We start from the raw sequence: 72,089 nt of genomic DNA, 5'->3' as shown, positions 1-72,089 counted from the left end.
CATGGAGGCTATCACCAAGACATTATGTTTTATACCAAAACAAAAGCAACATGCCAAGTTCAAACAACTCAGCCATCATCACATTGACAGTATATATGACTAAACCAAATATAGCAGATTAGTCTTTCAATAATATAGCAATATATATGATGATAAAATATATATTTGCAAAGAAACCCATTTGGCTGAGAGTACTCCATGTAATTTCTCAAAAAGAATATCTCATATTTTTATGTCAATACTGAATTTTTTTTTAAATAAAATAAATACCTTATTTATTGGTTTATATTTTTACATTCCATTTGTTATCACATTTGCATATATAGTATACTAATTAGAAAAACTAAATTTATGTTCATCTCATGGTTATTACGATAAGATAATTAACAACTGAATCAATAATAATAAGGTTAATTATAATTAAGATTAAGGTTAATTGTTCTCCAAATTCCAATGTAGCATTAAAAGAAAGTCGATATATAATGGAATGAAATAGTTAATCTGTACATTCTTTGTTTTAAAACAAAAATTTTGTATTCATGTGAATATATATAATTTAGATAAGGGGAGTACTAGGTAAACAATAATTATCTTGAACAATATAAATAACTATTAATCAATTATAAGCAGGGACGGATATAAGGGGGCGAGTAGCGGCCTCGGCCCCCCAACTTTTTTTAATAGTAATAAGTTATTATGCATATAATTTAATTTTTTAAAAAAAATTATTTAGTATTTAGTCTATTATAAATAAAAGTCTAATCTAATTTAAATATTAATAATTTTTAATATCTAATAAGTAACAATATTAAAGAAATCTGAAAAAGATATTATTATTAATATTTTTTAATTAAATAAAAAATTTTAAATCTTATAAAGTGAATTCTTTTTTTTTGTGGCCGTCTTTTTTTATTCATTTGATATTAATTTTCTCTGTTCAACTACTACAATTAACAGATCTTTTTCAAGTTTCAACTATGAATATTGTGAAAAATAACTTAGAAACAAAATAAAAGATGAATTTTTTGCTAATTGTCTTTTAATTATATTGAAAAGAAAATTACTGACAAATTTGACACAAATTCCATTATCGGTGAATTTTATGATACGAAGAATCGACCACTTCATTAGTAAAAAGTATACACATATTTTTTTACTTTAAAATATATTTCTGTCGATATATTTTTGTAATACATCTTATATTATATAATTTTTTTACATAATTTTTAATATTATATGTGTTATTGGCCCCCCATAATATCATTTCTGAATCCGTCCCTGAATATAAGTACACTACACCCTAATTTAATGCTACTTATTAAATTTACTCTTTTAACCTTATTAATTCATATTATTCATACATTGTTTAAAATTGTTATTAGTTACCTATATTTTTTGTTTAGAGAATCATTAGATGCCGCTTATAATTCTTTTATACTAACAATGTATAGAAATTAGACTCTAAAAATAATAATAACAACACAAAAGTGAAGGATTGACGAGTTAAACAAACTAAGCCTATAAACTTTTTCTCTCTCTCTCTCTCTCTATATATATATATATATATATATATATATATATATATATATATATATATATATATATATATATATATATGAGTTTCATACTAATAATTAGTCTATTAAAATAGAGCATGATTCAAAATATGGGTTTTTTTTAAAACAAATGTTGTTTTATTTTTAATTTTATTAAAAATTAATATATTTTGATAAAACTTGTTTAAATATATTAGTTTTCATTTTTAATAGTACTAGAAAATAAAAATATATTTATTTTAAGAGAGAGAGGGGTAAAAATTTGGCTGAAAAATTTATATATGGTTTTAAATTGTGAATTTCATCGAAATAGACCATACCAATTATTTTTAGAAATGCTCAAGCTTTTGAATGTTAGGAAAAGTAATTTTTTTTAATTTTTCAATTTAATTTTTCTTCAGCAACATATGATTACTATTTGACTTATTGTACATTATTTCAACCACCCATCTTAGTAAATTATTACACCTACTAAAGAATTATTTAAAAATAAAATTAATTTCCAGCAACAAACAGAAGCAGCCGCAACTAATCTTTCTAATCCTTATTATTATATTATTGACTAGTCAGATTATTTGTCTCCAAATATTCCATGCCTTTTAATCGGATTTTGCTGGCTTCTCTGTCTTTTTTCCTTTCGTTAATGTTATGTCTTTTCAAGCATAATAAATGTGATTGAATGATTTTATAAAATATTTTATATTATAATATATTAAAATTAATTCTCATAAAATATTGACTAAATTTAGGTCATAGAAAGACAAAAAACAAAAAAACAAAAGAGGACAGTCACAAAAAAAAAGGACGTGTTCGAATAGAAGACTATCAAGAGGGTTATTATATTTCACTATTAAATACATTAATAGATAGTCACTAGCAATAATGGAGAAAGAGAGTACAAGTTTGAAGTTTTAGATCATAAAAGAGAAGTAACAAAAGAGAATTTCGATTCTATTATTAACTTGTACAACTATTAATAATAAGTACTATAACTTTCTCATCAATATCCACATTTACTAATGTGTCTATTGATTGGCTCTATTATTTTTTCTTTTTAAATATTTATATAATTTATTAAATTAAAATATTAAAATTACTATAAATTAAATGACATAATTGTAATGTTTGTTTAGCAGTAGTATTATATATATGTATGACATAATAAATAAATATGAAAATAATTACAATTTAATAGTAAAAGTTTGTGTAATTAAAATTTATAACTTAATAATAAAAAATTTGATTTTGGCTTCACACCAAAATTATTTAGAGACACTGAAATAGATATTGGCACCAAATAAAATAACCTGGGAACGAAACATACGGATCTAAGTATGCATGTTTGCATTAAAATTAGTATATAAACTAATTAAGTCTCCCCTTATATATATATACAAAGAAGAAAGAATATCATTCCACACGAGTTAGATCTAAGAGCCTCACATATATAAATTGCATCAAATATTCATATGTATGTACCGATTCTCTATCTCTTTCTTTATTTCCCTTAAAATTTCTCCACCGCAATAAAGGGAGGTACCTGGTACCCAATTAAAATCTATCGATAAGATTAGAATAATACAAAATCAAAGTCATGGCTATTATGAATAACAAAAATATTACGTATAAAAAAAATAACTATTAAATTAAAATATCAATATATACAAATTATTATATTTATTTATCATATAAAAATGATTGATTTAATGATCATTTACTACATTGGTTAATTAGTTCAGGAGACTAGTCTATATAGTATAACCTTAAATACACAAAATATTAATTAAACTCATAAAAAAGAAAAAGAAGAAAGAGCTGAGCAATGCAAACTCATCAATGGCTAAACATAGGTACGGAGCTGAAAAAGGCACATTAAATATATGTAGGAAGTGGAAGTTGTTATAATTCAATAAATCATCCCTCAAAACCTTTGTTCCTTCATTCTCACTGCTGCATAAGAACCACAAAGCCAATCAAATAAAGCTCCATATACAACAAAAATGGCTTACTATGGGAACACGATAGGTATAATTCACTAACCTTTAAATATTGTTATTGTTTTTTATTTTTAGTATATGTTAGTGTATGTTAGTTGCGTCAGTTTTGTGATTTTTTATTATTAATCATCATCATGATCATCATCATGCAATCTGTTTCTTCTATGATTTTTGTTTAACTAGTTCATGTTTTTCTGCACCATTGAATTTCATAAAGTTTATTTTTTTTTATTACAAACTTTTTTTTTCCAACTTTTCAAAGCTAATGTTACATATAATTTGATTCTTTTTGTCTATAACTTATGCAGGTGATGATTTCACATCATGGAGTAGTTGTCTAAAGAACTTTGATTTCACTTCATTATGTACTCAAAGAAGCATAGTGGGAATCACAAATCTACTTTTTGTGTTTATGTTCTACACCGTTTTGCTTATTAGTTTCATCAAAAGAAGTTCTTCAAGAAATGGCAATACTAGCCACAGAAGAAAGAACAAGTTCTTCATATTTGTATTAGTTTGTTGTGCTCTTATCAGCATTGGTTTTGTCACAATTGGTCTATGGAATCACATGAGCTTGTTATCTTGCATTGTAAGAGGGATTGTTTGGATCTCTTTATCATTTTCCTTGATTCTTCAGAGACAAAAATGGGTGAAGACTCTCAGCACTTTCTGGTGGATATGTTCTTCTATTTTGGTGTCAATTTTGGATATTGAAATTCTTTTCAAGGATCATGCAATTGAGGTTCTTGATGTGGTGCTTTGGCTTGTGAATTTGTTACTTCTATTATGTGCTTTTCAAAATCTTGGTTTCTTTGTCACACAAAGTGGTGGTAACCAAGGTGATGCAGATTTATCTGAGCCTCTTTTGGATCGAAAAGACGGCGAAAATGCACGAACAGGACTATGCAATGCTTCCATTTTGAGTAAATTGATCTTCTCTTGGATTAACCCTTTGCTCAAATTGGGTTACTCAAAGGCACTATCACTTGAAGACATTCCTTCAGTTGTTCCTGAAGATGAAGCAGATTCTGCACACCAAGTGTTTGTTCTTGCATGGGAGAATCTTTTAAGGGAAAAGAGAAAGAACAATAATAATAGTACCAAGAACTTGGTTCTTTGGTCTCTAGCTAGAGTTTACTTAAAAGAGAATCTTTTGATTGCAGTCTATGCATTGATTAGAACTATTTGTGTTGTGGTTTCTCCACTTATACTCTATGCTTTTGTGAACTATTCAAATAGAAGTAGCACTGAGAAAAATCTCAAAGATGGTCTTTCTATATTGGGGTGTTTGATTGTCACAAAGGTGTTTGAAACATTGTCTCAAAGACATTGGTTCTTTGATTCAAGGAGGTCAGGTATGAAGATGAGGTCTGCTCTGATGGTGGCAGTGTATCAGAAACAGCTAAGGCTTTCTAGCCCTGCTCGAATGAGGCACTCCGCCGGTGAAATTGTTAATTACATTGCGGTGGATGCATACAGAATGGGAGAGTTTCCTTGGTGGCTTCATGTAACATGGGCCTGTGTATTGCAGCTTATTATGTCTCTTATAGTCTTGTTCGGCGTTGTAGGTCTCGGTGCTCTGCCTGGCCTAATCCCTTTCATAATCTGTGGGCTACTCAATGTGCCATTTGCAAAGGTGATACAAAAGTCTCAGTCTCAGTTCATGTTAGCACAAGATGAGCGCTTAAGATCAACTTCAGAGATACTTAACAGCATGAAGATCATCAAGTTACAATCATGGGAGGAAAAATTCAAGAGCTTGGTTGAGTCGCTTCGCGCGAAAGAATTTATATGGTTGTCTAAGACACAGATCATGAAGGGTTATGGCTCAATTCTTTATTGGATGGCTCCTACAATTGTTTCTGCTGTTGTCTTCCTAGGATGTGTTCTGTTCCATAGTGCTCCATTGGATGCAGGGACAATTTTCACAGTTCTTGCAACATTGAGGATCATGTCGGAACCAGTTAGGATGATCCCTGAGGCTCTCTCTGTTCTTATCCAAGTTGTGGTATCTTTTGATCGGCTCAATACCTTTTTGCTTGCTGAAGAGTTAGACAGTAATGAAATTGTAAGGAGTGTTAAGCAAAGTTCAGTTGGTGACAACAATGCTGTAGAAATTGAAGGTGGAAACTTTACTTGGGATCAGGGATCAGTGTCCCCAACTTTAGCTGATGTGAATTTGGAGGTGAAATGGGGGCATAAAGTAGCAGTTGTTGGGCCAGTTGGAGGTGGAAAATCATCTCTCTTGCATGCAATACTTGGAGAGATTCCAAAGATTTCAGGAAATGTGAGTTATTGAACACCACAAGTTCTTCGTTTATTATCATGCCAAATTCATATTTATAACTTCGAGTATACCACAAATTTTTGGACTATTTTGATTGTTTACCTTATCATTTTAGTATCTTACACATTTTTTTCTTATCCTTAAATGTCATTTCATGATAATGCAAAACAGGTTAATGTATATGGCACCATAGCATATGTTTCTCAAATTTCTTGGATCCAAAGTGGGACAGTTAGAGATAACATACTCTTTGGCAAGCCAATGGACAAGAAAAGATATCAGAATACCATTAAGGCCTGTGCCTTGGATAAGGACATCAATGATTTCAGCCATGGTGATCTGACAGAAATCGGTCAGAGAGGGATCAACATGAGTGGAGGACAAAAGCAAAGGATTCAACTAGCTAGAGCAGTGTACAATGATGCTGACATTTATCTCTTTGATGATCCTTTCAGTGCAGTTGATGCCCACACTGCTGCTCATTTATTCAATGTAAGAAATATTTCACTTTGGATTCTCAATCACAACAAAACTATTTATATTTGAAATAAACTAATGTTTTTTACATTTATGAAATTACAGGAATGTGTCATGACAGCTCTTAGGGAAAAAACAGTCATTTTAGTGACTCATCAAGTGGAGTTTCTCTCAGAAGTTGATAAAATCCTGGTAAAGTATCTCAATTTTGTTGAGATTTCAAGTGTGAGTCATTTAATCTCACATTGGTTAAGTTTGACTTAAGTGAATAATATAAATTTGGAACAAAGCATAGGCTATTCATTTTAATGTTTTGGGTCAAGATGTAGCATTTTTGTTAAACTCTTTAGCTTCTCTTGACCACTTGACACAATTTTGGTGTTATATTCCATTACATATTAGAGACTAATTCATGTCAAATGTCACAAAACATGTTCCAGGTGATGGAGGGAGGGAAAATTACTCAGTCAGGTAGTTATGATGATATCCTAACAGCCGGGACAGCATTCGAACAACTTGTGACTGCTCACAAAGATGCAATAACAGAGTTTGATCGGAACAACCAAAACCAAGGAGGACCTGAAAATAATAAGGCTATGACTCCTCCAGAAGAGTCTCAAGGTTCTAATATCTCTAAAACTCAAAGTGAGGGTGAGATTTCTTTCAAGGGTCAAACTGGCTCACAACTCACACAAGAGGAAGAGACAGAGATTGGTGATCTTGGGTGGAAACCATTTTGGGATTACATTTCCTTCTCCAAGGGGCAACTTATGCTGTGCTTGATGATATTAGGACAATTTGCTTTTGTTGCTTTGCAATCTGCATCAACCTTTTGGCTTGCACTAGCAATTGAGATGCCAAAAGTGACTAGTGCTGTTTTGATTGGAGTTTATGCATTGGTCTCATTTAGCAGTGCTATTTTTGTGTATCTGAGGTCTTTGGTATCTGCACTTCTTGGATTAAAAGCTTCATCAGCCTTCTTCTCTAGTTTCAATAAGGCTATCTTCAGTGCTCCTATGTTGTTCTTTGATTCAACCCCTGTAGGAAGGATTTTAACCCGAGTAAGGCTTTTTTATATTGGAAATAAACTACTCCATCCGTTCAAAAATAACTATCGGATTGGCAAAATTGGTCCATCTAGAAATCAACATATCTGAATAGTTATTATTAGACGGAGGGAGTATATAATATGAATGTTATTCTTTACTCTTTAGGAGTTAATTAATCAATATTCTAACTCATAAAATATAACCTCCTTACTTGCAGGCTTCATCAGATTTGAGTATTCTGGACTTTGACATACCTTATTCCATCACTTTTGTAGCATCTGTAGCTATTGAAATTGTGGTGATCATTGGTATAATGGCTTCAGTCACATGGCAAGTTCTCATAGTTGCAATTCCTGCTACACTAGCATCAAAATATGTTCAGGTTTGTCTACTTTTACTGTGCAACTTGCATTGGACTCCATCTTATTTCATTTTATTATTACTATCTTCAATTAATTTTTTTTAATATAAAAGGGATATTATCAAGCCTCTGCAAGAGAAATAATAAGGATCAATGGAACAACCAAAGCACCAGTGATGAATTTTGCAGCTGAGACATCACTTGGAGTGGTTACTGTTAGAGCATTCAACATGGTGGATAGATTTGTCAAGAACTACCTAAAGCTTGTGGACACAGATGCATCACTATTCTTTCATTCTAATGTGACCATGGAATGGTTAATTATAAGGATTGAAACACTTCAAAACTTGACAGTCTTCACTGCAGCCTTGTTACTTATTCTAGTTCCTATGGATTATGTGTCCCCAGGTAATACTAATATTACATAATAAATAAAACAGTTATCATGGTTTATCATTTCAATAGTTTTCGTTGATCAAAGAGAGTAACTAACAAGCTAATACTGGATTGATAATGTTGGATGGTATGTGCAGGGCTTGTGGGACTTTCACTTTCTTATGCATTCACATTGACACAAGCACAAATATTTTGGACAAGATGGTTTTGCAACTTATCAAACTATGTTATCTCTATTGAAAGAATCAAACAATTCATTCACATACCAGCTGAGCCTCCTGCTATTGTGGAGGATAACAGGCCTCCAACTTCATGGCCATGGAAGGGTAGAATCGATCTTCAATCCTTAGAGGTTAAAAAAAACTAATTCAAAACATATTCATATGTTTATCAAATGTACTTATTCACTAATTTATTTACACTGATACTAATATAAAAAATTCAATTCTGATAGCTTGTTTTTCGACATTGATTTCAGATTAGATATCGTCCGAATGCACCAATAGTCCTGAAAGGAATTACTTGCACATTCAAAGAAGGGAGTAGAGTGGGAGTTGTAGGAAGAACAGGAAGTGGAAAAACAACACTTATAAGTGCTCTGTTTCGATTGGTCGAGCCTTCAAGAGGTAACATTATTATTGATGGGATTGACATATGCTCATTGGGGTTGAAGGATTTGAGAATGAAGCTAAGCATTATCCCTCAAGAAGCAACTCTTTTCAAGGGTAGCATTAGAACAAACTTGGACCCTTTAGGCCTTTACTCAGATGATGAAATATGGAAGGTGAACAACTAACTCCAAAAGTTCAAAAAATTAGAAAAGCATTTTCTCTAAAATTTCTTTCAAAACTACCCTTCTATTAAGGGCTAATTGTTTTAATAAATTACAATTTGATTACTTCAAGTAATCAAATTGCACATTACAAAAGTTTAGGAGATAAATTGCATGCACTTGAGTGAAATTTCAAGAAAGTAAATTGCAATTCACCTCCCAAAATTTTGGATTCTAGGAACATTGCTTTTCATTAAGTAAACATTTTGATCAGAAATTTAATATTTATATAGGCTTTAGAGAAGTGTCAACTTAAGGAGGCAATCAGCAAGCTACCAAGTCTCTTGGACTCATCAGGTGAGTTATCTTCAGGAACTTTAACTCAACAATTTTACATTGAAGCAACTTTAAGGAAATTCTGTCCTACCATTAGTTTTTCCCTAAGTGTCGAATCACTAAGAAGGGTCAATATAATTCTTTGTAGCTAATGCTATATGTTGTTCCTTGTAAAGATCTATTGAAATCTAATTGTGAGTAGTTTTGCAGTGAGTGATGAAGGTGGAAATTGGAGCTTGGGACAGCGGCAACTGTTTTGTCTTGGAAGAGTACTTCTTAAGAGGAACAGAATTCTTGTTCTTGATGAAGCAACTGCATCCGTTGATTCTGCTACAGATGCCATTCTACAAAGAATTATTAGAGAAGAATTTGCAGAATGCACTGTAATAACTGTGGCTCACAGAGTTCCAACTGTTATAGACAGTGACATGGTCATGGTCCTATCTTATGGTATGTTAACTGTTATAGATTCTTTTCTATTTGTTCTTATTTAATTATATATTGATGAAAAAATGTACTAAAAAGTGACTCCACCAAATATATTTTTAACAAAATGAATAAGTATTTTAATTTTTTTGAGATAATAAATTTAAATGACTAAAATATCATTTTATTCACTCATCTAAGGGAAACTACTGGAATATGATGATCCCTCAAAGCTTATGGAGACGAACTCATCATTCTCTAAGCTTGTAGCTGAATATTGGGCAAGTTGCAAGAGGAGTTCTTCTCAAATCTAAGAAGGCAACAACCATGAATAAGTCCTCTTTCAAAAGAAAAAAGTTAGAGTTGTTATCAAAGAAACTTTATTTAGCAGAAAAAGAGGAATAAAAAATATAATATATCACACACTTGATCAAATATGATTGAATAGTCGACATGAGACACTTGTTAGAAGAATAAATTTATGTATGTTCAAAAGGGAGAGACGAAGGTAATAAACCAGAACTAAAATATTATTATGATCGTAATTATATATATATATATATATATATATATATATATATATATATATATATATATATATATAGGTTTTCTGAAGAAAGAGAATCATCGCTCTGGATCGAGTTCATTTCAAGTTATTCAAAAGTGTTTTTTTTTTTTTAAGGTAAGTAATTCAAAAGTTTATTGTATTTCATATATTCAAAACTCAACATTCTTATGTTTTAGGTAAAGTTTTCTTTTCTATTTCGAATTTGTAAACATTTTTTTTGTCTAGCTGGATAAATCCTAAGAGATCAGATATAACGTTTGAAAAGTAAATCTATCTTAAATTTAATCAAAGATCAATTTTAATATTATCTCTCTCATGAAGTGACTTATAATCATGCAAAAAATAAAGAAACAATATGTGATTTAGACAAAGGAAAGTCAAACAAAGATATTTGAAATAGTATTGACATAACCAAATACAGTTTGTATTAATTTATGTGATATATAAATTTATTGAGAAATATCTACACGAGCTAAAAGCTTCATCACACAATAAGAATAATAAATACTGCATTGCATTAAAATATGTTTTTATTTATTCTTCTGGTTTGCAAGGCAAAGTCTAAATTCTAATTTTAAATTGGAACTGCGCAACTTGCATGTGCTTACATTCATCATTAAGATCTTACTTACACGATTGTGCACAGATTCACAGAATCTTGGGCATTAATATTCAATGCACGTACTATATATTAATTTTTTAATGAACTTAAAATGTAAAAACGAGGGTTATTTTAAAATGGATGGTATTTTTTAATTATATATAAATTCATGTTAAATATTTTTTAGAATAAATTACTATTTTTAATTATAAAAATGTAAAATATTAACAAATTTAATCATAAATGATCGAAAATTAGTTTTGTACTCATGAAAAATAATTTTTATGCAATAAAAGTATTTAAACATTAATTTTATTTATGTATAAATTTGTCATTATTTCAAATTTTCATAGATAGAGAATTGAGATTTTTTTTTTTTGTCTTTCAAAAGGTTAAATACAAAGTTAGTTTCATTCATTTATTAATAAATTTGTTAATATTCTAATTTTTTTTTATAAAAACAATATTTTATTCTTTTTTTAATATTTTTATATCACTTGCTTATTTTTTATTCTTTAAAATTATCAAACCTTCTAATATTTTACAATAAGCCAGACTTAGTATTTAAGTATTTTAAATAGTCTATAACAAGTATAAGCTAAATTTAGACCATTAAATTTTATTACAGATTGGGTAAAGCCTAATCTTATCTAATCTATTTTCATTCCCACACTGAAAAACTTAAAATAAGACATTTGGATTAGTGAGAGGTCAATTGTATAATTATAAATATTAAATTAAATAAAATAATTTTAGTTATTGTTTGTATAACATTATCCAAATTGTAATGGTTTATGTGTATCTCCTTTCTATCAATTTATATGTGTCTTACTTTTATCACTAATACATTATTGCAACATGTTTTTGCTTTAAACAACTGCATATAAATTGCACTAGCCCGAAAAAATTTAATATTTTCCATAACAAATAAATCGCAATGGAAACAAAAAATTTTAAAAGAAAATACAAGGAATTGAAGTGTTTTTATTTTTTTGTTTTTATTTTAACGTCTTCTATTTTAAAATTTTGTAACAATAAAAGAGAAAACGGAATGTGAAAAATAATTTTTTTTCATAAAATAAAAAAAAAACAAAAATAAAAACAGAATATAAAAATGTAAAGTGAACCTTACTCTAAATTCTTGAGATCCGCTGCAATTTAAAGATTTTGGCGGGTGGTATTGATGTATTAGTGCATTGGAAAATTATTGTTTACTTTTTAAGCATCCATGAAAATTATTGTTTATTAAAAAAATGACCAAAAAAAAGTTAAACTTTAATATAATAATTATATATTTACTAAAATTAAAAAATTAAAAATTTCTATTGATAATAATAAAAATTTAACTAATATATATTCTAAAAACACACGATAAAATTATCAATAATAAAAAATTTAATTTTTTAATAAATATAAAATAAATACATATAAAATAAATATATTAAAAATTTAAATTTTTTATATTTTAATAAAAAAGTTTTCAATTTATAATCTCCACGTGTGTTTTTAGGACGACACAAGAAAACAAAATCCTAATAATAAAGCCAGTGTCACGCACACAGTGGACAGTATCATGTTCATAGTCTTCAACAATTAATTCTGAGTTGAAAAGTTGTTTGAAGCATTAAATAATGCAATAGTTTATTTGTCTTCGTTATGCTACATCTTATTAATAAATTGAAGAATTAATTAATGCAGTCATGTGCGGGCTGCTGTGGGGGCTGGTGAGACTCTGATTTTGGACGTTAGTCTTCTTTCTTCGGCTTCTTTTACCATGTTTTCCATGGGTTTTTTAAAGAGAATTTTTTTATGTTTGGATACTTACTGTTAATTTTAAAAATATTTATTTATTACAACAAATTTTTATTTTGTATGCTAATAAAGTAATAATTGTTTATAATTTAAGATTATTACTATTAATAAATTTTTCAGATTATTATTTTAATAAATGGATTATTCTTTACATACAAGCGTTTTTTCATATAAATCATACAAATAATTTATATTCACGCGTTTTTTACGTTTTTTTTGCTTCTTTTTCTTTTTTTTTTCCATGTCTCCTCTTGATTATTGTTTTGAATCCAAGACTAAGGTGTAATTCAATTTAAAAGAAAAAATATAGCATTAGAGAAAACATTTTTCTGCAATAAATTTGGATGTAGTACGAAGATATTTGGGTGTAACACGAAAATATTTGGGTGTATTTTAAGAATTTTTTAATGTATTTTTATTCTGATAAGTTCTGTGTAATTTAAAACTCTTCCTCTTTTTCCTTCTAATGTTTCTTCTTTTTTTTTTATCATCATCACCATCTTCTTCTTCTTTTTTTCTTATTCATCTTTTTTCTTTTTAATTTTACCTTCTCAAGTTTCTTCTTGTTTTACTTTCTTAACAAGAATAAAAACAAAAAATCAAACAAAAAAGAAGAAGAAACACATAATGCTACAAAATTACTTGAAAGAGGATGAACTTACATTCATTTAACTAAAAGAAAGAAAGAAATAAGGAAAAAAGAAGAAGAAAGAATGCAGCATTAGAGAAAATATTTTTCTGTATTTGCAGCAAAAATTTGGGTGTAACATGAAGATATTTAAGTATAATACAAAAATATTTTGGTGTATTTTTATTATGATAAGTTCTGCATAATTTAAAACTATTCCTTTTCCTCCTTCTCATATTTTACTGTTTCTTCTTTTTTTTTATCATCATCACAATTTTTTCTTCTTTTTTTTCTTATTTATCTTTTCTTTTTTATTTTACCTTCTCAAGTTTCTTCTTGTTTTACTCTCTTAACAATAATAAAAACAAAAAAATCAAACAAAGAAGAAGAAGAAACACATAATACTGCAAAATTATTTGAAAGAGGATAAACTTACATTCATTTAACTAAAAGAAAGAAAGAAATAAGAGAAAAAAAGAAGAAAAAAAATGCAGAATTGGAAAAAATATTTTTTGTATTTGCAGCAAATTTGGTTGTAACACGAAGATATTTGGGTGTAATACGAAGATATTTGGGTGTATTTTAAGAATTTTTAGTGTATTTTTATTCTGATAAGTTCTGCATAATTTAAAACTCTTCATCTTCCTCCTCTTCATCTCTTCTACTGCCTCTTCATCTTCTACTGTTTTTTTTTCCTCATTTTCTTATTTTGTTTTCTTATAATTCTTCTTATAAGAAAAAATCAAACAAAGAAGAAAAAAATTACATAATATTACAAAATCAATAGAAAGAGGAGGAGGAAAAAAATGCAGCAACAACAACGGTAATAGAAAACAACGATGAAGATGAAATACGCGATAAAAAAGGAGGAGAAACACAAAGAAAAATAAGAAGAAGAAGAAGGAAGAGGAGGATGAGAAGGAAGAACATAAAGAAGGAGAAGTGTCTTTCATAATGGTGAGTGAGAGCGTGCTTTGAAAATGACTGAATCACGTGTGTTTTATGACGCTTTAGTGGGTAAATATAGTTTTTGTTAGATTTGGTCCAACTTGTAAGACTTGTATATGTAGCATTACTCGAAAATAAATATATAACAAATATATTAAAAACTCAATTTTTAAAATAGTTTTGTGAACAATTTTTCGTGTCTAGCAAGATAAACCTCGAGAGATCAGACATAACGTTTGAAAAGTAATTCTATCATAAATTTAATCAAAGATCAATTTTAATATTTATATCTCTAAAATGACTTAATCATGCAAAAAATAAAGATATATGTGATTTAGACATAGGAAAGTCAAACAAAGATATATGAAATAGTCTTAACATAACTAAATATAGTTTTTATTAATTTATATGATATATAAATTTATTGGGAAATATCTACACGAGCTAAAAGCTTCATCACATTACTCTAATCGTATCTTCATGGACAATAATAATAAACACTGCATTGCATTAAAATATGGTTTTATTTATTCTTCTGGCGGCAAACGGGCAAAGTCCAAACCCTAATTCTAAATTGGAACTACGTAGCTTGCACGTGCTAACATTCATTGTTAAGATCTTTTTTTATTTTCTTTTATAGAATTCGTTGTTAAGATCTTACTTAAAAGATTATGCACAGATTCATAGAATCTTGGGCATTCCATGCATATGTAATAATTTTTTTTCTCTATATATTTAATCTTTTAATAAACTTAAAATGTAAAAGCGACCGTTATTTTAAAACAGACGACATATTTTCTTTAATTATATATAAAATTTATTTTAAATAATTTTTAGAATAAATTATTTTTTTACTATAAAAATGTAAAATATTAACAAATTTAATCATAATTGACAAAAAACTAGTTTTGTATTCATAAAAATTATTTTTTATATAATAAAAATAGGGTAAAAAACCCATATGAGCCAAGGTTGTCTCATATTTACCCAAATCCGCCAAATGAAAATCGGAGATATCAATCCACCAGAACACAATATTATATAATTCGAATCAAATTAGTTCGAATTAGGGTTACATATAATTCGAATTGATTCAACTCGAATTACTCCCAAGCACAAAACGCATGTAATTCGAATCAACTTTTCTCGAATTAACTAAGGCAAGTTCGAATTATATCAATTCGAATTACATGGAGAAGGGCACACGAATGGAGTTCGAATCGTATTGATTCGAATTTCGTGATTTTGGTAACAATAAGTAATTCGAATCAATTTGATTCGAATTATAAGGGTTTCGGCTATATAAGGAGTTCGAACCAAGTTTATTCAAATCACTTTGTCATTCTCAAACCCCACCAAATCCCAGAGAGAACGACCAATATTCGGGCCGAGTAATACCGGAGCGGCATATTCAGGCGATGGGGGACGATCCGGGGAGGCTTTACCGGTTGGATGGAGTTGCTCATATCGCCGGGGTGATCAACGACGAGGTTAGTGGTTTCTGATGTAGCGCCCTTTATAGTATTTGTTGTTAATGGTAGTGGTTGATGAAAGCGATTTATGATAGTGATATTTGTTAGTGGTTTATGATAGTGGTTTTATTATAGTGGTATTTATTAATGGTTTTTGATAGTGGTTTATGTTATTGTTAGTGGTTTAGGGTAGTGGTGTATGCCGGTGGTTTTTTGTTAATGGTTTTTGATAGTGGTATGTGTTAGTGTTAGCGGTTTAGGATAGTGGTATAGGCTAGTGATTTTTGTTAGTGGTTTTTGATAGTGGTATGTGTTAGTGTTAGCGGTTTAGGATAGTGGTATAGGCTAGTGGTTTTTGTTAGTGGTTTTTGATAGTGGTTTTTGTTAATGCTTTTTGATAGTGGTTTTAGTGACTGTTACTGGTTTGTAGAACCGGTCTATGTCTGCCGTTTATGTATGCAATGTTGGTCCCTGGTTTAATATATGTTGTATCGCACGATTACTTTTTTGGTTCTTTATGAAATGAATTGTATATGTTAGTGGTTTGTGAATCTGTTTTAATTATGCGGTTCATATATTGTCCAGCTTCGGCGTTGCATATCCAGCGTTAGGCGGCAGCAGGGGATGCGTCTTGATGAGAGGTACGTTCCGTACTTGCAGATGGCCGGATTGTACCATCTTGCGAGACTGAACGATAGATGATTCCGACTAGACGAGTCCCTTGTCAGTGCATTCATCGAGAGGTGGCGGCCTGAGACGTACACCTTCCACATGCCGTTCGGAGAGTGCACCATCACGCTTCAGGACGTCGCATACCAGCTGGGGTTGCCGGTGGACGGAGATTACGTTAGTGGTTGCCTGACAGACTTCCACCTATACATTGAGGGTGGGAGGCCAGCTTGGCAGTGGTTCCATGAGTTGCTCGGTGTTTTACCTCCTGAGAACCAAGTTCAGAAATTTGCAGTGAACTGCACCTGGTTCCAGGAGACATTTGGAGAGTGTCCCGACGGGGCTGATGAGGAGACAGTTAGGCGCTTTGCCCGTGCCTATATCATGATGTTGTTGGGCATGCAGCTGTTTGCCGACAAGTCCGGCAATCGTATACACATCAGATGGCTACCCTTTGTTGCTAGGCTTGAGGAGATGGGTGGCTACAGTTGGGGATCGGCGGCACTAGCATGGCTGTACCGGTGCATGTGCCGAGTCGCCAACAGACATGTCGTGAAGTTAGCAGGGCCGTTACAATTACTGCAGTCTTGGAGATGATGAGACAGTTAGGCGCTTTGCCCGTGCCTATATCATGATGTTGTTGGGTACGCAGCTGTTTGCCGACAAGTCCGGCAATTGTATACACATCAGATGGCTACCCTTTGTTGCTAGGCTTGAGGAAATGGGTGGCTACAGTTGGGGATCGGCGGCACTAGCATGGCTGTACCGGTGCATGTGCCGAGTCGCCAACAGACATGTCGTGAAGTTAGCAGAGCCGTTACAGTTACTGCAGTCTTGGATATATTGGAAGTTTCCTTCTTTTAGGCCTCCCGGGTATGATGCGTTTAACTGGCCCCTTGCCTCGAGGTACCGTTATTGTTTTGTATTATGTAGCCTTATTGTATTTATTTTCAATTATGCAAGCAATTTCATGGCTTCTAGAGTGACTCATGAATGCATTAACATGTTTCACTCCTAACGCAGGTGGTCTGGTTACAATCCTGGGATTAGCAACAAGGGACCTCGGGTGCAGATGGCTCGCCTGAAGATCGACTTGTTACAGCCTCGGGATGTAAGTATGCTGAGCCCATATCTATATGTAGTCATTCTTTCTGTTTATATGGTCTAACAGAAACGTCAAATTGATTTTATTTGGTTGTTTCAGTTCATATGGATGCCCTATAGCGCACTCGACGTCATTCAGGTTGTCCATCCGGAGGTCCTGGAGTCTCGGCATACGATTTTATGGCGGTGTGTGACGTCCCTGATATATTTTGCGGTGGTTGAGTGACATCAGGTTGATAGAGTGTTACCGCAGTTTGGAGGCGTACAGCCCCCGCCGCATCCTGCCCTGAACATCGACTTCTTGATGTCGAAGGACGAGAGAGGAGGCGGCCGTTGGTTCCCGTCGCATTTAGCTGACTGCCATCTTCACTGGCAGAATCGTGCGGAGCACATTTTACAGTTCGACATCGTGGCTGACCCGGGTCCCTCGCTTGATTTCTTGGCATGGTTGGCTCCAGCACGGGAAGAGGTTCTTGTTGCCCGAGATGTACTTGGGGGATCCGAGAGGTATTCCTATTCCGGATGAGGCGACGCAGAGGAGTGTCGGCCGAGTTCTTGATATGGACCGAGTCGACGATGTTCCTGACAGACGTCGTGTTGAGAGGAGAGCTCGAGTTGGGACACGTCGTAGCCAGCGTGAGTGGCGGTGGCTGGATCAAGCTTTGGAGGAGGGTGATGAGGCTGCTAGGGGGGCGGGAGACGACGTGGGCGTGGAGGCAGGAGGAGGGGGGCTGCTGCTAGAGAGGATGTCCCTGATCATGGTCGGGGTGCAGCTGGAGGAGGTGTTGCTATGGGGGATGCTAGGCCCATTCACAGGGGGCATGATGGTGAGTGGTATGGATCTGGTGTGGGAGATCCCTCGAGTCAGACTGCCACGGGGCTTGGCATAGGTCCGCTCAGAGATTACTTTGTCGGTGTTTCCGGTGACGACCGACCACTTCAGGAGAGTACACCATGGGTGAGTCCCGGGTCCATGTTTCCAGACTTTCTTGCTGGTGATGGGATTGTTGCCGAGTTTGGTGGACCACATTTCTTTTATGATATCTAGACCATCATGCAGCAGGATGATGCTGCCCGAGGACGGGGTCAGACGACAGGGACACAGGCTCAGCTAGATGTAGATTTGAACGAGCCTCCCACGGCAGCTCCTATGTAGGCTTTTGCACTCGGTGGGACACCAGCATCTGCACATACTCTTGGGTCACATTCAGTTGCTGGGCCGTCATCATCCAGACCCGTACATGTCCCGCCCGGGACGCCCACACAGCCTACTCCGGATGACGACGGCGATAATATTGAGGATGAGGAGCCGTTTATACGGAGAGGTCAGAGGACACGGGTTCCACGCCGTTGTGGCACGGGGTCGCACCTGTTTAAATGATTGGGGATTGATGGTTTATGATGTCTCTTTATGTTTGTATTATGTATTTTGTTTTGGTTTTCCGTGTTATGGCTATGTGCCCTAGGTCATTAGTTCATGCAGTAGTTACTTTCATGTTATTGTATTTTGTCTTAGTCACTTGAACAGAATGTGTACTTTGCTTATGTAACTTAATTTCATAATTAGAAAGACATTCAACATACATATGTGGGTTGAAATACAAAGTTCACGACTAAGAAATTATAACTTAGCATACCTAGAACATCGTTTTCTAACGAAGATAAAATACAACTGACAACCCAAAGACAAATAAAAACAGACAACAGAACGCTTCTACTCATTCCCCCCAGGGTGGGTGGCTCCTCTGGCCTGCGGACAACTCCGACGAGTATGTCCTGGTTGCCTGCAGAGGCCACATCTTTTTGGCCGGTTCCGATCTGCCTCATTCATATTGGTACGTATGCGGGTGGACCGCGGACGATCCTCCCTCGCACGCCTCATATTTGGATCCGGTATCACGGTAGGCCCGTCATACGGTGGCCAGAAACCCTCCGGAATTGGAGGTGTAAATCCCAACCGATAGACACCGAAAACGGAACTAAGCGATAGACCTCGTGGACATATGGCTGCCAAGTAAGACGTGAGTAGGCACAGCATGCCAGTGCGTGCGGACACAGGAAATGGAGTGCTTGAAAGTACCCACAATCACAAGTCTGCGAGGCTAATGAGACCCTGTAGCTACCCAGTGAGAACGAACCAGTAGGAGTCGTCTCTGCCACGGTGTACTCCGAGTTATCCCTATCATAAACAATCACCGTGAAGCACCTAGCCGTCTTGAGGTTGGCCTCGATACACTTTACCAGGTATTGACTGAATTGTTGTCTGGTGCCCAGCTGCGCCTCTGCCTCCCTCCCCTTACGGACAAATAGCTCTGCCAACCTTCCGTATGTGGCCTTCACCAGCGACCATACAGGGAGGTTCCTTACCCCCTTCAGGATGGAATTCACACACTCAGATATATTGGTCGTCATGTGCCCGAATCTCCGACCCTCATCACAATACTGGGTCCACAACGAATACTCAATCCGGTTCGCTCATTCACACATTGCCGGATTCTCAGAGCGCAGAATGTCAAACCAGTACTCGAATTCCACTTCGGTCTTTGCATATGCGGCGTTCACAAGAAGCCTCCGGGCGTCCTTTCCCTTGAAGGTGAGGGCGAAATTTGCTGCTACGTGCCAAATGCAGAATGCCCGGTATGCAGCCGGAGGTAGCCATCCCCCATCAGGCGCCTCGAGTGCTGCCTTGATGCCGTTATGCCTATCTGAAATAACTAACAGACCTGGCTGAGGTGTCACGTGCTGGCGGAGGTGGGAGAGAAAGAAGGACCAAGACTCAGCATTCTCACCCTCGACTAGTGCAAATGCCACCGGGAGTATGTTGGAGTTTCCGTCTTGTGCAATCGCCACAAGCAACGTTCCCCCATACTTGCCATATAGATGGGTGCCGTCAATACTCACCAACGGCTTGCAATGACGAAAAGCCTCGATACAAGGGAGAACGTCCAGAATAGCCTCTGAAAATAAGCATGGGACTCGTCCAGCTGTCCCCCAACTCGAACAGGGCAAGTCCTCAGGACTGCAACAGTACCAGGCATCGTCAACTGAACTCCTAACACCCACCTAGGGAGCTCGTTGTACGACTCATCCCAGTCCCTATAGATAATGGCAACAGCCTTCTGCTTCGCCATCCATACCCTCCTATACGTAGGCCTGAACCCAAAATGTGCGGCCGTGGCATTTAGAAGCACCTTGATGTTGACGGATGCATCAGCCCTAACCATTGGCATAATGAACTTCGCTATCACATGGTAGTCCAGACTCCTATGGTCGCTGGAGATGGAGGTGGCGAGACAGATATGCGGTCCATTGTACCGCTTGACTTCCCACAAGCCCTTGCGCTGCCGGAGACTCAACCGAATCAACCATATACACCCATTCCCAAACTCAGAACACTTTCCCACATACCTTCGATAGTCTGACTCAACTACCTTGTACTGTACCCCTCGGCAGATGCTGTAAGTCTTCACACTCAACAACGCCTCATCTTTATCCCAAAATTGTTGCCCAACCTGGAACTCTGTCATATCGGCAGACCCTTCCGTGTCTCTAGGGCCAAATCCAGCCGGCTGCCCAGGATGTTCGTCATGCCTCATGGCATCCAGGTCGAACGATGAAAAATGGGGTGGGTACTGCTGTGTGCCAGAAATAGATCCACCTGTAGCCCTTCTCGGATCACTCGTTCCAAGATCATCGCCGCTGTTATCAGCGATCATATCCGACTCGACATCATCGTCATCTGGATCATCAAACAATCCCTCTCCAACACCAGCCGGTGTAGGACACCGTAATTCGGTCGCAAGATGTTCCCCATACCTTACCTCGTCTCCAACATTACCGCTGAGATCAACAGCGAACGATGGGGAGGCCACCGCCTGTATCGCTGGCTCATACACAGGTACAGATGATGAAGCAACCGCAGGTCTGGAGCTCGAGCCACCGTGACTATAGTGTTGGCGTTCCTGTTCGAACCACCCGAGCTGGATACCACATCAACCAGCTTTGCCAACAGCTCTGGTGTCCTCACCTCGAGAAACTGCCTACGACAAAGATACATAACCTGCAAGTCCTCATCACTCCCGATCGTGAAACAATCATACTTCACCGTATCATGGAGCACCGCCGTTGGGATGCGATAGAAAAATTTCTTAACCCTTTTCACTCCTTCCAGACCAAACTTTGCCAGCACAGAGCTAACGAGAGCATCGTAGCTGGTCGTTGGACTCACGATAATACATAGAGGATCCTTATCAGTGAACTTTACGCCAGACCGAGTTTTTCTCTTAATCGATCCTCTGTGGTGTACAAGCACTAGAAAACTATTCTCACTAGCCATCTCACCTTTTTGTTGAGAGCAACATGAGTTCACACCATATATATAGAGCTCCGCTTCACACTAATTCGAATCAACTCCATTCGCACCATATACATATAATTCGAATTAACTAAATTTGAATTACCCTGTGTAAGTAATTCGAGTCGATATGTCTCGAACTATACCTAGCGTCACACTTTCTAAGTAATTCGAATTGATATTGTTCGAATTATTCTTTTCTAATTCGAAACTACTTGTTTCGAATTACTTGGATTGCATTAGTTCATGTAATTCGAGTTTACTCAATTCGAACTACATACAACTATAATTCGAATCATATAGATTCGAATTATATAAAAATTTCTTTTTGGTTGAATGCTGTATCGAAATTCAGTTTGGCTGATTTGGGTAAAACTTCTCCTCACATAGCTTAATAACGTTTTTTACCCATAAAAATATTCAAATATTAATTTTACTTATATATAAATTTGTTAATATTTTAAATTTTCATAAATAAAAAATGTTAATTTTTGTCTTTTACAGGATAAGTACGAAAGTAATTTTATGAGTTAAAACTTAAAGTAATCCTTAAATTTGTACTCGAGTCTTAAACTAATTTTTGAAGTTAATAATTATTCAAATTCGTCTCTAAAATTGTCCTTCAAACTCATAGTAGTCCCTAAAATAATTTTCATCTCTTTGCCATAATTGGAAAGGATTGAAACGACGTCGTTTTATATTTATTAAAAAAAAGAAAAACCTCCCCTTCCGCAGTTTCCCTTTTCCTTTCCCTTTCCCTTTCCCTTTCTACGCTCTCCTTCCCCTTCTCCAACCCAACCCCAATTTCCTTGTCATTTCCCTTCTTTTTCAATTTGAGGCCCTTCCCCTTCTCTTTCTCCTCCTCCTTTCCCAACTTCTACCACTCTGTTAATTTTTTGTTATTATTATAGCGCTGCACTTGGTGCCTTCTATTTTTCAGCTGCACTGAGAGTCATTATCGTCGTCGATCTTAGCTATTGGAATCGACCGGCGTCTTCTATTGCAATTCGCAACTCTCGGCTCCAACAAGTCAGCGCGTTACTGCCGCCGCCTCTCTACTTTTCCTTCTACACGAGCTATACCACTATGTCGTCGTTCTGCTGTCACAGTTGTTCTCAAACTAGATCGATGCAACAGTGACAAGAGTAGCAGCAGAGTTCGCCATTCTCAACCTTCCAATGTCAAACTATAGGTCCGATTTCTGTGATCACTTCTTCAGATATGGAGAAGTGAAATATAAATATTTATTAGTTATTACACAATGCATTCCTCTGGAAACATGTGAATTCAGGAGCACATTAACTTTTCTTTCTTTTTTCATTTTTTATTTTTAGCTTTTATTAACTGAAAATTGATAAGTAATAAGAATGTTTAGTTAATTCATCTGTGAAAATTGATGGTTGGTTGTGTATGAAAAAAATAAAATAAAATGAGATAATGGAGGACTTAATTTTGGGATAAAAGAAACAGAAAAAACTGAGACGAGGCAAAAGAAGAGGGAGAGGTAGAGAAAGAGATAGAGAGGAGACAAAAGTGTATGAGACTAGGTTGGGGAAGGGAGAATGTATGGCGTAGCGCGACACCGTGACAGAAATCGACGAGAAGTAGCAGCAAAGAGAAAGGGGGAGGGAAGGGGCTCAGGTTAGGGAAGGGGAGGGTCGGGTTTTCTTTTTTTTTTAATAAATACAAAACGACATCATTTCAGTTCTTTCTAATGGCAAAGATGAACGGAAATTATTTTAAGGACTATTATGAATCTCGAAAGATAATTTCAAGAACGAATTTGAGTAATTATTAACTTTAGGGATCACTTTGAAATTCGAGTGTAAATTTAGAAACTACTTTAAAATGTAACTCTAATTTTATTCATTTATTAATAGATTTGTTAATATTTCAAAATTTGTTTGTAGAAATAATAGTTATTCTATTTTTAATTTTTTTTATATCATTTGTTTGTGTTTATTTAATAACTTTTTATTTTTTAAAATTATCAAACCTTCTAATATTTTACAACAAAAAATAGTCTATAACAAGTAAAAGCTAAATTTAGACCAGTAAATTTATTGCAGATTGGGTAGAGCCTAATCTAATCTGATCTATTAGAGGTCAATATCCTCGATGTTGTAAAATGCATGATTGATGCGAATCTTTGATGAGCTTATTCTTCAATCTTCAATACACTCTTAAATGCTAAAAAGTCAATTTGGTTTCTATTCACTAATCATTTAAAGAGAGAGATGACACGGATCTCTAACAAAAAATTTCACAATGTTAAAAAGATAATATTTAAAATTATTTTATATAACATAATATTTATAATTTTATATATAATATTTTTAATTATTATTTATTAATTTAAAATTATAAAATTATTCTAACAATAATTAATAAATATAAAATAAATAATTTTAGATTGTTTTAACTGAATCTTTATTATTTTTCAAATATTATTACAAAAATAAAAAGATAACAGGGCTATTAATTTTGGTTTTGCATAAGTATCTTGGATTAACTAGTCTTCAAAGAGATTTTTTGTACTAAATTATTTTTAAAATCTTTGGAAGAATATATATTTTATATTTTAATTATTTTTTATCAAACTAATATTATTTATTAGTTTTTTGCATTTACAATTTTTTAGAATTATTTTTATCACCTTTTAAATCTTTAAGATGCATTTTTATTTTGATAATCTAATTACCTAGTCTTTTTAATTTTTATTACCGAAACTAAAAGTATTTCTACCAAACAAAAAGAATCCATCTCATTCCCTTTCCCATTTCCGTTCCTATCCGTATTCCAATTTTCATGCACATAAGGTTTGTAATAATTTATTTATGGGTAAAGTAATGTTTCGTCCTCGTGTTTAGGTTGAATTCATTTTAGTTTTTAATATTTTAATAATTTTATTTTTATTTTAAAACGTTTAAAATAATATTAATATTATTTTATTATTAAATTTTTTATTAATAATTAACGAAATTAATAATAATATTTTATTAACAATATATCAATTTTATTAAATATTATTGAGTGATTTGACGATAAAATAATATTGATATTATTTTAAATATTTTAAAATAAAAATATGATGATTAAAACATTAAAAATTAAAATAAGACGTTAGAAACCAATACAACCTTTTATTTATTTATTTTCACTGGGCTACAAAGAATCCCTTTACAAACCGCATGGACCCTACATTCATCTCCATTTTATCCACAACAACCATAGGTGTCTATGCATATGAACTTTTTTTATTAACCCACACCCACGATTCACGTATGTAAAGAATTTTAACAGCAGACACAAAATATATATCACATAACAATAAAATAATTTTTATAATAATTTAATATAGTAAAAACAAATTTAGTAACATAATAAAGATAAATAAATATCATTATTATATACTTTCACAAATTTTTTGAATTTTAGTCGAGGCACCTACTCCTTGTACATATATCCGTTCCTGTGTACGCGCGATAAGCATGCGTGTGTGTATATATATATATATGAAAGAAAATTAAAGTCAAACATATATCAAACTTAGAGGTTATTAATTATTAGTGGGGTACAGATATTTTTTCTCGAAAATTTAAGTTCATTTATTGAAGCTGAGGTTGAAGTGTTGTGAAATTGAGAAGTCAATCATTGAGGCTATACTACACAAAATGGCATGCTTTGGAATCACAAGAGGTACAACTCCTACACAAAACAACTTTGTTTGAAGACATAGAAGAGTTTGAATTCCTAGTAATATGATTCGAACCAAAAGAATAAACAAAAAAAAAAAAATATATGTTTTGTACTTCTTATATGCATTATGATGTTCTTGAAGACAAGACTCATCATTGGAAAATGATTTTATTCTGAATGGAAATATACAATAGTATTCTTTTATACTGAACATTTATTTTATGTCAAACTTCAATTGCAAAGATAAATGTTATTTCATTCATTGATTTTCTTTATTTTTTTTTCTACTTTGTATATATGCAGATGACTTCTCAGGAACATGTCTTGGAAATTTCAATTGGACTTCAATTTCCACTCAAAGGACTATAATAGACACAACCAACCTAATTTTTCTATGTATTTTCTATATATCTTTGTTCATAAATTTGATAATGAGAATGCCTAGTGGTAGCTCAAGAAAGGGGTGGCTTCATTTAGTTACTTCATTCTGTTGTGCTTTTTTGAGCACTACCTGTTTGATTAATTGCTTCTGGAGTCTCATAGCCAAATCTAATGGTTCCAATCAGCTGAGCTTGATTTACTTTATAAGATCACTCGTTTGGATTTCCTTAACTGTTTCTTTGCTTGTTCAGAAATCCCAATGGACTAAAATTTTAACCACTATTTGGTGGGTGTGTTCATGTGCATTGGTCTCAGCACTAAACATTGAAATTCTAGTTAGAGAGCAAAAGCTTGAGATTTATGATATGATGATATGGCCAGTACATATTCTACTTGTGATCTATGATTTCCATAACCATGGCTACTTTGTTCAACAACAAGTCTCAGATTCTAGTTTATCTGATCCTTTACTAGCTCATAAGGTTGAGCATAATCAAGAAACAGAATTAGGCCATGGCAACATTCTCAATAGAATGACATTCTCTTGGATCAATTTGTTACTGAAATTGGGTTACTCAAAGCCACTAACACTTGAAGACATCCCTTCCCTTGCTTCTGAAGATGAAGCTGAGATTGGTTATCAAAAGTTTGCTCATGAATTGGACTCCCTTTTGAGGGAGAGGAGCAAGAATGATTCTACAAACTTGGTTCTTTGGTCGATCGCGCGAGTTTACTTTAAAGAAAACATATTTATAGCCATTTGTGCGGTTCTCAGGACAATTTGTGCTGTAGCTTCTCCTTTACTTGTCTATTCCTTTGTGAAATACTCCAATTCCATTGAGCAAGACTTGAAATGGGGACTAACCATAGTGGCATGTCTAGTACTCGCCAAGGTGGTTGAGTCTATGTCTCAGAGGCATTGGTTTTTCAACTCAAGGAGGTCAGGGATGAAAATGAGATCAACTTTAATGGCAGCAGTATATCAGAAGCAGTTAAAGCTTTCTGTTTGGGGTAGGAGAAGGCATTCAACTGGTGAGATAGTGAATTATATCGCGGTTGATGCATATCGAATGGGAGAGTTTCCATGGTGGTTTCATATAGCCTGGAGTTCTGCATTGCAAGTTTTTCTGGCTGTTTGTGTTCTTTTTGGTGTTGTTGGTCTTGGTGCACTTCCTGGTTTAGTCCCTCTTCTCATTTGTGGAATCATCAATGTTCCATTTGCAAAGATCCTACAAAGATGTCGTTCTGAGTTTATGGTTGTACAGGATGAGCGTCTGAGATCAACTTCAGAGATTCTAAGTAGCATGAAAATCATAAAGTTACAATCATGGGAGGAAAAGTTCAAGAAACTAGTTGAATCGCTTCGCGCTAGAGAGTTCAAATGCTTGACTAAGGCACAGTTAATGAGAGCTTTTGGGGCATTCATTTATTGGATGTCTCCTACCATAATCTCTTCTGTTATCTTCATGGGGTGTGTTCTTTTCCAAAGTGCACCTTTGAATGCTGAAACCATCTTCACAATTCTTGCAGTATTGAAAAGCATGGGAGAACCTGTTAATCTGATTCCAGAGGCACTATCTGTTCTTATCCAAGTCAAAGTCTCCTTCGATCGCCTCAACGCATTTTTGCTGGATGATGAGATAAAAGTTGATGATGGTAGAAGAAATGCAACACTGAGTTCTTGTAACAGTGTTGAAATTATTGCAGGAAATTTCACCTGGAATGAGGAATCATTGCATCCAACTCTGAGAGATGTGAATCTAGATATAAAATGGGGTCAGAAAATAGCAGTTTGTGGACCAGTTGGAGCTGGAAAAACAGCTCTCTTATATGCAATTCTTGGAGAGATACCAAAAGTTTCAGGAACAGTAAGTTATATATTGATGATTAAACTTTAGTTTATAAACATATTACTTGAATTTCAACAATATTATAAATTTTTTTCTTATACTTTGCTTGTGATAATGGAAAAACAGGTTAGTGTGGGTGGAACTTTTGCATATGTTTCCCAAATTCCTTGGATCCAAAGTGGTACCATTCGCGATAATATCCTCTATGGAAAGCCTATGGAGAAAACCAGATATGAATATAGCATTAAGGTATGTGCCTTGGATAAGGATATTGATGGATTCAGCCATGGTGATCTCACAGAAATCGGTCAGCGGGGATCAACATGAGTGGAGGACAAAAGCAAAGGATTCAACTCGCTCGAGCCGTCTATAGTGATGCAGATATCTATCTCCTTGATGACCCTTTTAGTGCTGTAGATGCTCATACTGCTTCCATTCTGTTCAATGTAACTTACTAACTTCAACCGCCTTTTATAATCTATAAAGAGCATGAACAAGTGGTTTATATTCCAAGACATGTTTCTAATTCTTGTTGTGCAATTTCAGGATTGTGTGAAGACTGCTTTAAGAAGCAAAACTGTTATTCTAGTGACTCATCAAGTTGAATTTCTCTCAGAAGTTGATCAGATTCTGGTATTGTATCCCATTGGCAAATTTGATATCTTGGTTTTCTATCTCATAAATATGAAAATATATTTATATCACTCTAGGTGATGGAGAGAGGAGAAATAACTCAATCAGGAAGTTATAAAGATCTTTTGATTGCTGGAACAGCCTTTGAACAACTATTGAATGCTCACAGAGATGCAATCACAGGGATGAAGAAAAGGAATGAGAAGGAGAGAGTTCTTGAAAATATAGTTGCAGTTCATCAAGAGGATTCACATGGTTTGAATCTTGCAAACCGTGGAAGTGAAGCTGACATTTCCTCCAAAGTTCAACTTACACAAGAGGAAGAAAAGGAGATTGGTGATATTGGATGGAAGACATTTTGTGATTACATTTTATTCCCTAAGGGATCATGGCTTCTATGCTGTTGCATATTAGCACAATTCTCTTTTGTTGGTCTGCAAGCTGCATCAACTTTTTGGCTTGCACTAGCAATTGAGATACCAAAAGTAACAAGTAGCATATTGATTGGAGTTTATGCTGTGATTTCCTTTTTAAGTGTTGTATTTTCATATCTAAGGTCTTTCTTTGGTGCACGCCTTGGTTTGAAAGCTTCTAAGGCTTTCTTCTCTGCTTTCAATGATGCCATCTTTGGTGCTCCTATGTTGTTCTTTGACTCAACACCTGTAGGGAGGATTCTAACCAGAGTAAGATTCATTATTCTTTTCCAGATTGAAATGATCCCATTATTTATTCCACAAATTAATGCCAATATGTTTATCTTTCATGCAGGCTTCATCAGATTTTAGTATTTTGGATTTCGATATGGCTTTCGCAACCTTCTTTGTAATAGGCGAGATAATTGAACTTTCAACAATGATTGGGATCATGGTTTCAGTCACATGGCAAGTTCTCATTGTTGCCATTCTTGCACTGGCGGCTTCAAAATATCTTCAGGTTTGTCAAGTTTTCTCTTGTCTCATGCTCAAATGGAGGCAACATTGTTTCTTTCTTAATGTTATATTCTTTTTTTTTTTCTGTTTTGGTTACAAGGGTTATTATCAAGTTTCTGCAAGGGAACTTATGAGAATCAATGGAACTACAAAAGCTCCTCTTATGAATTTTACAGCTGAGACATCACTTGGTGTGATTACTATAAGGGCTACCAAGATGATGGACAGATTTTTCAAAAGCTACCTAAAGCTTGTTGACACAGATGCCACACTGTTCTTTCATTCTAATGCTGCCACAGAATGGTTAATTTTAAGGATTGAAGCCTTACAGAACTTGACACTCTTCACTGCAGCTTTGTTGCTTATTTTACTTCCTAAGGGATATGTGGCCCCTGGTATTGTTAGATACAAAAAATAAACTTCTCATGTTAATATTGTTAATAACATTTTTAGATATAAATCATCATCTTATTATGTCAACATTATGCTTGACTCATTTCAGGTCTTGTCGGAGTTTCGCTATCTTATGCATTTTCATTGACAGCCACCCAAGTTTTTCTGACCAAGTGCTTCTGCAACTTATCAAACTATTTGATCTCTCTTGAAAGAATCAAGCAATTTATTAACCTACCATCCGAGCCTAGTGCAATTGTGGAGGACTTAAGGCCACCATCTTCTTGGCCGTCGAGGGGTCGGATTGATCTCCAATCTCTGGAGGTAACAATCTAGCCTATTATATGAATTAAGATTCCCAACAAATGAATTCAATAGTGATTATGTCTCCATTAATTTCAGATTAGATATCGTCCAAATGCTCCATTAGTCCTTAAGGGCGTATCTTGTACATTTAAAGAAGGGAGTAGAGTGGGAGTGGTAGGAAGAACTGGAAGTGGAAAAACTACACTTATAAGCGCTTTATTCCGCTTAGTTGAGCCTGCAGGAGGTGATATTCTTATAGATGGGATCAACATATGTTCAATAGGGCTGAAAGATTTGAGAATGAAGCTAAGCATCATTCCTCAAGAACCAACACTTTTCAAGGGCAGCATTAGAACAAACTTGGACCCTTTAGGTCTCTACACTGATCATGAAATATGGAAGGTATGTGAAGTGGGTCTGTGATTGCAAAACTAGATGCAATAAAAGGGTTTTTTTTTTTTTTTTTTCTAAGAAAAATTCATGGCAATTTATTTGTACAGGCTCTAGAGAAATGTCAGCTGAAGGAAACAATTAGTTGTCTACCAAATCTCTTGGACTCTTATGGTGAGTTAAATCTGTGAACTTTTTAGCTTACAATATGAAATGGAGGTAGCAGCCACCAAATATTACATCACCATTCACCAGTAATATTTTTCAAATGAAAATATTGTTGATTTATATCATTCAAGATTTGACAAATATTTGCATTGCATCCATTGATTCATTTGACTGAAATAGTCTAAACTAAATTTACCAATTTTAACAGTAAGTGATGAAGGTGAAAACTGGAGTGTAGGGCAGCGCCAACTGTTTTGTCTAGGAAGAGTGCTTCTTAAGAGGAACAGAATTCTTGTGCTGGATGAAGCTACTGCCTCCATTGATTCCACCACCGACGCCATTTTACAACGAGTTATCAGAGAAGAATTCTCAGAATGCACAGTTATAACGGTGGCACACAGAGTTCCAACTGTAATAGATAGTGACATGGTCATGGTCCTGTCTTATGGTAAGTTCTTATAATTATTTACAAAGTTTCCTTAGATATAGTACTTCTTTAGTCATATCCATTTTCTTTTTTCGTGTTGTTCTTCCTTATGTGTGATCTGGTCATTGTAGGGAAACTGATTGAATATGATGAGCCTTCAAAGCTTATGGAGAGAGATTCTTCATTCTATAAGCTAGTGTCAGAATATTGGTCCAACTGTAATAGGAATATTCTCCAAAAAGACTAGTACTAAAAGAAGGGATTTGTCTATTGTCTATAGGGTAGGAAAAGTATAAACAGGTTCTTTAAGAACCAAGGAGAATATGCCATTTTTATGATTTTTTCACACTAACTTTTAATATTATATGGATGGGTTCTACTTGGTAAAATTATAATGAATGAATTAGAGGATGGCCTAATAATGCTCGTAATTTTACTGTATAAATTTAGTGCAAAAAATATGGACTTATTTGTGATAAACATATATTTAGTAAAATTAATTTATTATATATATAAGTAAATATTAAATTTAAGTAAAAAAGTAATCAGTTTTCTCTATTTTTTATATTGATGAAAAAATTAGTATTAATTTTGTTTGCTTTGCTTTATTAATACCAATAAATATATATATATATATATATATATATAATTAATTCAAATATTTCAACAAAATTATTAATAAAAGTAAATATCAAATTTAAGAGTTTTTTTTACAAACGGTGTAATTTGTATATATATGAAGAATAATAGAGAGTTGGTAGATTTTTTTATTTTTAGTTAGCTATTAATATTTAAAATTGTGAGCTAAAAGTATGTTGTTAGATTATTAAATTAAAAGAATTAGACTTATGACTAAAAATACTGGTAAAAAATTATAAATTTTGGTGGTTCTTAAATTTTTTTCCTTTGTATTTATTCAAACTAATTAGTAGATAAATATTAGTAACTACATAGGTTATGAGTAATACAAATATTAAAAATACAATGTTATTATTTAATTGTTCTGGTTATTATTCGTATAATATAATGCTATTAGTTAAGTAAATATAGTCCAGTCTTTAATTGTTTTTAATATATTTAAAATGAAAATTTTTTTAACCTTTCTATGATTTTAAATTAATATAGTAATTAAAAATAAAGAGATTATACATATGTCTATTATGGTCTAATTTTAGTGCTTCTAAAATTAATAAAATAAAAATATATTAGTCAAATTTGCACTCTTATTATAAAATTTAAATATTCACACAAATTAATATATATATAAAAATACATTTACATATACAAGTAGATGAGTCATAAATGAATGAAACTTTATTTAAATTAAAACGGGTTGAAAAAACTGTAAGGATGATAACCATAAATATTTTTATAAAATTTAAATTTTTTACTAAACATTTTTTATAACTATTGTATTATTATATTTGTATAAAGTTTAAAAATTTTAATTGCACTTGATACATTTTATAATGGGTATAACTAAGATAACGAATAAGATTGAAAATAATGAGCATAAAAAATTTTTTAAACTTTATAAAAAAAAATAGTTGTAATTGTTAATTTAGTTGTACTTGTTATTTTAGTTTTATTGATAATCAAGATTCTAATATGCATTTATAGTTATTGTAATCAATTTTATAAAATTTAAAAGTTTTTATTGTACTAATAATTACAGCTAAAATAATAAGTAAATTAATTTTTTATTTAATTATGTGAATTTATCGGATTTTTTTAAACAAAATTAATTGACAAATTGAAAGAAGGTATTTGAAATTTAAATACATGATTAACTATTAAAACTTAAAATTGTGCATATCAATTTAAATTAAATAGTATTTAATCGTTAGTTATAATTTAATAAATTTTTAAAAATGGTAAATAAGTAATAATCAATTAAAATTGTTTGTGGCCGAAGGAGTTACTAAATTATTTTAGTCTTGTGAAAATAAATATATAAGTGTTTTTGTAGCACTAAGGTAAAAAAAAGTTTTTATTTTGTTCTATAGTGAATAAATTTTTAATAAATCAGATAGGAATATTTAAATTTTTTTATAATAATAATAATAATAATAATAATAATAATAATAGCACTAGTAGTAATGATACCAATATAACTAAAAAATAGAAAGAGTACATGTCAAAAGATAATAATAATAATAATAATAATAATAATAATAATAATAATAATAATAATAATAATAATGAGATGTAATAATAATGAGATGTAATAATAGTACTAGTAGTAATTTTTGAATTTATATTTTAAATATTAAAAAGAGTACACGTCAAAAACATAAAATCTAGGCCAATGACAAAAATATTCATATAAAGTAAATAACTTACGCATATGCTTAAGCATTGGATAAGATCAATAACAACCAATGTCGTCACAAAAAGAATAAAAATGCTGTCATTAGTGCAGTGATTCAAGCTGAGAGTATGGTAGAATACCTTGCGTAGTAGGTGATTCACATAAAACAGCACCTATACGTGTATGTCAACATTAGAATTACAAAAAAATTATGTTAATAATATACTAAAAATCTCTGTTCAAAATGCAGTCATAATTAGAAAAAAAATATGATGATCAACACAAGAGACAGGAATGCCATATAGCGAAGGACAAAAAATACTGGAAATATCTCGAGTATACTAAATATCCAAGGCATGGCCATCATGCCAGAACCGACCATGTCTCAAAATAACTGCACACGAAAGGTGAAAAAATATGAAATTTTGGGTATATGTTCTCCTAGTAGCATTTGTTTTTAATATACATATCCATTAAAATATAAATACAAAAGTACATGAGAGTACATGTATGTGTTTATTTATGAAGACAAATTATGAAAGACTTAAAAATATGTATTTTATGTTTTTCTAAAATATTAAAACACAAATTTTTAATTTAAAACATTAATTTTTTTATAATTTTTTATTCTATCTAATTTATTAAATATAATATAAAATTAGTTTCTTCTTACAATTATGTACTCTTGTGTTTAACTTACAATTATGTACTCTTATTATTGCACCAAATATTGTTGTCGACCTCCCACCATTTCGTTTAGCGAGTAGCTCAATCATTATTCATTTTCATCAAGCTCATAGAATAATTGGTTCTCATAATAAACACAAGATAATAAAAATTGATATAAAGATAAAACCTCATTCAAATTTAGGGATAGCAAAAAATACGACCAAAATAACAAGAATACTATTTATAAATCAAAATAAATATTCCAAAGATTAGCAGCTATGTGATGAGAACTCATTCCATAAAAATCTACTAAATTCCTTGATTCTATTTATACAAATGCCTAAAATTAGAATTATAATTATTAATAATTTTGTTAATATGAGATCAAAACAATATCACCATAAAAGTGTGATTGACAATATATAAAAATCTTATGTAAAATAGAATATTCAAGGCATAGCCATCATGCCAGAACCAACCATGTCTCAAAATAATTGCACACGAAGGATGAAAGAAGATGGAATTTCAGGTATGATATGAGATATGTTCTTTTAATAGTATTTGTTTTTGGTATACATGTCCATTAAAATATAAATATAAGAGTACATGAGAATACATGTATATATTTATTTATTGAGACAAAAATTATGAAAGATTTAAAAACATGTATTTTGTAGTATTCTAAAATATTAAGACACAAATTTTTAATTTAAAATATTAATTTTTTTATAATTTTTTATTTTGTCTCATTTATTAAATACAATATAAAATTAGTGTCTTCTTATAATTATATATTCTTGTGTCTAATTTACAATGATATACTCTTATTACTCTATCAAATATTGTTATAATATATATTAATATATATATTAAAGACAGAAGTACGCATGAACCACCAAGTAGCCATATTCTTTGTTCTTATATATGCAAATTATATTATATATATCAAATAATTTATCTTTATTTAATTAATTTATTTATTTTTAAATTAATTATATTTTATTTAATAATAATTATAAATTTATTTTTTTATAATTATATAATATCTATTAATATTATTTTTTTAATAAATACTTGTAATATATAAATTAATAATAGGTATAAATTAATTAATAAATTATTAAATTTTAAAATAATAGTTATTTTAACATAAAAACAAAATAAAATATTTATGATAGAATAAAAATAATAAAATATTTATTATTTTTTATTTATATTATTTTAAAATAATTTGATTATTTTTAAACTATTAGTAAACATATATATTTTAAATTTTAATTTTAAATTTTTATTATTTTATATTTTTTATTTATATAAAACTGAATTAATTAATTCAACTAATAATTCACCAATTAAATTAATGAGCCAATAATTTAGTAGCTTAACTAATTCGATCGTCAAATTTGATTCAAACAACTATACTTTATAAGGTGTTTGAGGGGATAATGTTTTGGAATGTTTCCAAAAAACTGTGTTGTCCCGTGAGTTAAATCTTAAATGAATTGAGATTGATTGGATTATTGAAATCATCATCTTCAATTACATTCTTCCCTATCCCTCCTTGGCCCACCTTCCACCATTTCATTTAATCCACCAAGTTAAATGACTTGAGATAATTGAATATTTCAAATCATCTTCTTCAGTTAAGTTCTTTTGTGTTTCTCCTTAGTCCACCTCCCACCATTTCGTTTAGCCAGTAGCTCAATCGTTATTCATTTCCATCAATTTTATAGAATAATCTCAAATAGAATGATTGGTTCTCATGATAAACACAAATAATAAAAATTGGCACAAAGATAAAACCTCATTTAAATTTAGGGATAGCAAAAAACAAGGCCAAAATAATAAAAATACTATTTATAAACCAAAATAAATATCTCAAGAATTAGCAGCTATATAATGAGAACTCATTGCATGAAAATCTGCTAAATTCCTTTATTCTATTCATAAAAATGCTTAAAAATAGAATTATAATTATGGGAAAAACTCAAAATAACCTTGACAATTACTTCAAAAGACAACAAGACATTTGACAAAAAAAATATTCAGTTCGACTCCTAAGTTTTATTTTTATGGGACTGATTAGCTCCTGTGCTAAAAAAATTGGGCTAATCAGTCCCAAAAAAATATTAGAGACCCAATTGAGTGTTTTTTTTTCTTTGAGAGTCTCGTTATCCTTTCGAGATAATTATCAGGGTAGAGTGGATATTCACTCTATGATTATTAATGATTTTGTTAATATAAGATCAAAACAATACCACCATAAAAATGTGATTGACAATATATAAAAAATCTTATGTAAAATAGAATCTAATAATAATTTGATTTCTATTTTAGCAACAAAAAGATTTTAACAAAAATTTTAGAACAACACAAAATCAATTATTTGATTTCTATTAATTCATTCACAATTTCACAATAAAAAATTAGCAAACAGAATATAAAAACAAGAAAAGAATCGAAGAAGTTCTTTTAGTCTGCGTTTGTTTTTAAAAACAGGACAGGACAAGACACTGATAGATATAGACACAAAATTTTATATTCTTGTATTCTGTTTGGCAATAAACTAGAACAAATTATGAAAATTAAATTTATTCTTATTTTTTTTCAATCAAAAAATTTGAGATGAAAAATATAACAATAAAAAATATAATTATGAAAAATTAACAAGAATAATGAAAGAAAAAATAAAAAATAAATTGTGTCTTTTTTTAGTGTCTCCATGTCTTTCTTGTTATAATGGATACAAAATATACTAATTCAATATCTCTTGACACATTGTCTCTATCCATGTCTCTTCTAACATAATTTTATATGTCAGTGTCCCGGTAAACAATGCACCCTTAAATTTCTCCACACGTCAATTGCATTAGGCAAGGTTTCATTATCATGCCTATGCACAATTCCAGCATCTTTCTCAGTTTCATTGAATGATTTTGTGTGGTAGTTAGCCATAGCAACAAAAATCATATTATACAAAATAAGTAAAAATTTAAAACACAGCACTACAGAAAGAAAAAAAAATTAACACTCAGTTGCAGTGCATGTAACTAGATTTATGATTTTCGTCTATTCAATAAGAGATTTGTTTAAATTTATAGCCTTCTTTATTGAAATAAACAGATTATTGAGATATATTCATTGAACATTGAAGACTGAATATATGTCCTAAATTTTAGCCCATAAAATGTGTCACTTTTTGTTTTCTTTTAGTTTTTGTGTTGAAGAGTGAATGTGCCATGAGCCTTAATCGTCATTTATTTTAAATATAATCCAATTATAATAAAACTTAGGAATTCAAATCAAAGTTCCAATACATGCTTTAATTATATTATAATCGTTTTAAATCATATTACAAAATCTGATTATAATTAAATGTGTTTAAAGTAATAACTAAACTCAAGAATCGTCCAAATCAAATTTTAAACACATGCTATAATTAGAGTATAATCAAACACATTTTAAAATTCGGAAAAGCTCTGCATACAAGCCATTTTGGCTTGTATGCTTTACAAGTTTATTAAACAATAAAGTTAAAATACGCGCCCCTCCACGTACGTTGACTACACGCGCTATATAATATCCCGCGTATATCTAACTTCCAAATTTAAAATATTTGTTTCCTTCTTCGTTTTCGTTATTTTGAGATTTGCTTGTTCTTCTTCTCGCGCGTCTTCCCTCATTCTTCTCCATCGATCTTTTCCTCTCCTTTTCTCACTGGTATGTTCTTCGTTTACGTTATCTTTTTCTCTCTCTGAAACTCGAGCTTTGTTTTCTCTTTTGATTTGTTGTTTTCTGAAATCAAAGTTTGAACTCGTTTTGAAGATAATGGATCCTTCAAGCTCAGATTGTGTGCTGAATCCAGGCGAAGTGGATTATGGATCTAACGAAGTTTCTGAGGTTTGATTTACAGTAATTTGTATAGCATTGTGTAGTTTAAAAATTGCTCAACATTGTTTAATTACCTGGAATTTATAGCAGACGCTCGGGTGTAGATCAATTCTACTTTGGGTGTATTTTAGCTAGAAGTATGGGTGTATATACACTTTACTGGTTTTTTGTTATTTTTAATTGAGTTGTTATTGTTCAGGTGTATTATATCAGACATGATTGGGTGTGTTTTTAGTTTTTGACATGGTGTATTCTGCAGCCTGTGTATTGACAGTTTATGGCTTTAAAGGTCATTCTGTAGTTGAGTTGTTTCTGTTCGGGTGTATCATATTAGACATGATTGGGTGTATTTGTATCATATCTATGGGTGTATTCACAGTTCTGACACGGTGTATTGTGCAGCCTCTCTCGGTTGTTGATGACGAGCTTGTTCCGAAGGTCGGAATGACCTTTACCACCCTTGAAGATGCCGGAAAATTTTACAGGAACTACGCCAAGGCTGCAGGTTTCTCTACAAGAGTTCGGTGCACAAATAGGAAGGGAAACGAGATTAAGAATCAACTGATTACATGTAGCAGAGAGGGAAAATGGAGATCTAAAATATCTCCAACCGAGAAGACCAATCCGACAGCCGGTTTAAACTGTCCTGCAAGAATTTATATACACACATTGAAGGATGTCGGTGCTTGGATCATTTCAAAGGTTGTGCTGGATCATTCACACCCCTGCTGTCCAAGCAAAGCAGAGATGCTCAAACAGCACAGGGAACTAAGCATGTCCATTCGTCGTACGATAGAGAATAACGACGAGGCCGGTATCAGACCAAGCAAAACCTACCAATCATTTGTTGCGGCTGCCGGGGGTCACCGCGAGTTAAATTTCATCGAAAAGGACGTGAGGAATTAAATTACCAGGGAAGTGCGGAATGTTTCCGAATAAGAAGATGCAAAGGAATTCGGGAAATATTTCTTAAGAATGAAAGAGAAGAATCCGAATTTCTTTTTTGAGCTCGAACTCGAGGAGGATCAATCGATTAAGCTGGCTTTTTGGGCCGACGCAAGAAGCAGAGCCGCCTGTGAGTATTTCGGAGACGTCATTTCATTCGACACCACCTACAATACAAACAGGTAACAAACTATCCCTGTTTATGATGCTAAATTAATGTATTTTTACGAATCCGCGGCAGAGGTGTATATTGGCCGTTTCATTGGGTGTATTCTAAGCATTTGTTGGGGTGTACCTAATGATTTTGCATTCTGGACCATGGTAATTCGTTTCAGGTATAATTTGGTCTGTGGTTCTTTTGTCGGGGTGAATCACCACGGTCAGTCAACACTTCTCGGATGCTCTTTGATGAAGAACGAAGAAATTGAATCATTCAAATGGTTATTTCAATGCTGGCTTCGTTGCATGGGAGGAAACGCTCCGAAAGGGTTTCTCACCGATCAGTGCGCATCAATGAAAAGGGCTTTAGAGGCCTGTATGCCAACAACAGTTCACCGCTGGTGTATTTGGCACATCATGAAGAAGATTCCAAGCAAATTAAACGGGTACAAGGGACATGCCGATATCGAACAACAAATGAGCCATGTTGTTTGGAACTCTCACAGCAAAGACTCATTCGATAGGAATTGGAACGATTTTCTGGTGAATTTTGGTCTTGCGGACAACAAGTGGCTTTCAGGTAATGTGTTTTTAAAATCTGCAGCAGAGGTGTAAATTGTACGATCACTCGGGTGTATTTTACTGTGTGTGTTTGGGTGTATTATGCAGATCTGTACGAAGACCGTCACATATGGGTTCCTATCTATCTGGACCACCACTTCTGGGCAGGGATGAGAAGCACACAAAGGAGCGAGAGCATGCATTCATTTTTTAACAAATACATCACTCGGAACAGCTCGCTCATTCAGTTCGTCAAACAGTACGATAATTGCCTCGGAAGCAGGGAGCAAGCAGAGAGAGAATCAGATGCTGCAGATTTTCATACGGTCATACCGTGTGCAACCAAATCCTCCATCGAAGCTCAGTTTCAAGATGCGTACACCCACGCAAAGTTTAGGGAAGTCCAAGCCCAATTCAGAGGAAAGGCGAATTGCATCACCAGATTAAAGAATTCCGCTCTAGGCTATTCAGTATACGAAGTCGGAGAACAAGTTTCCAGCTCAATATTCGACAAGTTCGCGGTTACCTACGACTCAGTTGCAGCCGAGGTAAAATGCCAATGCTTATTATTCGAGTCGAGAGGGATACTGTGCCGTCACGCACTAAGCGTGTTAAGCTTCGAACAAGTAAGCCAAGTTTCCCCTAGATACATACTGGAACGATGGAGCAAGAAGGTAAAGAGGCAACACACACACATCAAGAGCAGCCACGACGAGCCACTAATGGAGCCAAGAAGCAAGAGGTTCGACCAATTGGTTTTTTGTTCGCAAAATATTTGCGAATTTGCCTCCGAATCGGAGGAGCTCACTGCAATTCTGCACCGTGCGTACGATAACGTCATGGCCGAGATGGAAGCATTAAAAGGCAAAAGGAAGGGGACATCTTCTTTATCCCACGAAGACGCTAACTTGGAATCCGTTAACGAGCTTCAAAGCCCGCCAAGGATTCGAACAAGAGGACGTCCAAAAAACAGGCTAGGTTCAAAGCTGGAGAAACAGATTGCAAATGCCACAAAGAAGAAGAAGACGAAAGTTTTAAGCGAGTTAAATGTAATGTTCTTTAAATTTGTGGCGATTGAGTTTATTTTTCTAGTTAATAGTTTAGCTAATGCGTGAGTGTTATATTCAGATAAACCTGTTTGATGCTGCATCAGCGGCGCATTCAAGTTGCAGCCAATATCAGGGACAAGTTATAAATTATCAGTTCAGGGTACCAGTAGCAGGGGATAACTCTTTGGGTGTATAGGTATAAAGAGTATGGGTGTAAAATCACTGTTACTTTTGGGTGTATTTTTGTTAATTGACAATTTACATATAGACACATATATAGATACATATAGAACAAAAGCTGTAAAAATTCACAGGTTATGGGCGTATATTTCAGTTGATGTTTTTTTTTCATATTTTAGTACATGTAATTCATTCATTTTGAATACAGCACAGACAATTGGGTGTATATTTTATTCAACCTCGGGTGTATTATTAGACTTGCGTTGGGTGTAACAGTTTATAATATGCGTATCCCTTGATTTTTTGCTTTATGTTTTACCACCTGTAATACAGTTTTTGAATACATCACAGACAGTTTACCAGCACAGATAGTTTAACTATGGAAAAAAATATACATGGAATAGAAGTTGTTGATAAATGGCAAATATTTACATCATTTGTTCAATTTTCAAACTACCCAGTTTCTATATCAGCAGAATTAATCTGACAAAACGGACTCAATAATACAGAGGATGGCTTCGACAGCCTTATAGCACTACTCTCTCTAATTGCCCGATCTCTCTGTGTATTCATCTCACTGAATAGTATCCGGGAAGCATACTCCACTCTATGGTGGTCCACCTCCTCCTACAATTAAAAAGTATGTTATGTTTAAACAGAAATATTAATTCAGTAAAGTAATACAGAGTTATATAGTTCTAAAGACAGTTACCTGTGTCCAATTATCCCATTCATACTTCCCCTTTTTAATGTTTTCCGGCTCTATTAACTCAAGTCACTTCATTACGTATATAGCGCAGTCATAGCTGAAAACGAAGAAAATAAATTACAAATCTCATTTAGGAAAGTTTAATGTTCAGAGTCACAAATTTATACCTTGTTTTTTGGCCTGAAATTTTAACATATGGTGCTTTAATTTCCTTCTCCTTCTCGCCTTTCTCGAGAGGTTTCCCGCCGGCATATGTTATCAATCTTGAAAATACATATCCCTTAAATACCAAAAGAAGTCAGTAATACACCCGAATGAATGAACAAGATACACCCAACTGAATATGGAATATACACCTAATTGAATATGAAATATACACCCAACTCAACTTTCAAAATAGACCTATCTATTAAAGTAAAGAAGACAGAGGCAACTTACAGTGAATTTATTAATGTCCTTTCTCTCATCGCTTGGAGCTTTTTTGTGTAGCGGGTCAAGTATTTGACATTTCCGCGTTCTTGTATTTATCAGCCATAACCACCAATGTCCCGAGTGGCAAACAGGAGCAAAAATCTGAAGGATTGCCACATTTCAACAGTCTGTTATTTTATTTGGCATATAAGTAAATAAGCGTACTAACAAATTTACGAAACAAAAACTTACATATGGATGCGAACTTAATTTTTTTCTATCTATGAAGTGAATGAAACTCGGGTAGGCTTCCACCCTGAATTCTTTGTTCGTTTTCGGGGATATGAATTCCCCCCTTGGGTGATCCGAAAGTGCCATGCTCTGCAAGAATTACAATACAAGAAATGAAAACATGAAAATACACAACTTACACCCAATCTAAGCTAAAAAATACACCCAAATCAATGCATAAAATACACCCAAAGTTCGTAGAAGTAACACTTACCACAATATCGGGGGGGAGACAGTATATTTGTGCCTGAAACCTCTTTTCCTTTTTCTGGTTTAGGATGAGGCAGATGGCAGATACAATCTAGAAATCAATTTTAAATTAATAAACATTGCAGTTGACTTTGGTGTAAAAACATTAATGTTAGTCTAAAATTACCTGAGATTCTATATCACTTTTTGCCTGGAGGGATGCAAGGTGCGTTCTCATCAAAATGTATTCTCCTTGGCCAATCAGAGTGCATATCTCCTCATACTCGTCAGTATTGCCCTTTGCATCTTCCTTTAGTCTCGTCCCCCAGATGTAGCACTTTTGTTTCATATCATCCGGAATTTGATTTATTCCCCCAGGGGTTTCAAACTTTGCAGAACTTTCTCCCCCAGTCTCCCTATGAATTTGTGGACTTTCATCTTTTCCCTTTGACGCACTGCTTGCTAACTTTTGGACCAAACTGTCCAATTGTTCTAGCATAGTTGCAGTTTCTGGAGATTTTTCCCTTTCTGTCTCCTGCGTCGACGCCCCCTCCTGGCTTGAATCTGTCAATCCGAGGCTGAATGATGGCATCACCGGATCTGTTTTAGGAACATAGCTTGCTGTCCGTGCCATCATCAACAGGGCAGCAGCGTCCTCTGCGTCTGGATGACTGCGACATTATGTATAAGAATAAGAGTAAGAATAAGAATATACGGATGATAAGCAAAGATTGATTCTAGTCTAATGAACTTACATTTTTGTTGGAGCTGGGGGAAGCTTGGGTGTTGTTTCTTGAAGTTGTTTGGGGGTTTCAGGAGTGCTGCACAGTTACACAAAATTAATCAGGAAGAATATACACCCAAACTGTTATCAAATATACACCCAAACCATAAATAAATATACACCCAATACTATTTTCTTACGTTTCTCTAGCCCCTTCAATCTGTAGCATAGGGGTTGGTTCGGAATCTGCGTCAGTGGTTGTTTGCTGGGATGCCAGCACAAAAAACTGGATCGGGACTCTAAACAAGAATAAAAATGAAAGGTTAACAACATATTTGAAAATAATAAGGTTATAAGGTTGAAATATTCTTGGAAAACTCACATTGCAAGCACTTCCGACGGCGTTTGTTCCCTAACAACTATCATATTCGAATCAGTCGGAGTCAACCTAAAATACACCCAAAGAAGATCAAAAAATACACCCGAACAATTCAAAAAGAAGACAGGCTTTGTTTTTTGAGAACTTACATACTTGCAGTTTTTGCTTTTTTTTGCTGCCTTTTTTTTCTCGAATAAAATAATAAAGGGCTTTTTTTTCTAAAAAAAAATATATATACTGAATTAGAAGTAGAAGGTAATAGAAGAACAAATGTAACGGTTATTTGAAAGAGAAATTACATGCTCTGAGACGGCTGGTTTACACTACTCTGTTCTGTGCGTCCTTGAGAGGAAGGATCATCACTTCCCAAGTTCACAGCCGGTAGTCTAAACAGATTTCATGTTATTCAAACGAAATATACATCCAACTTAGTAAACAAGATACACCCAACTTGATCCACAAAATACACCCAAATTGTTTCACAGAATACATCCAAATCATGATAACAAGATTTTATTAAATAATAAAGCTTCTTACGTTTCAGAGGACACATAGCGACCTTCTGTCGATCGCAGGTCAGCTTGGTTGTCCCTGCGAAACAAGATACAATTATTAGCAAACAAAAGACACCAAAATCTCAAATACACAGCCCAGCAAGACATACCCCTCTGTAGCAGATTTATGAACGTTTTCCCCTAGCAATTCATCAAGTTCGTCACTTGATATTTCATATGTCTCACTACATTCATAAAATAAGACGTTAACAAAAATAATTACAATGATAGACCGTAGTATAGCTTACGAGGTACTGTACCCGTAAAAGTATTGATCTTCTTCAGGAGGTGAATCCTCCATAACTACTTTTTTCTTTTTTTGTGGTGTTCTGGGTGAAAAAAAAAAACAGTACCAATCATAAATAAAAAATTAATTTTATCACAGAATTTTATCCAAAGAATTGCTTACTTTTTTGGAGTTGTTTTTGTTTTTTTCTTTTTCTTCTCCTTCTTCCCAGGTGATGATTCTTCGCTCCTATAAGTCAATAAAAGACACTTCAGTTAATACACAAAATCTTTATAAAGAAGCCAAAAGAAAGGAGTAATAATTTCAGGACATTACTCATCACTTGGTTCAGATTCAGATTCTGAATCAGAATCTGACTCCTCTTGCCTCTGCTTTCTTTTTCTTGAGTCCATTCTGGAAGGCAAACAATTGTCATTTAGAACATACTAAAAATACACCCAAATGGATTCACGAGATACACCCAACTAAATATACAATATACACCCAAAACAGCAAACGAAACACACCCTGCTTAATAAGCTACATACACCCAACGTAGACAAACAAAATACACCCAAACCGAAAAAGAAATTACACCCAAGTATGGTACTTACTTTTTCCCCTTTTTGCCGGGGTGTTTAATTCCCGAATCCTCTGAGTCTTCTTGAGCCTCAGACTCAGAGGTAGAAGTGTCACTGTCAGTAGTTTCTGTCTCCGAAGACGATGTTGAGCTCGCCTTCCTTTTTTTTGTTTTTTTTTATTTCTTGTTTTTTTTGTTTTTTTTTGTTTTTTTCTCATTTTTTCTCTTGTCTCTGCCAAATTCAGAATCCCCTGAAACATGAGATATTTTAGTTAGCACCATTCGGGTAAATAAAATACACCAACTTATTATGATTACTCACCAAAATTTCCTCTCTCTCTGCATTCATTCTTTCCACCAACTGCTCCTTAGTCCAGTTGGCAATCCATGGCTTTGGTGGTCTTTCAACCCTATTCTTGCCTTTGTTTTTTGAAAGATGAAAGTAGATTATCATCAGGGCGAAGAGGCAGCCATTGATTGCCTTCTTCTTCTTCTCTTGATAGTCTGTTATGCCCTTGATCATGAAGGTCAAAACATCCCCCCCCCCCCAGTTTCTCTCCTCTATGCCGTCTATCTTAAAAATTGGGACAAGGTGCACGGGCGATATTTTGTTTATCGTCGTTGGCAAAAGGAACGCCATCTGTATGTAGAGGATGAATATCCTCTTGAACATCAGGCGTTCCTCTTTGTTGCCAACGCCGATTTCCATCATTTCATCGGTAAGACTTTTGAGGGTCTTACCCTGGAATCTTCTATAAATTATTTTGTCATCATCAGAAAGTTTCTTATAGTCAACTTTCTCAGGAAATAGATCTCCTACAAAAAGGAAGACAACAAATCATCCAAGTCGGTTCAAATACACCCAAGCATCAGGTTAATATACACCCAAGCAACAACTTAATATACATCTATAATTTTGAGCTAATTACCTGTTGCATTGATGCCAAGCGCATCACCTATTTTTTTTGGGGTTATTTGGAAAGAACCATATCCTGTCTTCAGTTTGTGCTCCCCAAGTTTGAAGTTGTTTGCCAACTCCCTTAAGAGTTGGTGATCCACCCTCAGTGGTGGGATGTGTATCAACCCACCAAATCCAAGATCCCTCACAATTGCCTTCTTCTCCTCAGTCATGTTTCTGAACTTATCATTCAGGAGATGTGTGGCACATTTAAGGTCTTTAGTTTGGTTTCTTGCTGCCATTTTCTCTGAAACTAAAAATACACCCAAAGATATCAGTAATATACACCCATATATATATGACTCAGATACACCCATTGATAACAATAAGATACATCCATTGATAACAGTAAGATACACCCATATATATGAATCAGATACACCCAAAGATATTCGCAAGATACACCCATTGATAACAGTGAGATAAACCCATAGATATTATTCAGATACACCCAAAGATGTCAAACAAGATACACCCATTGATTACAGTGAGATACACCCATAGATATTATTCAGATACATCCATATAGATATCAGTCAGATATCACTCAACCATGCTTCAATATCAAGCCACATTACAAGGTTAAGCAGTTTACACCCCCGAATCTACGGAATAAACCCCCCAAAAATCAACAAAAATAGCAGGAGAACTTAGAATAACAATGTAGAATGACGTAGAACTTAGAAGAACGACGTATAACTTAGAACAGTGTAACAAAGAAGCAAGAGTAATAGTAAACCCTAGAAGAACGACGTAGAAGAAAAGTAAAATATACAGTATTTTAATGGACTTACGTTGAGTATTCTTGGTTTGTTTTTTCTTCAGATTCTTCACAGAGAGGTTGATGGTGTTTTGATGCAGTTTTCGAACTACGATTTCTATATTTTGAAACTTGATTTTCGCTCGAAAATGAGAGGGTTTCGTTGTTTTGAAAGCGCCTTGAGAAATGGAAGAAGTGGAAGAAGTGGAAGAGTCTGCCATACGTAACCGTTCGAATGTTGAGCGCGTGATTTTGACGCGCCATCTTATCTCTCTTCATGCGCGTGATTTCTGTTTGGGCTGGGCCAACTTGTTTGCTTGTAGGCTTGTATGTGTAGCAGGCCCGTTTAAAATTATATTACAAAATTCAGTTATAATCAAACGTAATTAAAATAATAATCAAACTTAACATTCAAATTAAAGTTCAAACTCATGCTATAATCAGAATATAATCAAATATGCTTTAAATCATAATACAAAATCTGATTATAACCAAACACGCTTATGGTAATAATCAAACTCAATAATCGAAATCAAAATTTAATACTATAATCAAATTATAATCAAGCCTGCTCTAAATTATAGTACAAAATCTTGTTACATTGAAACTGCCACATAAAAAATTAAATATTATAAGGGAACTAATGATTCAAATGATTGATAGCTACAAGCCTACAAGTCTCTACAAATCTTCAATAAACAAAGGATAATTAGAAACAGGGCAACATGTGAATGACTTAAAAAAATTCACTTTTTTATTCATTTAATCTTTTTTGTTAAGATTTTATTTATCTCAGTTATTATAATTATAGAGCTCAAATTCTTTATTGAGAGTTGACAGATTTTTTATTGACTAATTATTAATGCTACAAGTATTTAAATCATACTCAATATCTATCAATTCAACTAGCATCCTAGGGTATTAGGTATCCGAAATCAAAGTATAATAAATACATTATTAATTACTATGATAGTCCTAAGTCAAAGGAAACTCTATTACTATGTTCATCTTGAGAATATTCTATTGACAAATATGCGATAATTATAACAATTAGAAATTCTCAAAGTGGGTCAGTTCAATGGCCATATCTCTATATGCACCATCTATATATATAATTTAATAATTGAAATCTATTAATCTTCATCCAATGAAGATCATTATATATATATATATATATATATATATATATATATATATATATATATATATATATATTTTGATCTTTTCGGATTATTAATGTCTTTTTTAATAATCTTATATGACTAAGAATAATTTAGATTAAATTATAAAAGATTTATCTCTCAATATTATGATCATTGTCACAATGATAAATCTATAAATTTAATCAATAACTTTATTATATTAACATTTTAATATAATAACAATAATAAATTATTTGACACAAGATTGATTAGATTGTAGTCATACTACTTATTTTCAACACAAAATATATATTTGTACAATTAAAATATAAAAAACTAATGTCTTTTTTTTAAATAAATGAATTCAGATTCCTAAAGACAATAATCTATAATCCAATTTATATTATATTTTTGTTGAATAATTATATAAAATTATGTATAAATTATCAAATAAATAATTTGTAATTTTTTTTATAAAATACTTTAAATTTAAGGGTTAAGTACGATTTTGGTTCCTAAGGTATAGGTTGAAAATTTTTTTGTCTCCAATTTTTTTTTGCATACAAAAACGTCCCTGAGATTTTACTTAGTTTTTAAATCGTCTTTTTTACTTAAATTTTAAATTTTATTACCAAATTACCCTTATCTAAAAAAATTATAAAATAAAAAAAAGAAAGAGAAATGATGCATGAGAGCGAGAAGGGAATCACGCGAGGGGGGAGAGGGAAGAAGAAGAAGGGAGAAGGGAGGGTGGCAACGACGCCGTCAAGAGAGGACGGACGTCAACGCCAGTAGATCAGGGGGGAGGACGTCCACCGCATCGCCATTCTGCTCATCCTCCTCGCTAGCTTGTCGGTCGCCGCTGTTGCTCGCCACTGCTCCTCGCATGTCGCTGCTACTCTTCGCCGTTGGTCCTCCCTATGGTTTCGATTTTGTTTCTGATTTGTTGATATTGTTAATTAAGTTGATTACTCAGCTTCTATTTCTTTTTGTTAATTACATTGTTAGTTTTGTTAATTTGTTGATTTTGTTAATTACATTATCGATATTGACTCTGATTTCATTTTGATTGAGTGCATTGTTCTTCGGCTTCTGTTTTTTTGTTTCTGATTCTATTCCATTCTTCTGCTTCTAATATTTGCTAGTTGAAATTCTGTTTTGATTTTTTTATATTTATTAGTTGAAATTCTGTTGTTGTTGTTGTTGAAATTCTAGTTGAAGACGAAGAAAAAGAAGAATAGATGCTGCTGTAATGGAGAACGAAGAAGAAAAAGAAGAATAGAAACTGAGTATTTTGCGAAGGAGAAGGGTATTTTAGTCGGAAGAATGATTTTAAAACCAAGTTAAACCTTATGGACGATTTCATATGCAAAAAAAGGTTGGAGACGTAAAAACCAAAATTATACTTAACCCTAAATTTAACATTAATATACATATTATCTAATCAATCTTTAAAAAATATTAGAATATATTATATAGTATAATTAATTTATTTTTCGCATATAGCGCAGGTCTCATTTTAATTTAATATAAAGTTTGGTTGTGAGCAAAGGTAGAAGCATGTGTTACAGACATTAGTATTCTTATGGTGATTCTTGGGTTTGAAGGTAAGTGAATTTCATTTCTCCATGATTGTGTAACTATTTTGTTTTTTTCATTGTTCTGAATTAATGTTCTTGTTTTCTGCCAAAAACGACTCACTTTCTTGATGAGTTCTTTTGAGAAAGTTTTGATGCAATCTATTATCAAAAGGCAAATAAAAATTTGATGCAATCTATTATCAAACTAAATGAGAAGTACGCACCACCATAAAAAAAAATTTTACAAAAGTTTATAACCACAAAGTTAACCTTTTTTATTACTTTCTCTTTCTTGATTTCTAGTAGTGCGGTTGGTATTCCTATAAAACATGAAAGATATATGGATTAAGCTAAATTCGAAACATAATATGAGAGTAGCGCTGACAATGATAAGATTGGGTAAGATTTGGACTCAACTTTAATCTTATAAGTAAGTTGAATTTTTTTTTTAAATTTTATCCTACTCTATCTGCGGGTTAGAGAATCTCTCAACTCTAATTCTACTCGCATTCTAAAGTTCTAAACCTTACTCTATTTAACTTTACCCGCAGAAAAATAAAAAATTTTCAAGCAAACATAAAGTTTAACCATTCCAAATTTTATACATATTAATAAAATAAAAAATAAAAAATTAAATTTAAATTAAAATTAAAAATAATAAAATTTTAAAGAAATCTAACAAATTACAAATACTTATATTTCAATTAATTAATTTTAACTTTATCTTTTATGCAAATTAAATTAAAATTTTATTCTTATTTCAATCTCTGACTTCCACTTTACACTAAATACAATACTAAAATTTATTTCAATTTATGTCTCTCAATTTCTATCTTTCAGTCTCAGTATTTCTGTCTATGTCTATCTTCCCACGCTTTTCCGATCATCAAGTGCCCACATATTTTGAAAATTTCTTTAGCCCATTCCTTTATAAGTTCATCCTGAAAATTATTTGGAACAAAAAATGTCAACAAAATAAGAATCGGTAATATATATATTCTTGTCAAGGACCAACATATACATTTAGTCATGTATTATTATATCAGCAAAAACTTTTTGCAGCAAAAAAGTAAATACATCAACAAAACCTTAGAAGGGTATATTAGAATCTGAATTCCTTCATGGACACTACAAATGAAAAAGGTGCTAACAATACAGATCTTGTTGTGTATTTAGCTCACTGCTTCAACTCTTTATAGTGTTAAAGTAGATACATATATGGTGTCAATGTTGAAGTAAAAGCTCTGAAATTTTTAGAAAGAAAGATATGAAAGATAGCACAAACCTTTTTAACTTTCTTTGCGCCTTGGAGATAAAGATCTCCGATTCTTGCATGAATTGATCCCACACCTTTTTGCATGAGCGAGGTCCAATCAATGTCCGACAGGATGGAATCTACATAGAAAAACTTGGCCACCATGAGTATCCATACCAAAGGTGCAGAAACTTGCCATATCATAATAATAATAATAAAACTACGCAAAAAAGTGAAAAACTTGAAACAACACTGGAAACTAAAATATGGTTTGATCAGGGTATATGATCAGCACTAGATAAAATCATTCTCGGGGCTTCAAATGATATATAAGATCACTCATCCAGCAGAATAAGTGCAAAATTTGATATCCCATCGAATAGAATCATCCCTTTTTTGGTTGAATCATATCTAGGGCTGCGTTTGTTTACGGTGATGGAATACCAGGGACATTAAGATACAAAATCGTATTTGACAGATGAGATATATATAGAGACATTGTGTTAAGAGATATTGAATAAGTATATTTTATGTTCATCCTCTGGAATGGACGAGGAGACACTAATAATAGAGATAATTTATTTTATTTTTTTAATTATTTTTGTTAATTTTTTATTATTATATTTTTCTTCTCAAATTTTTTAATGATAAAAATAAAAATAAGTTGAATTTTAATAATTTATTCTTGTTTATCACAAAAAACACTAAATTTTATGTTTCTGTCCTTTATGTCTTGTTCTTAGTGTCAAAAACAAATGCAACCTAAAAATCAGAATACCCAAAATATGTTTAATGTGCCTTAAGTCACAATATCCAAGATGTATAAAATTGTCTATATCAATAAATATTCTGTGCGTTATAAATTTCGATTTATAAAAAATTATAATTTCAATTTAATTTTTTATTTAAAAACACTGATTTATTTAAAGCAGTTTCAATTTATTTTGGTTATACTAGTTTTTTTTTTTTTTTTTGAACTCCCCTTTAATCAAGCAACAAATAAAACGAACCTGTTCCCAACTATCAGAAGCTAGCCACACTGGATCAAACTTTGCGCTACTGCTGCTTGATGAATCCAACAATTCAGCTTCTAATTTTTTCTCAATGTCATCAGTATCATCATCATCATCATCCAAACGAATTGCAGCCAAAATAGATAGTAATGTCAAACACTGCATAGGATTAAGACATTGGTTAAGAACATATAAGAATACAACATGGACTCAACACATTTAAAGAAATATTATTCATGGCCATACATAACGGCGAGCAGAGTTGGTGGCTTTTGGAATGTCATCTTTGCCCATACAAAGACAGTTCAGAAACCTGCTTTCAAAACATATCTTCATTCGCATCACAACATTTTCAGCTTCACCCCTAACCTTTTCTTCTACAACCACCCTTGCGTAGTCCTCTAATATCTCTCAATCATTTGGTTCCTTGTGTATCCATCTATGTCAAGCCCAGTAAGTGCCTCAAATAATTGTCCAACAGTTGATTGCACCTTATTCGTCACAACTTCCCTTATTGATTTCCAAGGATGATCTTTAATAACTTCACCAAACAGTTCTTTTTCAATGGATCTGGTCAAGGCTTCTTTTAGTTTTTCCTGCAGTGGCACTACCGTCAGAAAACTTTCTAGGAATAGCAATACTTTTTCAAGTTTTTCACAAGTTACAAAATATTGTACAAGTTTTCAACCTTTTATTTTTAAGCTACAAATAAAATTTCCGACTTACCTACTAAAGGTTTCTACTATAGGTTTACTAAGCTTTAAGCTTGTTATAATTTAACCCTTGAAAATATAAAATGATCTCCATTTAGACTAGCAAAGCAACTTAGGGATTTTGGATACATCTAAATAACTGTCATAAAATTATTCATTTCAAAAGTTTAAACTGGTAAAACAAGACAACATTAATGATAAAAAGGACCTCATAGTTAGAGTGCCTCGTCGGAGAATAGCATGACTAGGACAAAGAGACACAAGTATCAATGGAACAACGATTAAGGCTGAAGATAGCAGAAATCTCATAGACATGCAATAAGAGGACGCAAAGAACAACATTTGAAAGTTGGCAAGTACGAATGTAACACAACTCTATAATCATCACTCTTTGTTTATGTGTTAGTTGCCAATTCTTCTCTTTCTCGTGGAGTAGCTCAATTATTAATTTTGTAGCGGTTGTAAATCGGTAACAATCATTTCATGCAAATGCATAATTTTCTATTTTTCTTTATTATTTTTCTAATCTCTTTATTATTTTATCGGATTTCTTATAATTTATAGTATTTATAAAAAAATTATTAATTAATTTATGACTAATTTATAAACACCAAGTTAAAAATGATTTTTTGTAAAATGGTAACAAAAGGTATCATTTGTATAATTTTTTTTATTTTCAAATTCGATTCGATTCACGCATATATTTCAAAAATACTTCTAACTACTGGTAAAAGATAAAAGAATGCGGCCTATTATGAAAAATATTTGTACTACTAAAAAGAGAAAAAAAAACGCATACTTAACTGTCTTTAAATTAAAAAGAACAGTATGTATTGCTAGTCAAGTGAATGCTTAACAGTAAAAATAAACAACTCAAACAAGTATTTGTATGTTTAGAAAAAGAAGAAACTATAGAAATATTAGTTTCAACCAAGAATGAAAACATTACTCTCAACAGAAAATCAATCACAATGGAAGAATTTGGGCGAGTTCAAGGAGAACATCATTATTTTAGTACCATGTTAAAATTCGTAATTATTCCGTAGAAATATTGCAGTAACTATAAAGAAATAATATATTACTAATGTGTAAATTATTATCGTCACAATAGAAAAGACTAATATATATAAGATGAATGTTAAAAATTATCTGAATTTATTATTTTTGGTCATTAATTAGTTATTAATATTTAAAAATATGAGTTAAAGTATATTATTAAATTATTAAACTAAGAAAATTTGAATTGATGACTAAAAATTATAACCAAAATATAAAAATAAGAGTAATAAATATAAAACGATTAACTATTCTTTATTAATGCACTGTCGAAACTACTTATCTATAAAAGAAAAAAAAAACTCTTCTAATTTCAACAATGGTTAAACAAAAAACAATTTTAGACAAAAAAAAAACAGCCATAACTTACTTTATTTAGCATTTATTAATTATCGCAATAATTAATGAATGTTAAATAAGACAAATTATGGTTATGGCTGTTTTTTACTAATTTTCTTTGGTTACCAAATATTTCTATTTGTTATTGTAACCGTTGCTAACCATGAAAAATATCTTTTATTTTCACTTTTGATATGTGGTTATTATTTGAAAGAAGTGTCAACAATATTTTCATCAACCTATTTCTTATGCTTAGATGATTCTATACTAATGACACTTAAGCTAAGTTTCAACTTCCAAAGCCTAATAAGAATATGAAACTGACATGGATTTTCTTCCATGAACATATATAACTAATTACTGAGTTAAAGATAGTCAGGACAGGGAACACTAAGACATGATTGATCAATACCTGACACGATGAAGTAACCATATCACACAGCAATACCTTCCTTACTCCAATTTTGTGCTCATTTGTCATTTCAATGACAACATCTGCAACTGCAAGGTTAATGTATTTAACTCCGCAACTCACTTGAAATCATAATTGCATGAAAATTTCAAAAGCTAAATTTGGAGAGATTTATAAAGTTTAACATCTCAAACAGTAATCAAAAGCTAGCAACCATGTACTCCAATTTTAGGATAATGGTAATTTTGAGATATGATTATGTTTAAAAAAATAAATTTTATAAAATAGAATAAGTTATAGTTATAGTTTAAAATAGAGATGATCATAAAATAAATTATGGTCATAATTTTAAAATAGCGTGATCATAGATACTATGAACACATTAAAATTGTGATTATAAATTAGACTATTGTCACGGCTTTACAAAAAAATAACCAAAATAAGTTATAGTCATAATTTTTACACGTAACCATAAAATAATCTATTACCATAATAAAAAATGTGATCTAAAGTGTCAAAATTTAAATACTGTGATTATAAAAACTGATTTATCGTTATATATATTTTTTATTTTTTCTTTTTGAATAATATATTAAATTATATACAAATTGTAAATATTTTTTACAAACAAATTTTTAAATTTAATATTAATTTATATATTATCTAATTAATTTTTAAATAATACAACACTTTTAAAATATATACTATATAATATAATTTGTTAATTAATTTAGTTTTTCGCACAACAATAAGCTAGTTTTAATATAGTTAATAATAATAATAATAATAATAATAATAATAATAATAATAATAATAATAATAATAAAAAGAATTGTGCACCTGGACAGGGTTTGTCGAAGTTAGACAAAGAAGCCTCAATGCAACTAGCAACTGCACAAAAATCCTCCACTTGATTCAATAATGCGTTTTGAAATGTTTGCTTGAAGTCGTCCAAAATTATAGATCGTATAAGCTCGAAGGCAGATTCCAGTGCTGGTTTAAAAAGCTGACAAATTAGAAGGACATTATGAACTTCATGAACAAAATGAATTGGCCAAACAATAACTTAATATTTGAATTGGTTCCTAAATTTATATATATTAGTGTCTTAATTTAATCATCAAAATTTCAATTTATTTAATTTGGTCTCTCAATTTAGCATTCAGTGATTTAGATTTGTTTTTAACTTTATTTTCATCATAAAATTGTTAACGATATGCTTGTTTTTAATAAATATTTGATGTTACAATTAAAACTTATTTATCTTAATTATCTTCCAGCGAAATCTTTAAAATTTTAATTCAAAATTCACTTAAGTATTTCAAAAGCTTTTTAAGAAGTAAACTGAAGTGAAACGTTTTAATTATAATATCAGATAGCCGATAAACAATTTAAGGTAATAGTCATTATATTAGTCCATCTTACCACGTCGTTACTCTACGGATTAATATGCATAATAACTGGGCCAATAATCATTAATATAACACCCATTTTTGCTTTTCTTTCAACAGTCATCAATTAATTAACAATGACGAAAAAGAAGTGGTTGAACTAACATAACTGCAAGAAAAGTAAAAACAATTTACCTGATCAAGCAATTTTTCTTTAAGTTCAATTTTGAATGTAGATCTTGGACCTTCATGATAATAAGTAGTTTCAGCATCATACCTAGATTAATGTGAAAACAATAAATCTTAGGATATTGCAACTAAAGTGGGACGAAAGTATGAAGCCTTTTTTTTCCAACACATTGAACAATCAAAACCATTGCTACTACTAGCAGTCTAATATGAACAAAGAATTTAATATTATGGTGTCATGAAAAGTGAATTATACTCACTCTGACAAACAAGTATCAATTTGTGAACTGAGCCTGTTCAAAAATTCAGTAGGGCTACGTTTCATATCCTCTTCCAATTCATGCAATTCCTGATTTGAAAGAAACTTCCCTAGCATTAGTAATTACGAATGCAGAAATAATTAGAATTAATTAGGTTCATAGATCAAGGATATAGGCAATAATTAACTTCATTATTATGAAATTTTAAACAGCAGTAGCAGTTATATCTTATGTTGGTAGATTGAATAAAATCAATCAATTAATTCAGTCAAATATGAGTCCCCTTTTTTTCAAGTGCTCTGAATACCTCCTTTGCAGCTTTATACTTCTCCCGGACAATTTCTTCACATCGGACAGTAGCAAGCATAACCTACAAGTTGATCAAGCGATAAAACTTCAACAGACATTAGTCCTTGAAAGAAAATTTGCTAATATATTTCCCAAGAATTAATTTCGTGCACACGAAGACAAAACACGAGAATTAACAATAGTTCAATACTGCTTTCATATGTTAGGAACCATAACGAACCATCTGAGGTTTAATTACCTTATGAGAAGGAAGGTCGAGGTCCTTGTCTGCCTTAATCATTTCCCAGATTTTCCGACAACTGTACGGAAAGTCTGATGCAGGAACTACTCCATTCGAGTCCCGAGCAATATCGCAGATTTTTTCCCGCAATTCCGCAACCTACAATGGAAATAATCCAAAAGAAGTAGAAAAGTGATGTAATAAATTATCAAATATGAGAGATAATCATAACTTCATATGAGGTGCATTCAACTACACAGCAAGTCATAAGCCGAAGAGTTATTCGCATAGACTAAACTTTAGGGAGGGACAAAAAATAATTTTGTATTATAAAAGATACTAAACTAAACATTTTAAGGGAGTTAAATTGAAATTTATATATAATTTATAAAAAAAAAACTAAAACTAAAATGTAGGGGGAAAATTGCCCCCCTTTAATTTTTTTACATGAGGCTCTGCCTCTTGTTATCCCACGGTTCATACCTCCTCCTTAAATTGCTCTTTTTGATAATCAAAACTCGGAAGAGCAACGACCTCAACCTGGAACCGTTTCCAAATACAAATATAGTTGTTACGAAATACGAGCTGCCAGTAGATTATGCTAACAAAAGAAGCGCTCAGTAAGTTTAACAATGATGATCTTACACTGAAACAATCAGTGAGTGCGACCTCGTTGTTAGAGTCTGATTTACATTTTGTAACACTTTCCCACATCTGTAGAGAAAAGAGTAAATTGACAAAGCCATAAAGGATAACGGAAATTATATAACAATTCAGTGACATTATATGAAGCTAAAATCACTGGATTACCTCCTCCATATCTGTTACCAAAAGCTCTTTTAAGCTTTCAAATGGCGTCTATAAAAAGAAAGGTCATCATATTAACATTAAAAAAAAAAAAAAGGTTATGCTAGGTAACCAATGACTCTCTTTAACATCATGAATAGTCAGTCACCAATCAAATAAAAACACACTATACCTCTAAATTTTCTATTTAAATTTTAATATTAGAATAACCATCTATACACCTAGTAAAATGAACATCCGATATCTATTATTCACATTGTTTAATATTTTCATTTTCTACTTATAGTTTTTCAATAATAAATGCACAGTTGCTTTAAAACTGAATTAACTCTATATTTTTCTTAGGCACCCGTGTTTTATCGCGAATGACAAAAAACAGTGTTATTTTGCGTCCAGCAAACAATTTCATCATGACCTGAAAAAATGAGCATGCAATTCAATAAACGACTGATTTTCAGCATTCAAGTGAGTTATTTGTAGCTGATAAGCTTCCAAATTATACCTGAAAGATAGTTTTCAAAAGTGGCCTATTCGCTGCATTGTGGCGGCCAATGTCATGGCACCACCTTCACAATCATTGCATAACAAAAGAAGAATATAATTGGTTAAGTGTCTAAAAAGTTTTGGTTTAATTAGACGGCTGTAATTATAGTGTTATTAAATTTTTAATTAGGTCTTTATATATTTTTTTAAATTAAATTTTAATATTATTTTTAATTTTATAATATTAAAATATTAAAATTAATTGAATATTTTTTCACAAATTAAAAATATTTATAATTAAAATTTAATTAGATCTTAATTATATATTTTTTTAAAATAATATTCTATTAATTTTAATAATTTTTATATATAAAAAATTTAATTATAAAATTAAATGTAATATATGAATTTAATTAAAAAATAAATAAATAAATTTAATTATAAATTTAATAAAATAATAAAAATTAAAAGAATAATTAAACTAAAAATGTATTATACTATCAATTTATTAAAATTAAACAAAAAGAGAACTCACATGTTTATAAGAACTATATCTGAGACCGCTAGAGCAAATAGAGCAATCTGACCTTCGAATGAAATATCATCCTGCAATAAAAATAATTTCAGTACAAGGAAGCAATCAAAGCAGAATTATTAACCCTTAACTATGTTATAATTTTTCACCAATGGCAAACTCGCACGTTAAAATAATAAAAAAATTTAAATATTAACTGCTCCATATCAGAGTGCAAATTTTAAACAATTCTCCACACCTAATTTTTCGAATTTTAAATGAAAATCTATCATTTATTTTTAAAATACATGTTAAAATAATTATTAACAAAAATTTTAAATTTTTATTTTAATAAATATACGATAAATACATTACAAAGTTAACTTTACATTTTCTTATAAAATCTTTTTCAATTAATAACTTTAACTTAAATCTTAAAGACATAAGTTAGTTAATTCTAATTATAAAAACTAGATTCACTACACTAAATTAGTTATATAGCTACATTAAATTTGTGACCCTAATTCTAAGGGTCTCCATTAATTAACATTGTGACACTTATAATATAATTTTTTTGACAGTCAGTAATGAAATTTATCTCTCTTCACTCTTCCTTTTACTCTGCTGTTTGAGATGAAATGAGAAGAGACGAGAAACAGGAAAAGTAACACCATTACCTTCACCGTCGCAGATCACATTCACCGTTCACCGTCACAGTGTGTTCGCCGTTCACCGTCGCTGCGTCGCAGTCGCGTTCGCTGTTCACCGTTGCGCTTCACGCTCGCCTTTCACTGTTCGTCGTCCCCCGCGTCGTCCTTTCTCTTCTCCTATTTTATGTGTGCGAACCGTACCCTAATTCTCCATTTAGCGATTTTTTTCTTCTTTTCCAACCCCACTGAACACTGATAGTGAGTATTTACTTGTTCTTTTACTATATTTTTTCCTGCAGTTTCTTTGTTGTTGCTGCAATTTACTGTTATGATTATATCCTCATGTTCATACTTGCGATTGTTTCTTTGAATTCTCTTATATCATTTTAATTTTACCTGCACTCAACATGTTCGATGAAATGCTTCAACCAGATTTCTTTAATTTGAATGCTCTATTTATTATTTCTTTGGATGCACTCAACATGTTCGATGAAATGCTTCAACCTATTTTCTTTTGTGTTAGGTCTATAGAATGATATTGTTAGTGGATCTTGGTTTAATTTGTGCTCCGTTTTAACCGAGTTTCTGAGTACTATTAATGAACAATTTTGAGAATTCTTTTTTGTTTGTCATTATCCTTTCAATACTTACTACTACTAGTTACTACTTTCAAGTTTCAGTTATAGAGAAATATCGTGCTGTGTGATTTTTGGGCTAAACAGTCTCATTCATCCCGTGGCAAGGATTCTGCCAAAAAGGATCTTAATAGTCAGATAAACTTGTTCCGAGATGTTTTAGAAATTTTTCAGGTATTTAAATTTCATTTTATTTATTAGTTAATATTACTATGATAACCGAAGTCATTCATCATCTTGTAAATCAGATTGTAAGAACTGCTATCAGCAAGGTACAAAAGTTATAGGAGGATACCAGATAGAATTTGCAAACCAGTTCTTTACATTTACTATGTCCTTTAGCATATAACTTATTCTCTCTTCCACTTTTTAACTTTCCAATATTCTTCAATGCAGTTCCGTGCAGCTATTCAGTTTATAATTTGATTTCCATCAGGCAATTTACAATCTCGGAACTGTTCTGGTCATAATTCTTCTCCATTTTACTTATATATCGTGCAATTGTGTTTTGTTTTACTTTGTTTGTGTGCATGTAACAGTATTAAGAGTATAGAATTCACTTTTTTTTTCTGCACTTAACATATTCGATGAAATGCTTCAACTAGATTTCTTTGAATTCTCCCTTTATTATTTCTTCTCTTGATTTCTTTGATGTTTTTGTGCCTTGATGACATCATGAATCGGTTAGTCATCTTCCTGAATTATGCAAATTGCTATACTAGAAATGGAAAAGCTAATTAGCTGAACTTTAGTCTTAGATTTCATCTCTCTATCTCATGTCCATCCTTGTAAAACCTGATAGTTTTGTTTTTGTGCACCTATAAACTTGATGTGAGCTTGATGACTAATTTATAGCAAAAGCTAAAAGCAAAAGACCACCATCACTACTAGTATAAAAAAACTATCTCTTACTAACTTTCTTGTGTTCATATTGACTTAGGTGTCTAACTTCTATATTATAGGAAATAAATTAATGTAGCATATGTGTCATGAGACAGAAATGGAATTGCTAATATATATATATGAGATTTCCAATTCTCCATTGCTAATATATTTCACATTGCGAGACTACTGCTGCTGCTATTTTTACTAGTGCTTTCTTTCTCTTTAATACCAGTTTTAGACCAGAATTAGTGCTTTTTAGTTTAATATTTTTTGGATGACTGGTTGTAAGTCTTTAGTATTTTTTGGACTTCGAACTTGATTTCAAGTGGCAGAAGCACGTTTCAATTTTATATTTGTTTTATATAATAAGAGAAATGCTATTTATTTTCTAAATTTTCAGTTTTTAGTCAATTTTTTTATTTAAATAATATTATTTAATTAATTTGAATATATATTTTTATAAGAAGTTACTTATTTTTTATGAAAAGTTACTTATTTTTTAATTTTTTTTAAAGACTAAATGATAGATAATTTTAAAAAAATATATTATTGTACTATTTTACAGAATTTATACAAACTTCAACTTGGTCAACTTTGAAGACTTCTGGCAAAGCTCCAGTATGTATCCCTTATTCTTTTATAATTTTTATCTTAAGAATCCTTGTAAAATCTTAGAACTTGTACTAGAAGTACGTGACATTTCACATCAGTATTTCTCTAAGACTAACAAAATAGAAAGATAAATTTGTGAGTTTTAGCAATGAATGTTCCTCTATTTTTATAGAAATTCAATAATGGCTTGTTAAGTGCCCTTTTATCATGTTGGTTTCCTAGGTGTCACGTGGAGGCCAATCAGCTAACCCTGTTGGAACAAGCTTAGTAATTTTTGGTGGACAACATGCAAAGGGGACTCTTTTGAATGATCTGCATATTCTTGACCCTGGAGACCATGACATGGGATGAAATTGATGCCATGTAAGAAGTTTTTTGACTATATCTAAAATTTTTGTTTTTGGTGCTCTATTTTGCTGTAATTTATCATAATGATTATATTCTCATATTGATATTTGCAACTTTTACTTTGAAATCTCTTGTTTCTTTTTAATTTTACTAGCACTCAACACGTTCGATGAAATGCTTTAACTAGATTTCTTTGAATGCTCAATTTCTTATTTCTTCTCTTGATTTTTTTAATATTTTTGTGCGACATCATGATCTGGTTAGTGCACTTCTTGAATTCTGTAAATTGCTACTTTAAAGATGGAAAAGCTAATTAAATTAGCCGAACTTTAGTCTGGGATTTCACCTTTCTATCTTGGATTCTTGGTGTTAAAAATCTATCAATTCAACCATATCCACTTCATTCTTTAGATAAATTGATCTTATCCATAATTAAAATTTCAAGACATTTAACTTATACACTCATGGTATCTAATAAAAGTGATTGAAGCTCATGTATTGAGTATTGTGATGATCAACAATCTTCAATTTTAGGTCCCCATGATGTTAAAATTAAAATTAAAGCTATTGGTATATTTCTTTGTTATATTTCTTTTTCAGGGGAAAAAAGGTTGTGATTCAAAGATTTGCATGTTCCAAGGTTAATGCATTGGGGTTGGATATCATTTTTTCCCCAAGGTCAAACAAAACTAGATATTTAATCTCATGTTGAAAAAGCATTATGATCCAAGTGTATATGATATACTATTTGGGTAACTCTGTTTGAGTTGAAGGATTGTAGCTTCTGATCCAAGTGTTTATGTAGTGAATATATTGAATTTAGTGCTTTATATGTAAGTGTAGCTATAGAATTCCAATTAGGATATTAATACAAATGTCTCTTGTCTGTACTTGCAGCATATTCCTAAAACCAGTGAAAAATTCCATCATGTGATGAAGAAGTATCAGATCACCAAAGGCTACTAGATGACAGCTCTTGGTTTATTTATGATTTATAATTTTTTTAGTCTGAGTTATTTTTTAGGTAAAAAGTAAAAGGTATATCTAACCTGTAAGATAGTTTAAGATTTAATGAGCATTTGAATTATACTAATATCATTTTTAAAGGATTCAACTTCACTAGCTGTTTTTTTTTTAGAAATTTGCAATATAGGGCATTAATGCCATAATCTTCCTTGCAGATTTGGAATCTTGGCTCTCTAGACCCTAATTTTACATTGGATGCTCATCAGAAAGGAGTGAATTGTGTTGATTACTTTACAGGTGGTGACAAACCTTACCTAATAACTAGATCTGATGATCACACTACAAAAGTTTGCTTTCTGTTTTCCATTTTCTTTACACTTTGCTAAGATTTGTTTGCCTTTTATGTATATATAGATTGGAATTATTACATGGATAAGACCTATGAAACAGGTATGGGATTATCAGACTAAAAGTTGTGTCTAGACTTTGGAAGGTCACACACATAATGTATCTGTTGTATGCTTTGATCCTGAGCTTCCTATAATTATTACTGGTTTTGAGGATTTTAAATATTTATTGTTATTGTCACTGTCAGTAATGATCTAGGGGCTTTGTTGTTGATCATTCTTCTTAACCAATGGATTTCTAGCATGGTTTAATTTAATCTTTATTAGCATGTTTATTTACTGCATTTCATGAATTCTCATAAAATTGTTATTAGCAATATTCACCAAATGCATTCTAATAATTGCATTATCTCATTTGTAGAGGAAAAGAGTTGCTTGTGAAGCAATTGTTGAAACTGGATACTATTGAGGTTGAAGGTGAAGCGAAGTAGTTGCGGAGAAATTTTGAGGATTAAGTTACAAGTACAATTGTTAGCTTTATATGTTTGGATTAAGTTGGGATTTTTTGAATTTACATTTTATGGATTATGACTATGTAAAACTTGTGCGATTGAGTTTAAATTTATTGAAATATAGTGCCATTTATTATTTTGTTGGTAGACACATAAATTATTATTTATAATAGAAATGATTTATGCAATAATTAATAAAAGAAAGCATTGATATTGGAGAGATTATGACAGTTTAAAACAGTCAAAAACTGTCACAGAAATTAGTAACTTAGTGACGGTTTTAAATTGAAAAATCGTCACTAAAAATATTGTGACAGTTTAAATAATCACTAAATATACCTAAAAATGGTCATAAAAACTAGTAACTTAGTGACGGTTTAAAATAGTTATGAAATATAAGAAAAAACTGTCACAGGAATTAGTAATTTAACGACGGTTTCAAAACGTCGCGAAATACATCATAAAAAACACCTTTACAAGTGTTACAAATTAGTGACGGTTTTATATTTCAAAAACCATTACAAACAATTTAGCGACACTCCTTACCAACGGTGGTCCAAAACCGTCATTATGTCAACTAGCGACGCTCAAATCTGTGACGTTTTTTTTAACCGTCGCAAAACCATTTAGTGACAGTAAAAATCGTCGCCAAGCATTAAAAAAAACCGTCACCAAAATGCTGTTTTGTTGTAGTGATTAGTCTGCACGTTATGTGAAATTATGACTAAAATTGTTTAGTACATATAAAAAGATTAATATGAATTTTTGTCTAATATCAAAGGTGATGAAATTGTTAAATTTATATTCAAATAAAAAATAATAACACAAAACTTACATTCCAGTATTTTATTAAAATTAATTATTATATGTTAAAATGTGCATTTATAAATAAATAGTAAAATAAAAGTTTAAATTTTTTTTCTTAGTTACAGAGAAGGAATTTGGATTCTCTAAATTTTGAAATTTATTTTAGAGGGTAAAGTATGATCTATCACCATTTATTTCATAGGTGGGACTAAGAGAAAACATGATAGAAAAAACATTTAATAGTGAGAGATTTAATTTTATCCTCTAAAGTGAAAATCTAAACTTTAGAGGATCTAAATCCACAGAGAAGCGCATACATCAAGCTAAGATCATGCGCTACATATTAAATATTTTTTTGTGTAGGGACAAAAATGTAATTATACATAACACAAAACTATAATACATTAATAAAATTATAACACAATAATATCGTATAGATAAGGAAAAGTTCTAATTTTAAAACAAATTAAACATACTTTTCTACGGTAAATAAAGTCAAATAAAACAAATTCTAGACCTACATTTTTCACTTTAAAAGTCCAAAATTCATAGCTATACATTATTTGTGCTTTAATTTTTAAAATATTTATTTTATAACCTTCATTTAGTTGTAGGATGAAAATACGTATAAACCAACATATTTATATTATATTTAAATACAGTGCGCAAGGAAAAAAATTTTACAAATACAAGTAAGAAAGCCTTAATCAATAAGAGACAAAAAGTCTTAATAAAAAGTATCTAATTTTTTTTAGTTCAATTTATCAAGAATCATGACATCATATATTTTCAATAGATTATCAATTACCATTAAAAAATAAACTTAAACTATCATGAAAGTTAATATTTAATTATTATAATACTTTTTAATTACATGTCTTTCTACTTTTGAAGAAACCACATCCAATTATCATATTCAATTTTAATTTTATAATTGAAATATCTATTAGTTTTGTGGATATTTTAGTGTGTTTTATGCATGGTAATTAACCATTATATAGATTTGTTTGGGTAAGCTATAAAAAAAAAATTTAGTCATTTTTTTTAAAAGATCTTATGAAAAAATAAAGGTAATTTAATGTTTGGATATTTCATATAAAAGGATTTTTTTATTTATCAATTATGTTTGAATATAACGATATAAAAATATTTATTTATTTATTTATTACATAAAATATATTTTTTAAAATAATTTTAAAAAAAATATAAACTACAGCTTTTAAAAAAATATATATTTTTTATATTTTTATTTTATTATTAAAAATTTGTTAAACATGCTAAAAAAATTTTAATCAAAATAATAACGTTCAAATACTGTATATAAGTTTCTCTATTTAGAGCGAGAGAACCTGTTCTGCGAGATCCTTTCCATCAGTTCCTTCCAAATCCAACACAAGTGTGCAAGGTTCAATGCGTGCACCCCTAGAAATCCAGATTCCTTTGGTTGTTTGAGACCTAAAAAGAAGCAAATACCATCATGTCATGTCAAATAACTTTGTATAGAGGAGATGGGGATTACAAGAACTACTTGCCGTCCATCTTTAGCGTTCATCTCTTTGAAATCGGTATCAAACAACTGATTTAAGAGTGTGCTCTTCCCTGCCCAATCAAAGTGAAGAGAATAGTAAATTTGATTGGGTATGGGTATCAAAATACCTTTATTATAAATGGTTCAATTCATGTTATGAGATTAAATTACATATAAAAGAATACACTAAAGCTTGTTTATACTAACTTCTAATTTTAAAAATAGATAAATATATAATCCGTGATTAAAAAATAAAGTAAACACTAAATTCAGTTCTTATTTATTTTTTAAAAAGATAAGACAATTTTTTTTCAAAAAAAAGGCATTTTAGCTTTTAATAAAATAATTTTGGGACAATATAATATTTTTGGTAAAAATCCGTTAATTAATAAAAGAAATTAATTTTGTGAAAATTTTATTTATAATTTGTGAGACTTTTAAAATTATTGTATTATTTTTTAAAAAAAATTATATTATAATTATTTTTTCATCTTATGACACCACTTCTAATAATTATCCTTTTTTATTTAATCTCCACTAATGAAAACTTGTTTAAAAATAAATTTATAATAGTTTGTGGGGTTTATAACCCTTACAAATTTTAAATAAAAGTCTTACGATACTAATTCTAGTTACTATTTAGCAATTTTTTTTACAAAAGAATCGTATTGTCCAAAAATAATTTTATTAAGGCTGAAGTGTTCCTTTGTTTTAGATAGAAATAACTGTGTCCTTTGAAAAAAAAATAAATAAGATTGAATTGGGTATTCTTCACTAAGAGAAAGTATAGGGAATCAATGGCCTAAGCGTACAATTAATGAAAGTTTAGAAAGTATTAGAGATATAATCATTAGTGTTACATTATTCTGTCAGGTTACGTTTTTGGGATGAGTGGTTTCATGACGTGGTATTAGAGTTCAGCTATAATCATGTATCCGCTATCCATACTCACCCCTAGTTTATACTAATTTCTATTAGTATAAAAATATTATTTATACATTAAAATCAAACTATTAAAATTAGTTGTTATATATTTGAATATAAATATATATTATTTAACTTATTTTTAATATGTATTTAAATCAATGATGACTGATTTTAATGATGTATATCTAATAAAATTATTATAAAAAAATTAAAAATAAATAAATAAATAAACAACAATAAAAAATATATTTGTTATGGTACTCAAAAGATATTATTTAATTGTTAACATAAGTTAAATAATTAATCTTAAATTTAAAAATATAAAAATTAAAAATTTTAAATATTTTAAAATTATTATAAAAAATAATTTAAACAAAAATTAGACACCAAACAAAATTATTATATATAGAATTAACAAAAAAAAATAGCATCGTAGAAAAAAGCAAGAAAACATACCACTACTTTGGGACCCATGATAGAAACTACATAATACGATGATTCACATTTATCTATTTTTATCTCGTTAACAAATTTTTCAATCTCAGCTACTTTGAATACTTTGCTATCTCCATGAATAATAAGCTGAGTTGGATAGCGGTGTACTGGTGTCCCCGCAAAATAGGATTCATTTTTCAGTGAGCATTCACCCAATTCACCTGAAATTTGGCCAATAAAGAGATGAATTTAGTAAAATCCATCTGTTTTTAATTATATGGAGAATGATTTCTCTTTTTATTGAATTTTACATCTTTGTGACAAATATTCAAAGTATCAAGTACCAAAGAGTAGCGTCTGTGAATTGGCATCCAGCATTCATAGGCACCTATACTTGGGTCTAGTATCTACGGTGGGTGTATAGGTGCCAATAGGTAAGATAGAGTAAAATTTGGATTCAACTCTAATTCTTCTTACGAACTGAGATATTTATATAAACTCAATCTTATCTTATTTGTGCGTTGAGAATATTCCAACACGAATTCTACCTATTTTTAATTTGTAGATACCCGACCTTATTCGCGAATTATAAAGAATATACAATATTATTATATAATTCGATAATAATTTAAAATAGAACTGATTTTTATGTTAAAAAAATTAAATTATTAATTAATAATTTTTTTAATAATTAAGAATCTTTTATATTTAATGAAAAATTTTTAATTCAATATATATTTAAAATATATTTCTATTAGAATATATATTACCATTCCTAGGTGGGTGCTGGTTCGCAAAGACTAAGAATTACTCTTTCGTACTTGACACAAAGAATCATGCAATGTAATAAAATAAGGCACAGGATTCGGTGGTCCAGGTAACTTTGTACTACTTAGTGGTCCAAGTAGAAAACATGTTTTTAAAGTTTTTTTATCAATTACTATGTAATCCTTGAACTATTTTTAATTGCAAATTAACCCCTTATATTTTATTTAATTATAGAAACTATTTTTTATTTTATAAATTATTTATTTATCATAAATCTATCATGTTCATTAACAATCATTTGCAAAAACAACAACAATTATATCCTCCATGGATCCCAATTGATTAAAATATTACATTCGATCCGAGACGTTCCCGAGGAGTCATGAAATCGTGTTTCGCTGAAATCCAATCGATTGGACTATCAAACCAATCGATTGAAATTTAACCCAATCGATTGGATTTCAGTTTATCACTAAACAATCGATTGTATATTCCTGGTAAGCATGGTTTTGCATAAATCAATCAATTGGTCAAAGTAACCAATCGATTGAACAATGAATTAAATGTGAAATTTATGTAATTCAATCGATTGTTTATGATTTTCAATCGATTGAATTCTTCCAAACAATCGATTGGTTTCAATATTCAATCGATTGGTTCCGGATAAAAATCGATTGAACTTTGCACGTAACTTCTAATTCAATCGATTGGTTTGAAACTTCAATCGATTGGGAAGTGTCCTAAATGTGTTTTTTTCAGGATTCAATCGATTGGTATTGTAATCCAATCGATTGAAATTTCAAAATCGCTATATATTAAACCCAAACCATGCGTATTGAATTAGAAGTAACGTTTTAAAAGATTCGAACCCCCATTTCTGCACCGCTCTCTTCTCTCATCGAACCAGAAAGCTTCATCTTCTTCTCTCTTCTTCTCCAATCTCACCAACATCCACTCCGCCCTACATACGTATTATTAAACCTCAACCAATTCCTTACAAAACCCACAAAACCAGTATCCCCAAAATGGCCAGAACTAAGAACAACAAAAGAGCCAGGGTTGAGGGAGAAAGCTCTGCTTCCGCCAGACTGGTTGCTTCATCACATTACATGGCAAGGTGGCTGCCGTCTCAAAGGGTACTGAAAAACTATGTGGAGAAGTTCGAGTCAAGGCCAATTGTTCCTCCCAAGTACATAACAGCCGAGTTCCTTCAGGATAGACATTTTAATTTGGTGTTGAATGCATTGCAAACACAGCACTTAGTTGATTTTGTACAAACTAGGGATGAGTATTACCCGCACTTGGTTAGGGCTGTTTATAGTACTTTGAATTATGTTGTTCCTGAACCTGATGAAGAGGGTGAGGTAATGCCGCTGATTGAGTTTGATTTAGGGAAATAGCATTATAGAGTTACTTTGCAAGAAAAAAAAAATGTCCAATGAAAAAAAAAATCAGTACGCTCCATCTTATAACATTACATACAATAGATAGATTCGTATATTGCTAGCAGGGACGGATCTAGAGATTTTAATATTGAGGTGCCAATTTTTATATAATTTTTTTTAATCTATAAAAATAATTAACATATAGTTATTGGAGTTAGTTTTTTAATAAATTTATTAAGATACATATAATTATAATTTTTTCCAACAATTTTAGTTTTAATATGATAATTACATAAATAAAATATAACTTTAATAATTGTACATTACAAATTTATAAAATACCATATAATTTATAACAGGATGTGCTAACTTATTAATTAAAATTCATTCTTTCAAAAGTTTTAAAAAAATTTGAAAATAATATCTACAGTACATAATGTGATTACCAAAACATAACTACTTAAGTTATTATTAATATAAAAATATGAATGTTAAATATATTAATATAAAAAAATAAATAATTTTAAAAAAATAAATATAGAAATTATTATATAAAAACTAATTGGAAAGGTACAAAGACTTGAGGGTATGATATTAAATTAGTTAGGTAAAAATATTAGTGAATTAACAATTAAGACATAAATCTATTACATAGTGAAAAATAATACATATAAAACTATTAAATTACCTAATATTTGTTTTTATTTTTTAAACACAAATTTTATATATAAGTATAATTTCTTAAATTTTTGGGGGGTTCAGGCCACTACTCGCCCCCTCTAGGTCCGTCCCTGATTGCTAGCTAATTAGTAATAAAAAATAAAAACATCTATTCACTTTTTAGTAATTCTCAATGTCTTGTCAGTTAATAAAAGATAAAAAAAATTTCATTACACAATCAATTTTTACGAATAAAGTATCGAAACGAATAATTAGAAAATTAGAGATTCTATCCCCTTACCTCGATTTTGTAATCAAAACGATGGATTGTTTTCTGAACACTACAATGAAAAAAATTGATTGGACCTTTGCTGATTGCTGCAACGGTGATTGTCAATTAACGATGAAGACGGATAAAAAATAAAAAAATGGATATTCAGTAGATGGATGGATGTTCGAAAGAAAAACAATGAAATTTTTTATAAGAGAATGATACACGATTTTAATGGTGGGATTGAATAATTGGTGATGGATTATTCTCCAATTTATAATGTTAATATTAAGGAAAAGATAAGATTAGAGTATCTAAATCAAAATAAAACCTTAAAAAAGGAAGATAGAATTTTAAAGATAAGATAGATGAATAAGATGATAATGTTTAAAAACGAAAACAAGACTGACATAGGCGTAATACATCGCGTTCCAATCGATTGAATGATCATTTCAATCAATTGAATTTGAATTCACACACACTACAATCGATTGAAATTGGCAAATTCATATTGTTTGGGTAAATTCAATCGATTGAGTCACAAAAGCAATCGATTGAATTTGGTGAGACCTAGGTTGTTTTGAAGCATTCAATCGATTGGAAATTCTAAACAATCGATTGAATTACAAAAATCCAATTTTTTTCATCATTCAATCGATTGGATCGTATGACCAATCGACTGAGTTATGCGAAAATCATGCTTTTGGCAAATAATAATAATAAAAATCTTAGACGGATCACATTTAAAGGAAAAGTTTCAAAATTGGTAGATTGACTATGCGAAATCAAGCCCCACCAATCGATTGAAGTATACTTAAACACAATGTTCTAATCGATTGTTTTGTTATTTTAATCGATTGGAATACACTTAATTACAGTATCAATCGATTGGTTTTATATGCAATCGATTGAAATTGAAATTGATGATAATTCAATCGATTGCACTTAGAAAACAATCGATTGATACAGTAATTAAGTGCACTCCAATCGATTAAAATAACAAAACAATCGATTGGAACAGTGTTTAAGTGTACTTCAATCGATTGCACTATCAAAACAATTGATTGAATCCATACAAACACATTGTTTTCAAGACCTGATTGCATCTTAAGAATATAGATAAACTAAAAAAACCATTAGCTAAATTGATTCCATCATCCAAGAAGGTCTTACAATTCAAACAAACCTAGTACCTTTAAGAACTCTATATATGAATTGTAAAAATCAAAGCAAGGCATGCTTGTACAAGAATATTGCTATAAAACAATTTCTTCATGGTCCAGGCCTTGGGATGATGCCCCTTGGGTTTGTGATGCCCAGATTAGTGCATAGATAGTCAAATGCTTCTCCCTGATGATTGATAGCTTCCGTTTGCCTGTCTTGACGCTGCCTCATATCAGCAAATTGCTCCTCCATATATACTCTCATGCTTCGCAATTCATTCATCAAATCTTGCATTGTTGGCGAAGGAGGGGGTGGTGGTGGGGGTGGCTCTGTTTGTGCTTGCACCTGGTCTTGTGGTTGCCCTTGAGCCTGAGGTTGTTGGGCATCCGGATCTCTTCCCATCTGTCTTAGAGTGCTGTCATCAATCTTGGCTACATTAGTCAAGACAACACTTTTCTCTTCAGTCAAGTCAATTCCAAGCCATTTGAAAATTTTGGTCCAATGGTAAGCATATCCTAAACCAACACTTGATTTTCCTTTCTTCATTTCAAGCATATGATGAACCATAAAATAAGGCCAGTTTATCTCCTTTCCAGTCACCATAGCCCAAAGCACTAAAATATCTTCGTTAAACAAGATTCCATGATTATGTTTTCTTGGAATCAACATGTATGAAAACAAATACATCAATATACGCTGCTCAATCCCCAACCCACTGCAACTTATATTACCTCTAGCATCCATTTGTGGATTCTCATATTGTAAACTCTGCAAACCAACTAATCTGTTGTATTCACCCCATTCCTCATCTGCGGCAATACCACCAGTAAATTTTGCCCCATGATAAACTAGACTCCATTGTTCAGCTAGTTCTTGCAAAGTAACTCTATAATGCTGTTTCCCTAAATCAAACTCAATCAGCGACATTACCTCACCCTCTTCATCAGGTTCAGGAACAACATAATTCAAAG

General features: G+C 31.6%; 2 protein-coding genes, 1 long non-coding RNA gene and 1 pseudogene across 3 annotated transcripts; 3 read left to right on the top strand and 1 right to left on the bottom strand.

Annotated features, from left to right (window-relative positions):
• Nucleotides 1-2,947: 2,947 nt before the first annotated feature.
• Nucleotides 2,948-10,152, top strand: LOC112710091 (ABC transporter C family member 8). The gene is made up of 12 exons (XM_025762188.2): nt 2,948-3,581; nt 3,862-5,840; nt 6,012-6,332; nt 6,423-6,509; nt 6,758-7,378; nt 7,584-7,748; nt 7,841-8,135; nt 8,261-8,475; nt 8,602-8,907; nt 9,189-9,252; nt 9,442-9,681; nt 9,859-10,152. The coding sequence occupies exons 1-12, from the start codon at nt 3,557-3,559 to the stop codon at nt 9,969-9,971; spliced, it is 4,431 nt and encodes a 1,476-aa protein (XP_025617973.1). The 5' UTR covers nt 2,948-3,556; the 3' UTR covers nt 9,972-10,152.
• Nucleotides 10,153-25,367: 15,215 nt separating this feature from the next.
• On the top strand, nt 25,368-31,378 carry LOC112710090 (ABC transporter C family member 8-like; annotated as a pseudogene).
• Nucleotides 31,379-51,926: 20,548 nt separating this feature from the next.
• Nucleotides 51,927-67,248, bottom strand: LOC112708763 (protein ROOT HAIR DEFECTIVE 3-like). The gene is made up of 14 exons (XM_072201921.1): nt 67,215-67,248; nt 66,897-67,091; nt 65,513-65,585; nt 65,330-65,435; nt 58,240-58,310; nt 57,724-57,787; nt 56,898-56,954; nt 56,433-56,573; nt 56,193-56,255; nt 55,886-55,974; nt 55,632-55,713; nt 54,886-55,051; nt 54,046-54,134; nt 51,927-52,121 (listed from the first exon to the last, which is right to left on the bottom strand). Exons 1-14 carry the CDS (start codon nt 67,246-67,248, stop codon nt 51,927-51,929), a joined length of 1,425 nt encoding a protein of 474 aa, XP_072058022.1.
• LOC112710089 (uncharacterized) lies at nt 58,814-63,264 on the top strand. The gene is made up of 5 exons (XR_011865084.1): nt 58,814-59,677; nt 59,900-59,966; nt 60,954-61,006; nt 61,223-61,363; nt 62,246-63,264. It is a non-coding gene; the product is annotated as an uncharacterized lncRNA (long non-coding RNA).
• Nucleotides 67,249-72,089: the final 4,841 nt, after the last annotated feature.

This window comes from Arachis hypogaea, chromosome 9 (genome assembly GCF_003086295.3).
Source record: "Arachis hypogaea cultivar Tifrunner chromosome 9, arahy.Tifrunner.gnm2.J5K5, whole genome shotgun sequence".
NCBI classification, from domain to species: Eukaryota; Viridiplantae; Streptophyta; class Magnoliopsida; order Fabales; family Fabaceae; genus Arachis; species Arachis hypogaea.
This window is presented reverse-complemented; position numbering and strand designations above follow the sequence as displayed.

Coding starts and splice junctions, on each gene's coding strand:
- LOC112710091 (XM_025762188.2), top strand. CDS start 3,557: ATGGCTTACTATGGGAACACGATAG. Junction 6,333..6,422: donor CTGCTGCTCATTTATTCAAT/GTAAGAAATATT, acceptor ATGAAATTACAG/GAATGTGTCATGACAGCTCT. Junction 6,510..6,757: donor CAGAAGTTGATAAAATCCTG/GTAAAGTATCTC, acceptor AACATGTTCCAG/GTGATGGAGGGAGGGAAAAT.
- LOC112708763 (XM_072201921.1), bottom strand. CDS start 67,248: ATGCTGGATGCCAATTCACAGACGCTACTCTTTG. Junction 57,788..58,239: donor GATATAGTTCTTATAAACAT/GTGAGTTCTCTT, acceptor ATGATTGTGAAG/GTGGTGCCATGACATTGGCC. Junction 55,714..55,885: donor ATTGATACTTGTTTGTCAGA/GTGAGTATAATT, acceptor ACATTAATCTAG/GTATGATGCTGAAACTACTT.